This window comes from Labrus mixtus, chromosome 20, assembly GCF_963584025.1.
Source record: "Labrus mixtus chromosome 20, fLabMix1.1, whole genome shotgun sequence".
NCBI lineage: Eukaryota > Metazoa > Chordata > Actinopteri > Labriformes > Labridae > Labrus > Labrus mixtus.
Window position 1 is genome coordinate 20,468,378 of NC_083631.1, and position 70,524 is coordinate 20,538,901.

General features: G+C 41.9%; 6 protein-coding genes across 11 annotated transcripts in view; 5 read left to right on the plus strand and 1 right to left on the minus strand.

Annotated features, from left to right (window-relative positions):
* LOC132954328 (uncharacterized) overlaps positions 1-1,750 on the plus strand; it is a 4,508-nt gene extending 2,758 nt beyond the window's left edge. The window contains exon 2 of the mRNA XM_061026867.1: positions 715-1,750. Coding sequence (XP_060882850.1) covers positions 756-1,670 — 915 coding nt within the window. The 5' untranslated portion in view covers positions 715-755 and the 3' untranslated portion in view covers positions 1,671-1,750. The remainder of the gene's footprint in view (positions 1-714) is intronic.
* A 7,199-nt stretch (positions 1,751-8,949) lies between these two features.
* On the plus strand, positions 8,950-15,276 carry si:dkey-225f5.4 (uncharacterized). The gene is made up of 9 exons (XM_061026868.1): positions 8,950-9,046; positions 9,307-9,403; positions 11,213-11,336; positions 11,862-12,019; positions 12,412-12,554; positions 12,636-12,813; positions 13,326-13,465; positions 14,026-14,188; positions 14,856-15,276. The coding sequence occupies exons 1-9, from the start codon at positions 9,030-9,032 to the stop codon at positions 14,919-14,921; spliced, it is 1,086 nt and encodes a 361-aa protein (XP_060882851.1). The 5' UTR covers positions 8,950-9,029; the 3' UTR covers positions 14,922-15,276.
* Positions 15,277-17,469: 2,193 nt separating this feature from the next.
* On the minus strand, positions 17,470-31,120 carry nr1d1 (nuclear receptor subfamily 1, group d, member 1). Of its 2 annotated transcripts, none has more exons than XM_061065713.1 (8): positions 30,734-31,120; positions 22,116-22,364; positions 21,833-21,921; positions 21,401-21,545; positions 20,497-21,227; positions 20,198-20,383; positions 19,152-19,362; positions 17,470-18,907 (listed from the first exon to the last, which is right to left on the minus strand). In XM_061065713.1, the coding sequence occupies exons 1-8, from the start codon at positions 30,810-30,812 to the stop codon at positions 18,687-18,689; spliced, it is 1,911 nt and encodes a 636-aa protein (XP_060921696.1). In that variant the 5' UTR covers positions 30,813-31,120; the 3' UTR covers positions 17,470-18,686. The 2 variants fall into 2 exon arrangements, with proteins under 2 accessions (XP_060921696.1, XP_060921695.1); XM_061065712.1 differs by having other exon boundaries at positions 22,116-22,367; positions 30,734-31,119.
* Positions 31,121-45,876: 14,756 nt separating this feature from the next.
* On the plus strand, positions 45,877-55,267 carry wipf2b (WAS/WASL interacting protein family, member 2b). Of its 3 annotated transcripts, none has more exons than XM_061026209.1 (8): positions 45,877-46,105; positions 47,991-48,111; positions 48,871-49,153; positions 52,284-52,409; positions 52,513-53,184; positions 53,288-53,368; positions 54,601-54,702; positions 54,902-55,267. In XM_061026209.1, exons 2-8 carry the CDS (start codon positions 48,046-48,048, stop codon positions 54,940-54,942), a joined length of 1,371 nt encoding a protein of 456 aa, XP_060882192.1. In that variant the 5' UTR covers positions 45,877-46,105; positions 47,991-48,045; the 3' UTR covers positions 54,943-55,267. The 3 variants fall into 3 exon arrangements, with proteins under 3 accessions (XP_060882192.1, XP_060882190.1, XP_060882191.1); XM_061026207.1 differs by having other exon boundaries at positions 45,879-46,105; positions 53,288-53,521; XM_061026208.1 differs by having other exon boundaries at positions 45,881-46,105; positions 48,871-49,003; positions 53,288-53,521.
* Positions 55,268-60,156: 4,889 nt separating this feature from the next.
* On the plus strand, positions 60,157-66,148 carry utp18 (UTP18 small subunit processome component). Of its 3 annotated transcripts, none has more exons than XM_061026567.1 (13): positions 60,157-60,553; positions 61,382-61,533; positions 61,705-61,800; positions 62,776-62,846; positions 62,936-63,042; positions 63,279-63,404; positions 63,565-63,739; positions 63,826-63,926; positions 64,489-64,579; positions 64,663-64,786; positions 65,199-65,373; positions 65,461-65,603; positions 65,711-66,148. In XM_061026567.1, the coding sequence occupies exons 1-13, from the start codon at positions 60,323-60,325 to the stop codon at positions 65,733-65,735; spliced, it is 1,617 nt and encodes a 538-aa protein (XP_060882550.1). In that variant the 5' UTR covers positions 60,157-60,322; the 3' UTR covers positions 65,736-66,148. The 3 variants fall into 3 exon arrangements, with proteins under 3 accessions (XP_060882550.1, XP_060882552.1, XP_060882551.1); XM_061026569.1 differs by having other exon boundaries at positions 62,776-62,843; XM_061026568.1 differs by having other exon boundaries at positions 61,385-61,533.
* A 1,804-nt stretch (positions 66,149-67,952) lies between these two features.
* The window catches only part of LOC132954220 (E3 ubiquitin-protein ligase TRIM21-like), an 11,443-nt gene continuing 8,871 nt past the window's right edge, over positions 67,953-70,524 (plus strand). Inside the window, exon 1 of the mRNA XM_061026726.1 lies at positions 67,953-68,051. The gene's annotated coding sequence lies outside the window, so the exon portion shown is untranslated. The remainder of the gene's footprint in view (positions 68,052-70,524) is intronic.

Consider the following 70,524-nt stretch of genomic DNA (forward strand, 5'->3'; position numbering starts at 1 on the left):
CCTTTATCAACTTGTCAGGAATAGAGAATCTTGTGCAATAAAGAAACATTTCTAGTTATAGGCAGAGCAATCTATACACATAATCATCTTCTATTTAGGTTTGTATGTGGGAATTTGTGTCCACTACATTACTCTTTGCAAAAGTTTGCAATAAAATCCAACTCCTTATGATGTAATTGTATTATCTACTCAACAACTGAGCTCCTATCTCCCATGAGAAGACTTTATTTAAATATCATTATTGAGCATATGCATGTATTTTTTAATTTGTGGGGGGAATGATAAAGAAGAGGTTGGTTTTTGAAAGAGTACAATCTGTGGTAACACATGACAGCTTCTTTTTCTTGATTTTGTAAAAATCCTTGTAATTTCAAGCATTCTTTTTTTCCATATGTGCCATAAACTTGCTTACTTTCTATATCTTTGAATTATTTAAAAATAATTTGTTAAAGTATCAAGGGGTTAAGGCTGGACTGAATGATGAGGCTGGTATAACATGAAGATATTCAAGACAGGCTCTGCACTCATGACATTAAACAATAAAAGTCCTAGAATGGAAAATATCTCCGTATTTTTACAAATGTAATTCTATCAGGTGATCTCAATCAGTGTCTTACTCGTCATGTAGGCTACATCAATATGCTAAATGCAGCTACAATGCCCAGGTATATCGGGATGTCAATGTTCACTCTATTTTCTTTTTGTGTGTTGCAGTGATAAACAGACATTTTCAACTTTCATCTGAAAACAAGACGATGGGTCATGTGTTGAGCCGGGAGGAGTGTGAGAAGGCCGACCTGGACCGTTTTGTGAAAAGTCTAAAGGATGGTCCAGATCTAGGAGTTGACAAGCACTTAGTGATGTACACCAGTCAGTCGTCTACAGACAACCTCAGACGACATTACGAAACCAGGAAAATGCAAGCGGCCGACTGCGCTGCAGACTGGATTAAGAACCTGGCAGAGAAGCTGGCCGCATTCGCTCAGTCTGCTGAAATAGCTGGACTTGGAGCACTGGCCATCGCCATCATCATTGACATGGTTTCATTCAGTCCGCCTGAGGAGAGCATTGAAGGGGCTCTGCGATCAGTGTTAGCAGAGGAGAAGACCTCCGAGGTCTGGGATCTGATCGACGAGTGTTTGAAGAGATTCACAATGCACTTTGAGAACAGAAACAAGCTGAGGAGCGACCTTGAGCGGATCGAAAGCCAGCTGAGTGTCGCTCTCACCAAGTTGAAGAACTCCATGGTGAGGGACGGGCACATGTCGAGTCAGTCTTTAAAGGGGTGGGTGAATGGAGCAGCCTTCCACATCCAGATGCTGATTCACCTGGAGAGACTCGGAGAGAATCAAACCTGCAACCCGATACAGAGTCTCATCGCAGTGTACCAAAGAGATCTGGATCCACTTTTTGAAAAACACAAGGAAATGATAAAGGGAAAGTGTAGCAGGAGACCCATTTCCCTTCACCCTTCCTATGATGTGATGATTATGCAGGCTGAAGATTCAGAGTGTTATCGTGTGGATCCTGATGTCAGCTACGATAAATACTTTGAGGCATATTATGATCACAGGTACCACAGACAGAAGCTTAATATTCAGGAGTATTTCAGTGATATAGGACAGAATCTGCCACAGCTGGTTCGTCTTACAGGCTCCTTCAGTGTCTGAGAGCTCAACCAACAGAAAAAAAAAACAGATTGAGTTGAACCAAACTGTGACAGAACACACGCTGTGGTAATGAAGTCTGTGTTTGAAATGTCAGTTTTAAAATGTGACATATTATGTGCGGTAATAAATGAATCTGCCAAATTGTCTGATTCAGACCTGCATCTGTCAGTATAATGTAAATCCTGTCTTCTTTTTTAACCTTTTATTTAAACCCTCACTCTTCCATTTTCCCTTCTTTTCGTCTCTCTCTGCAGATCCATGTGAAGTGGGTTTTTTTGTGATTACTGATATAACACACATATATATATCTGACATTTTTCTAGGATCATTTCATATCCTGTTAGAACAGGAAGCTGTGAAATATCCAATTTAACACAAAGCAGAATGTAACAGTTTCCTTAGAAGAATTTGACCGAGATTTAAGATCTCAAACATTATTTTTGGGTTAGGATATCTTGATGCAGGTGTCAGTGTCTTGTAGTGCAGTTGACCAGCAGGGGGCGGCATCAGACTTTCTGTGTGCTGCAAGAGGCTTCCACATTATATTTGAGAGGTTTATACAACAACTCATGCAGACATTTGAGCACAGTGACACACATGGAGGAGAACTCTGTTGTTTCTAAGACAGAAGAGCAAACACACAGTAAAAGAGGTGCAGACAGGTCCAGAGATTCTAGTTTTTGGTACCCATGAATAGACAGCAGGTGCCTGAGTGTTTTACTGTCCTTTTCATTTGTAACAATCACTGTTACCATAGCAACATATATTTCAAACAGAATTAAATATTGATGTGAAAGAAGCAAACGAGTGTTTTTATGACTTTAATTAAGTTACACAATAGTACACAAATAAATGTTATCAAACCGTCTTCTCGCTTTGCTTAGCTGGTTCATGAAATTCAGCATTTAACTTCAATTATTTTCTTTTACTTACTTATGCTTCTTTTTTTATATATTTTTTGTGCCTTTGATGGAGAGAGAGGACAGTGGATAGAGTTTGAAATCAGAGAGAGAGATTAGGGAATGAAATGTGGGAAAGGAGTAACAGGTTGGATTTCATCTTGGGCCGCCCGCTTGGAGGACCTTAACCTCCATGGGGCGCGCCACTTTTTCTTAAATCAGCTTTGAACGTAGTATTTTGACTTGTATAGCTGGTTAATTTCATTAAGTCGTGTTAGTACTTTCAGCACCAACCCTGACATACATTTGATCCAAAAGGGCTCAGATGTAACTTATTTAGGGGTGTTTAATTAATTCCTTTAAAAGAGAACCCTCAGACAAATGATTTGCTTCAATTATACCCAATATCACTCACTGTGTAACATTAACACTCGTTATCACTTTAGCTCCTCTTTCCATATATTACATTATCAAATAATTAAAGATTTTTGCATTTGAGGTAGACTAATGCTCAGTATTTTTTCTGTGAGTAGGTCTATTACTGCTGTCAGTATTGGGATTTTATGATATTTTGCCATGAACAAAAAAAAGGTCCAAATAAAGAAAATAAATCATCTTGAGTAAATTCAGTTTTTCACAAATATAATTATTTCTGCAGTCTTGTCTTTCTTCTATCCTGAAAAATGTAGCCTCAGTGTGCATCAACAACTCATGCAGACATTTGAGCACAGTGACACACATGGAGGAGAACTCTGTTGTTTCTAAGACAGAAGAGCAAACACACAGTAAAAGAGGTGCAGACAGGTCCAGAGATTGTAGTTTTTGGTACCCATGAATAGACAGCAGGTGCCTGAGTGTTTTACTGTCCTTTTCATTTGTAACAATCACTGTTACCATAGCAACATATATTTCAAACAGAATTAAATATTGATGTGAAAGAAGCAAATGAGTGTTTTTATGACTTTAATTAAGTTACACAATAGTAGACAAATAAATGTTATCAAACCTTCTTCTCGCTTTGCGCGTGCGCAGAGTGCAGCCGGGTTTAAGTTTTGTAGTTTTGGATTGGGTGTGTGCATCTTGACGAATAGACGATCTGGTAACGTTGTATCTCCATTCATACAAAACGGGAGTGTTATCAGGTATGTCATGGGCTTATTGTAGCCTATTTACCATTCAACATAATAGACTTATTTGTTATTTTATTTATAATGATCCTATCTAGCTTAGTAACCATGGATTCAAATACACCAAAATACAGCGGTACGTTCGATCCGCGCTGTTCCTTTAATGACGTCATTGAATACGTCATACAACTCTCAAACCGAGGTTATAAATAGGACCCGTGTGGACAGTCAGAGTACCACTTCCAAAGAGGAGAAGTGGAGCTCAAACACCTGGCTAGATCCAGGTTGAGGCCTCAGTGTCAGGTAGAGTCACCAGCATGGTCTGTATAGACCAAGGCTCGCCAAGAGCCAGGTGCTGGTGGATCTATACTGGCACCGTCCTGCCAGTAAGACGTAGGGGACCCCCAAAGGTCCCCACTGTCAGGACAGGCTCCAATGAGAGTGTTTGAGCTCCCCACTCTCCTCTTTTGGAGCTGGATCTCTATCTTTCTCTCCCTCTTTCTCTCTATTGCTCTTTCTTTTCCTCTCAAATCAATAAGCTCTGACTCATAGTGCAGACCCGTGTGAGCTGTCAGAGTACCACTCCCAAAGAGGAGAAGTGGAGCTCAAACACCTGGTTAGATCCAGGTTCAGGCCTCAGTGTCAGGTAGAGTCACCAGCATGGTTGCTGGTTGATCTATACTGGCACTGTCCTGTCAGTAGAAGGTGTAAGAGGGGACCCAGGTGGTCTCCTCTTTACGAGAAAGGGGGGGACCTCCTGGGTCCCGTCTTATCCCGTAAAGGGGGGCCCAGGAAGGTCCCACACTGGCAGGATAGGTTCTAACAGGAGTGTCTGAGCTCCCCACTCTCCTCTTTTGGAGCTGGATCTCTATCTTTCTCTCCCTCTTTCTCTCTATCGCTCTTTCTTTTCCTCTCAAATCAATAAGCTCTGACTTTTAACTGCTACACAAAAAAAGTTCCATTTAGCTGGTTCATGAAATTCAGCATTTAACTTCAATTATTTTCTTTTACTTACTTATGCTTCTTTATAAATATAAATATATATATATATATATATATATATATTTATTTTGGGGCTTTTTGTGCCTTTGATGGAGAGAGAGGACAGTGGATAGAGTTTGAAATCAGGGAGAGAGAGATTAGGGAATGAAATGTTCCTTTAATGACGTCATTGAATACGTCATACAACTCTCAAACCGAGGTTTTAAAGAGTAACTAAACCCTAAAACCACTTTTTTCAACTATGAACCTCTGTTTTTGAGTATTAAGTAGTGTTATGGATCAATTCAAGTCCAAATCTCGACATTTGAGTACAAAGTATTGAAATTCTAAATATTGTGTTATAAATGTTCATAGTGACTGCCCTTCCGTTTGAAAAACTCTACCGGCTGTGTGGAGTGAATGCCTACGTCACCAAAACTATAAAATCCTCGTCACTTGACAAACAAACAACATAAACACCTTTAAGTTACTGAATGGTACAAAGAGATACAAAATCAGCTTGAGGAATCATTTTTAGACCTGTTAGGATGATACAAATGAAAGGTCATGGTGTTGTGATTACAGACGTAGACTAAAACTAAAGGTGTTCAGTAACCTACATATTATCATGGTAACCACGACACGGTAAAACTTGAGCTTTGAGGTCCCGGGGGGTTATCATGCAAACAGATGAGGCTGGTATAACATGAAGATATTCAAGACAGGCTCTGGCTCTATCATGATCCTATCACACTGATGCACAGAGGACCGTAGACGCGTTGTCATGCCAACAGAGGCTAAAACTACAAGGTCCAAGAACAGTAGGCTAAATCAAGCTAACATTCAGAGGCTAAACATAAAGGCTTAAAGCCAAGGTCATGTTCATGGTACCAAGATAATAAACCAAAACTTAAAACTCACAGGTTCATATTTTATATTATTTTAGTTAAGTTAACAAACTAAGGCTATAGTTTGAAGGTGTCAGGACATGTTATCATGCTAACAGGTTCAATACAACAGTATTATACTTAGGCCAAAGCTAAAGGGGGGAAGGGCGGGTTAAATCATTTATTACACTCATGACATTAAACAATAAAAGTCCTAGAATGGAAAATATCTCTGTATTTTTACAAATGTAATTCTATCAGGTGATCTCAATCAGTGTCTTACTCGTCATGTAGGCTACATCAATATGCTAAATGCAGCTACAATGCCCAGGTATATCGGGATGTCAATGTTCACTCTATTTTCTTTTTGTGTGTTGCAGTGATAAACAGACATTTTCAACTTTCATCTGAAAACAAGACGATGGGTGATGTGTTGAGCGTGGAGGAGCAGGAGAAGGTCGACCTGGACCGTTTTGTGAAACGTCTAAAGGATGGTCCAGATCTAGGAGTTGACAAGCACTTAGTGATGTACACCAGTCAGTCGTCTACAGACAACCTCAGACGACATTACGAAACCAGGAAAATGCAAGCGGCCGACTGCGCTGCAGACTGGATTAAGAACCTGGCAGAGAAGCTGGCCGCATTCGCTCAGTCTGCTGAAATAGCTGGACTTGGAGCACTGGCCATCGCCATCATCATTGACATGGTTTCATTCAGTCCGCCTGAGGAGAGCATTGAAGGGGCTCTGCGATCAGTGTTAGCAGAGGAGAAGACCTCCGAGGTCTGGGATCTGATCGACGAGTGTTTGAAGAGATTCACAATGCACTTTGAGAACAGAAACAAGCTGAGGAGCGACCTTGAGCGGATCGAAAGCCAGCTGAGTGTCGCTCTCACCAAGTTGAAGAACTCCATGGTGAGGGACGGGCACATGTCGAGTCAGTCTTTAAAGGGGTGGGTGAATGGAGCAGCCTTCCACATCCAGATGCTGATTCACCTGGAGAGACTCGGAGAGAATCAAACCTGCAACCCGATACAGAGTCTCATCGCAGTGTACCAAAGAGATCTGGATCCACTTTTTGAAAAACACAAGGAAATGATAAAGGGAAAGTGTAGCAGGAGACCCATTTCCCTTCACCCTTCCTATGATGTGATGATTATGCAGGCTGAAGATTCAGAGTGTTATCGTGTGGATCCTGATGTCAGCTACGATAAATACTTTGAGGCATATTATGATCACAGGTACCACAGACAGAAGCTTAATATTCAGGAGTATTTCAGTGATTTAGGACAGAATCTGCCACAGCTGGTTTGTCTTACAGGCTCCTTCAGTGTCAACTGAGAGCTCAACCAACAGAAGAAAAAAACCCAGATTGAGTTGAACCAAACTGTGACAGAACACACGCTGTGGTAATGAAGTCTGTGTTTGAAATGTCAGTTTTAAAATGTGACATATTATGTGCGATAATAAATGAATCTGCCAAATTCTCTGATTCAGACCTGCATCTGTCAGTATAATGTAAATCCTGTCTTCTTTTTTAACCTTTTATTTAAACCCTCACTCTTCCATTTTCCCTTCTTTTCGTCTCTCTCTGCAGATCCATGTGAAGTGGGTTTTTTTGTGATTACTGATATAACACACATATATATATCTGACATTTTTCTAGGATCATTTCATATCCTGTTAGAACAGGAAGCTGTGAAATATCCAATTTAACACAAAGCAGAATGTAACAGTTTCCTTAGAAGAATTTGACCGGGATTTAAGATCTCAAACATTATTTTTGGGTTAGGATATCTTGATGCAGGTGTCAGTGTCTTGTAGTGCAGTTGACCAGCAGGGGGCGGCATCAGACTTTCCGTGTGCTTCAAGAGGCTTCCACATTATATTTGAGAGGTTTATACAACAACTCATGCAGACATTTGAGCACAGTGACACACATGGAGGAGAACTCTGTTGTTTCTAAGACAGAAGAGCAAACACACAGTAAAAGAGGTGCAGACAGGTCCAGAGATTCTAGTTTTTGGTACCCATGAATAGACAGCAGGTGCCTGAGTGTTTTACTGTCCTTTTCATTTGTAACAATCACTGTTACCATAGCAACATATATTTCAAACAGAATTAAATATTGATGTGAAAGAAGCAAATGAGTGTTTTTATGACTTTAATTAAGTTACACAATAGTACACAAATAAATGTTATCAAACCGTCTTCTCGCTTTGCGCGTGCGCAGAACGCAGCCGGGTTTAAGTTTTGTAGTTTTGGATTGGGTGTGTGCATCTTGACGAATAGACGATCTGGTAACGTTGTATCTCCATTCATACAAAACGGGAGTGTTATCAGGTATGTCATGGGCTTATTGTAGCCTATTTACAATTCAACATAATAGACCTATTTGTTATTTTATTTATAATGATCCTATCTAGCTTAGTAACCATGGATTCAAATACACCAAAATACAGCGGTACGTTCGATCCGCGCTGTTCCTTTAATGACGTCATTGAATACGTCATACAACTCTCAAACCGAGGTTATAAATAGGACCCGTGTGGACAGTCAGAGTACCACTTCCAAAGAGGAGAAGTGGAGCTCAAACACCTGGCTAGATCCAGGTTGAGGCCTCAGTGTCAGGTAGTCACCAGCATGGTCTGTATAGACCAAGGCTCGCCAAGAGCCAGGTGCTGGTGGATCTATACTGGCACCGTCCTGCCAGTAAGACGTAGGGGACCCCCAAAGGTCCCCACTGTCAGGACAGGCTCCAATGAGAGTGTTTGAGCTCCCCACTCTCCTCTTTTGGAGCTGGATCTCTATCTTTCTCTCCCTCTTTCTCTCTATCGCTCTTTCTTTTCCTCTCAAATCAATAAGCTCTGACTCATAGTGCAGACCGGTGTGAGCTGTCAGAGTACCACTCCCAAAGAGGAGAAGTGGAGCTCAAACACCTGGTTAGATCCAGGTTCAGGCCCCAGTGTCAGGTAGAGTCACCAGCATGGTTGCTGGTTGATCTATACTGGCACTGTCCTGTCAGTAGAAGGTGTAAGAGGGGACCCAGGTGGTCTCCTCTTTACGAGAAAGGGGGGGACCTCCTGGGTCCCGTCTTATCCCGTAAAGGGGGGCCCAGGAAGGTCCCACACTGGCAGGATAGGTTCTAACAGGAGTGTCTGAGCTCCCCACTCTCCTCTTTTGCAGCTGGATCTCTATCTTTCTCTCCCTCTTTCTCTCTATCGCTCTTTCTTTTCCTCTCAAATCAATAAGCTCTGACTCATAGTGCAGTTTATTAACTGCTACACAAAAAAAGTTCCATTTAGCTGCCCCCCCCCCCCCCCCCCCCCCCCACTGCTAATCTAACACTTCGCCCTCCAGCCCGTTAGGTGGTGCTACTGTGCCTTTAAGAAAGCTGAGCTCGACGTCATCGCAGAGTGGCCAATCAGATGACTCGTTGAACCGCGGATATTTGAAAAATAAAAGAAATGGCTGAAGTTCGAGCGTAAGTCTCTATCATTTAACATATTTTTAACATTAAATGTCTACCTCTATCCACTCGGATACGTTTTATAAATGCTGTTTTTAAGTTTCCACCAGTGCCTTTAATCCATAACAGTTAAGAATTCGTATTAAACGGCTGAATAAAGACTGTTTGTGTTAAACTCTTCAGACTTGGCTGGCCTTTGTTTTTATTCACGTCTGCTCTTGTATTTCACTCTGAGTGTGTTTCAAACCGTCTATACTTACCTGTGTGTGTTTCAGTGTCCTGCAGCACTGTGACCCTGCTCTTCTGGATGACTGTGGAGACCCGGAGCAGCCGGTCTGGGCCGAAGCAGCCAGGATGGATCTCTACCTGACGGTCTGTCTCATTATAAAGGGCCAAATCTGTATTTATTTATTTATTTATTTATTTATTTATTTAATTCACCAGGGAAACCTTATTGAGATTAAAAATCTCATCTACAAAAGTGGCCTGGCCAGGACAAGCAACAGTACATTTAACCAGTTGGAGACATAAGATAGATAGATAGATAGATAGATAGATAGATAGATAGATAGAGACTTTATTGATCCTGAGGGAAATTCAAAGCATCCAATAGCAGGTTACAAAGACGTACATGACATGAAACATTTGTTACAAATTAAACCACAACCTCCCATACATATATAATAACCCCAAAAAAGATTTAAAGAATACCTCTAGATGAATCAAACTTAAATCTGTGCAATTAAAAAATAGACTTATACAAGAAATGTACATAACCCGTGCAGGGATAAAAAATATATGTGTGATTTAAACAAGAACCTTTAAACAGTTGAGGAAAAAAAATCTGTAATTAGACCTGAATATAAAAAAATAAGAATAAAAAAGTGTTGACCTTCTGAAGTTGTGCACAAGAGCAATTACAGATCAACACATCCTGAGTCACAAAGCAAGAAAATTCATCAGTCAAAGCATCTAAGACCTGACCCTTCATCCTCCAATACCTTTAATCTACCTTTAAAACAATTAAAAGAGACCAGCTCTCCAAAACCCAAATCCTCCAGAATATTCTAGACAGCAAGAGCAGCAAACCTGGGCTGCACCCGAATTGCCAAGTACCTACTAAATCTGTCAGTAGGCAGTACCTACTATCCGTGCTGTATACTGTTAGTACCTACTATTCAGTATGCACACACAGTAGGCAGATATTTGTTCCTACTTCTTTTGATTCATTCAGTATGGAAGTGACGTCATTTACGTTACCCGAACCGTTTTTTGTTTTTTTGTTTAGCTTTATTCAAGAAGAGTAATGCTCATATACAGGCAGGTAAACAAAAAACAATATCACAATGCAAATCAAGTAAAAGATTAAATAACTAAATAACATACAGTACATAATGAAATGTACAAATGAAAGACAGTAAGATACAGAATATAAAGTAAACCAATAAAGACTCATTTAAATAGTGAAATCATTATTTAAATAGAGGGGGAAAGGTTTTATAATAATGCAGACATTTGTTTTATTTTCTGTTGTTAATTTAAAGTAGTGATTTCAGTCGGGACTTTAACTCTAGATTAAAAATTGATTCAATTAATCCACGCTCGTTTGTTTTGATTTGGAGAAGTGACGCGACGTGCGGATTTACGTTTAACTTCGCACAGCATTGTGGGTAAAATACAATTCATTTCCTGAAAGCACGCATCCGATCCATACTGCATGAAACCAGGAAGTTGGTATCCATACTGAAATGTTCAGTATACTGAGGTGGACCCAAAAAATGCACACTGAATGACCACGAGAGTTCAGTATACTGAAACTCCTACTGAAAAGTACTGACTGCTGAACTGTGACTATTCAGAAAGGGCCCTGAAACACTTTTCCCGATTTCAAGACGCACTTTGAGGAGAGATAGCATGAAGACATTTTGTGACCAGGTCACAGAGCGAAGACTGTGGCTTCCAGCACTTTTCACATGAATAAAATGACACATGTAGTCTGAGGGAAGCAGCCTTTGTAAATGAGGACATGCCAATGATTTTGACTATTTGATGTTTTTACATGAAACTCTATAATCAAAGTAGTTGGATTCCTTTTTTCTTAACCCACTAATGATTGTAGCCGTTCTCTTAAAAACTGTTCAGTTAGTTTAACTCATCATGAAAACGTGTTTGTGTTTGTAGGACAGCCGACGTGTCCAGAAGGTTCTGTGGCGTCAGCTGTTTGTCCTGGACTCCATGGTGTCTCTGTTGGAGGGGTTTGAGTCCGCCCAGCAACTGATGACGACGCCGTGTCCCCCACAACCAGGTACACACAGTTCACACACACAACAGAGCACATATTGTATACACATGGAGTGGAATCCTGCGGTCATTATCCATCTGAGATAGTGACCCAAATGTTTCAGACTTGTTCAGGCTGTTTTAATATTAAATTACATTTTTATTGTTGATTTGATTAAAGTGTAGACATACATTGAATACAGGCTGTAGTTACTTAAATTTTTTACTGCAGAATGGCTTTGATTGTTTCAAATTATTTAAGGTTCCACTTTCTCCCTTTAGCACCCATAACAGAGGTTGTATGTTTGACCTATTAGCTTAAGAATGGTAAATAACTGATTAACTAAAGCTTTATACACAAGTTATGATAAGGTGTGATACTGTATGATATTATTCTACAGCGTGTGTTTGATATGTGTCTGTGAACGGCCAAATATCACACATTAATAGTGTGTGTGTGTGTGTGTGTGTGTGTGTGTGTGTGTGTGTGTGTGTGTGTGTGTGTGTGTGTGTGTGTGTGTGTGTGTGTGTGTGTGTGTGTGTCTCTCAGGTGGCGGGGCTCGGGGCAGGTGGAAGGCTCTAAAGGCAGAGACCAGGTCGGGGGTGGACGAGACGGAGGCTCTGCTCCGAACTCTGCAGGAGAGAACCCAACAGATCCTCGAGAGACGACACACGCTCACACAGCTGGTCCAACATCTGCACGACAAGGTAAAGCAGCGTTTTTGCAAAAAAATTAATAGTCTGACATTCTTCCATCTGACCATTTTCACACACGTATGCACTCCTGAGAACGTCTAGTAGAAAACTCAAAGCAGTCGGCTCCTGAAATCTTCCTCAGTTGCTTCTTTGGATGAAAGCGTTCGGCTAAGTGAATTGTAGAGTTGTACACAAAACAGACTATGATCACGCGCCGTTCCCAGGATATAAACGTCACCACCCCCTCCCACTCGTGGGTAATTTTCCTGCTGTGTTCTCACATCAGGTCAACCACCCAAAATTCAGGAAGTTATCAGGACTTTTGTGAAAGCATCAATTATGTATATGAACTGATTCTGAAACACATCTTTGACTCACTAAGTGTCTTACATCCTCTCCTTCAGAAGAAACAGACTGAACAGCTGACGGAGTCCCTGCAGAAGGCCCAGAATGCATTGCAGTCTTGCGATCATCAGCTGGTCCGGCTGAAGGCGCAGGCAGAGTCGGTGCTCGGCCGGCTGACCAACTGGCAGCAACTCCGAGACGAGTGAGTGTCAACCCGGTCCGATAACATCCTGTTCCCTTGTTGTGATCGGTCACTGACTTCTGGCTTCTGTTCACCTGTCAGGCTGCAGGTTTACATCTCTGACGTACAGGGCGTCATGCAGATCAGCCTGCTGTCCTTCAACCAATCAGAGCTGTGTGTGGAGCTCAGGCCACGCCTATCCTGCGACATGTCATCCAATGAGCCGGAGCCACTGAGGCTCTTGGTCACCTGGAGCCACGATGACCGCTTCAAACTCCAGGTAACAACCAGGGTAACAAGCCCAGGTCATTTTCACCCCTCTGCACGCTAAGCTAGCATGTTGGCTCATCATTCTATTATTTGCATAGCTAAGGCTTTTGGTAATGTCCATTTTCTGACGTTTTTTGGTCATCAGCCAACAATTGGACACATCAAATTTCGACCTGATTGTGGCGCTAGATTTATATTCAGGGTGAGGTTGTTGAAAAGGTTTTATTCTTTTTAAAATGATCCAGATTTGATAATCCATATCCCCTCACTTTTATCCCCTCTGTTTAAAGATAAACTGGTTAGGGTCACCCTGATCCAGGTACGGACATTTAGGGATGGCCAAATCCAGATCACCTGAGCTCTAAATGGGACTACATGCGACGTTATGACTGTAGAGCGATTTACGTTTGATCATTTTAAGCATGTGGTATGAAAAGTGTTGAACATTGTGACAACCTTAAGCCGCTCAGGTGTTTGCTTCTTGGCTAATTCCTCTTAAAGTGACAGCTTCTCCTCGTGCAGGTGAACGAGGGCACGGCCGGTCTGGTGGACGACCGTATGTCGGGCAGACGCTCTGAGCTGAAAGCCGCCCTGCTCGATGTGATGCGGTGTTACGAGGGTCAGTTCGAGCTGCTGTCGGAGATCCAGGGACTGAGAGCCAGGTGAACCGCCTCTTCCTGTTGGTTTTAAGAGAAAACGGAGATGCTCTTTATTTCAGTCTATGAGGAGCGAGACCTCTGATCGGTCTGTCAGATCAAAAATCTGTGATGAGGTGACTATACCTCTGAGACTGACATAAAAATCACCTGATGGGCCTGTAAGTCCTACCACCAGAGTAGATATCATTTCTATTTTAAAAGCTCCTTTACAGAAACAGATGTTTAAAGGAATGACTGGCACCCCTCAAAAATGTTTTAACGGGGAGACTCTTCATGAATATTCTGCACAGTTGAAGAGGTTTTGAAGTGTCGTTATTGCCGCACATCGTCCCCCACTCTCTCTCTCCTCCCTTAGCTTAACATGTGATGTCATTCTTCTGCTTGTATAGAAACATTTTGATGATCAAATCCAAAGCTGCTCTCATAGTAACGAGCTCATCAGCTGGTCGTATCTGCATTTAGTTGTCTTAATTCTAAAGCCAGGCTTACCATACCTTGTGTCTGTCCCTCTCTATTCCGGAAGCTAACACCTCCGTCTTTTCTGTGTGTGTTTCAAAAAAAAGTTTCGCTATCGACTGGCGCCATGCGCAGCGCGTGCTGGTCTACCTGAAGTCGGCGTTGTTGGTTTGCTACCTGGAGGTGGAGGAGGGATACCCGAGCAGCGGACGGGCCCGACTGCTGTCCGTAAGAAGAGACGGGCAACCAGTGGACACATCTGGACTGGAGGTAACAAACACACCGTCCTGCTGCGTGAGAAAGCGAAGCACCAGCAGGTCCACACGTTATTAAAGCTCACGGATAAAACATGAATATTTGATAGACGGAGCTGGATACCAGGACAGAACGTTTAATCTGGATCAGGAGTAGCCTGATTTGGAAATCACACTTTTTAAAAAAAAAATCCAGGATCAGGTAATCACATTTACTTTTGTTCTGGTTTTTAAAGTAAAACTGGGTTGGATCAACCTGATCTAGATGACAGAATCCTGATGACCTCTGGTCTAAACAGGATTACAAACTGCAAACTGTACATGGGGCAAAAAAAAAAAGAAGATAATTGAACATCATTTTCAATCAAAAATCAGAATCAATGAAATCATCTTATCCGTTATACTTTAAGCCTACAGTATGTGTGTGCAGCATGTCTCAATAACAGAAGGTAAAAGTCTTTACTCCTGTGGGATTAATAAAGGATATTCTTCTTCTCCATGTTATCAATTTAATTAGATGTGTTTAAAAAAAAAGTACAAAATAAATAATGTGTTTTCTGTGCGTTCCCTCTTAGTGTTCTTTAAGCCACGTGATACAGATGTTACACAAATACAAAATTAAACTAATTTATTATTTCTGTTTTCTCTCTCTCTCTCTCTCTCTCTGTCTGTTTGTTTCTCAGCCTCATAAAACTCATCTCAGTCTGACTGAGTGGTTGGTCTTTCTCTGCAGCAGTCCTCTCATCTGACCGACTCCCCCTTTGTTCTTTACTTTTCTCCCCTTCCTCCCGTTTGACTCTTTGTCCGTCTTTCTCCTCCTTCTTATTCTGCCTCTGTTTCCAACGATAAAGTACAGACTTGGACAGAGACGAACGTATGTAAAGTTTCACTTTGCTATCTGTGTACTGTAAATGTCTGTTTCTGTAAAGTCAGTGCACAAAACATCGAAATGTAAATAAACCTTTATACCAAAGAAAACTTTTTTTATTCATTTGTCACAGAAACAATAAATAAAAACTAATGGAAGAGAATTAACTGCAAAATATCTTTTACAAGTTATGAAACATTTGTGGATTTTTCAATTTAAATAAAAGTCTAACACTCGCTGGTTCAACTTCTTTTATGTGATAATTTGCTGTTTTTTAATTTTTGGAAAAGAAAAGTATTTTCATTTCCGGTTGGTTTGAAAACTGAAGCACTTTAAAGACGTCTGAGATATTGTTAGAGACCATCATAAAAAAAGACTTGGCCTATTAAATATAACATTAATGAACAGATAAATTAAGAATAGCTCATAAAAGTAAACAAAAGCCTCTTTGACTCCACCAGGAGTCGCTGTTTCCTGCTTTTCCATTCTCTGTCTGCTGCCTTCCTGCGTGGGCCTCCCAGCATGCACTGGCGCGCTTCCTTCTGTACACTGTGGCATAACAGCACACACACACACACACACACACACACACACACACACACACACACACACCCTCACGTGATCAGATGGCATGTTCAGGATTCAGACGGTGTGTCTACCTCAGTCAGGGGGGTTCAAGGTACAATTCCAGGATGTGTATTTATTCAGACTGGACAGTGACATTCTGTGTGACTGCAGACTGTGTGTGGTGTTTATGTGTTAATATTTTCATCAGTAATCTGTCAACATGATTTGACAGATTATCAGACCCAATATGAAAAAGTATTGAACATTTTGACAACCTTATTTCTGAGTCCACAGTGACGTCTTATATTACTTAAATTGTTTAGAAAACAGCGAGTTTAGAGAAACAGTCAAAAACACTAAAACATGTTAAAGATTTAATAATAATAAAAACACAGTGTGCTGTAAGTTATTTTATTTGACACTAGTATAAACAGGAAAGGTCTTTTCAGTCAATGTGCTCTTCAAAACTGGAACATGAGCTCATGGTCCCGCCCACTTGCTCCTCATTGGTTGGCGACGATGCTGTGGGCGAAGACAAGGTTGGCCAATCAGAGAACAGATGAAAAAGTTGGCCGTGAGGCTGCAGTTTGACCCACTTTTCATCAGTTTGACCCGCTCCTTCAGTGTGAAGGAAAATCAACCATGATGAGAATGATTCTCCTCATTATTTTGTATTCTTTTAGAAAAGACACGATCAGTTTTCAGCTCCTGAGTTTCATCTCATTACGAACCAAACCTCCTGAAGTGTAACAATTAAAGAAAGAGAGACGTTTGAGTATTAATAAACTCTACTTCAGGGATGGGCAACTTTGGTGACAGCAAGGGCCACATTCATTTAATTCTCACTGCCAGAGGGCCAAATTAAACGATTACAGTCAATTATGTCTCAAATTAACGTATACCAGTGATCAAATATTATTATGGACATATTTCTGTTTTTCATGATTTCATGGCAGATTTCATCATGTTTTCTTCATGTTTCCAATTAATTGATATGTAAAAAATTAACCTGAGGGCCACGTTGAGGGTTGATGGGGGCCGCATGTTGCCCACCCCTGATCTACTTAATGCATCGCAAGTAAGATAAAACTACTGACTGATATTTATTTTCTCTCTTAATAATTAATCCTTTAAATGAACACAGTAGTTTTGAATGTTATTGCCCAATACTGCCCCTCCTTTTTTTTCAGCCTCTTATTCTTTCTTTCTGGATTCAGTTTCGTTATTTGTTGAAAATGTCCCTACCTGTTTTTTTTTCTTAAATCTGGTTGGTCGTTCTTGTTAGGTACGGAAGCCCCAAGAGGACATGAGCATATACGTTTTTGCTTTACTCTGTTTTCATGTGATTATAACTCAATTTTTTTTGTTTTCTGGAGACCTTGACTCATTAAACATTTTCTTCTCAGGATAACATCCCTGAATTAGACTCATTATCACAAGAAAACCACTTTCTCAAGACCTTAGAAAAAAATAACTATTTTTTTATGGGTAAACCAGCTTTGTCACCCAGAGATAACGAGATAAATAAGTGGCGATCTTGAGGGAAAAAAAACCCAAATTGTACTCGTAATCACTGGTCAATTATTGCCATTTTCTACGCCATAAGATGACAAGTAAAGTCTTAACTAAAGTCAGTAGCAGCAGTAGTATTTTCAAAGTAGTTTAGAGTTTTATTTCCTGTGCTCCTTTGCGATATGAAGTTACTCATCCGTCAATTTGAATGAATATGACGCCTGATCATAACAAAAGCCTCAGGACACTTTAACGCCGAGGTCCAGACTAGTCTCAAAAATTCAAATAATATTAAAAACTATCAAATATGAAAAGAACTTGAGAACAAAAAACAACAAGATGCTGAGGCCTCAGATTTGTACACATTTATATATACATTATATAATGTCTATACAACAGGAAACAAAGATTAAAATACAAACCTCAGAATATCTCGTCTTCATTTAATGCATTTCAAACATTGTAGGTACAGTCACGCTTTCTTACAGTCATAATATTTGCACAGGCGTGTACTCTTATTAACAAAAAATATAGATGTATAATATATCTTTGTGTGTTGAACACAGCTTCAAGCATTATTGGATATTTACAGTTTTTATACAAGAATCTGCAGCATAGTGTCCGTTAAGAGACGCTCACAGCAGCACGCTGTATTGTCTGACTTTTGTCTCATCGGTCAGTGGAGCTGTTCGTCACTGCCGGTCCTTTGCTGAAGCACCAGCGTCAGTCTGTGATACCTGGAAGTTGTGGATGTTGTTGTTGGCTGCTCCCGATGAGTCCGACTTTTGAATAATCCCGTTGTCCGTCTTCTCCAGGTCGTTTCAAATCGACACCACTTTTATCTCTTCATCTGGCACAGAGACTAGTCCAGGATGTTTTAGACTCTCTTAGTACAAAGACTGAAAGCTAGGGGGAAACTGCTGGCCGGACTCGAGATGTAAAAATCCACAAGTCTGTTGGATCGAAGTGCGGTCAGAGTACAGACAAAGCTCAAGCCTGTCCGAGATGAACTTCATTACACTTCAAGTTCCTTTAGAGATGGTTGACTGGGTTACAACTTTTACCCAAAATAATTACATTCATCCATAATTCTTTGGGCTATAATTCAAAACACAAAGTACCACCATTACTCTTCAGGGTTGAATTCGACTAAACCAAAGCACGAGCATGGCTAGCAGTTTCCCTTTGTTTCTGGTATTTGCGCTAAGCTTTAAAACAAAGCATTAAAAACTGATCATTGTCTCTGGGCAAGATGGCAAACCAGCATTCCTAAAAATGTAGAACTGGTCCTTCTACTCGGTCGGTCTGCGTGGCCAAGTCGTTGCTCCATAAGCTACAGCCTTTTTCTTTTCTTTTTTAGCGGTGAGTCATTTGCTGAAAAGTTTTGTTGATGACATCATCACTTTGAAGTCTTTACAATTTGTCGGGGATGGCATCTTCAGCACATTGGGGTAGTAACGTCATGACTTGGCGTCAATGGCGGTAGAGAGCACCATATGATATTGTGTGTCTTACTATCACCGGCCGGTCCGAAGAAGCGCCCGGGACGTCGTCACCGCGAGGTCATTCAGGCGTCGATGCGGAAAGACAGCAGCTTCTCAGAGTGCATGTTGTTGAGCGTCCGCAGGTCGGGAAGCTTCAGAAGTAGTTTGGTGAAGCGCGGCGAGTCCACGTTGTGATGGTTCTGGCCGTTGGGTTCCGTGGACTTGCAGATCAGCGAACGCAGCGCCCTGATCAGGTTCTCCTGCAGCTGCTCCACTGACGCCACATTCTCGATACCAGACCGATCTGAGGAGGAGAAGCAAAACATCAGGAACGCTTTTCAGAGCTCTGCAAAGTGAAAATAACGCAAAGAATGTAAGAGACTGGAGCTACTGATCCATGCGTCGTTTTAAGAAGATTTGAGGACACTCATTTTTGTTGTTTTGCCTAATGCGTGTTGCCAGTTACAGAAAGGTCACCGGGCTAGCAACAGTGACGAGGTGAGGCAGAGCGTAGCAACTGTAGACGATAAGGAAGCATGACTCCTCACCTGCAGACACCAGCACCACGGCGGTGAACAGTCCCAGTTCCTGGGCGCTCAGCTCCAGCACAGCCAGTTTGTGGCTGAAGTCGAACATGGCACTCAGCAGCTCGTTCATCCCCATTGCCTGCAGCTCCACCAGGCTGTAGGTGGCGCCAGAGATGAAAGTCACAGTCTGCTCCTTCACATTGAAAAGGGAAGCGAAGCGCACCATCAGCACCTGGGAGAAGAAGAAGAGGAAGGAAAGAATAAGCTGCAAGGGAATACACCAAACTTAATCCTAGAAATACAAATTTGACATATTTACAGTGTCTAAATAAGTTCCTAAATTAAGCTTAGAGCTTAGAAAAATGACACTAGGTAACTAGGTCCTCTCATTTCTCTCATTTGCATAGAGCCATGATAATGGCTTTCCTCATTCACGCTAAGCTAGTCTACATGGCTGCAGGTTGTAGCTTCATGTAAGGAAACAATTTGAGCATCTGTTACTTTATATTAAAGGTCCCATATTATGTTTTTTCTGGTTTTATATGCCCTTTAGTGTGTTTTCCAAGTGTCCTGTGCATGTTTAGGCACATCTACGCGGAAACGCGGCTTCTCCTACGTCCTCCTGTTAGCTGTAGCATTAGCCGCATGTAATGCTCGGTTCTAGCCCCCCTCGATAAAAATGTGTCAGTGCGGCGTCATTGTCAGTGTGAGATCACTGATCTAAGCCCATTGGCTCGTTGCGGCCCAGCTGCTCATGTTGAAATGTCCGAGACGCGTGCTGAGCAACTGACCAATAACGACAGAGCGGATCGGCAGACCAATCAGAGCAGACTTGGCCCACGTGGGGTCTAACAGTGTGGGCTCAACAGAGTGTAGCTGACGGACTCAGAGCGGAGAGGGAGCAACGAGGAGCAGTACATGAAAACAGACACTTTTTTCAGACTTTAACTATTGTGAACGTACAAAAGTAGGTACATAGATTAAATATAGGAACCCCAAAAAGGGCGTAATATGAACTCTTTAAATCCTTTTCTGACACCAAATAAGTAAAACTGCATTTGTAGTACCTCAAAGGTGCCCGCCTTGAGCAAGGTGACCTGGTCGTTCTGAGTCAGAGAACTGAATCCGGGGATGTGTTTGGCAAACTCCACCACCTCCTTGACAGCAGGGGTGAAGGACACGGAGAAGTCCTCCCAGATTTCCTGAGGGTTCTTCGCGGGGTCGGCTTGAGGCTGCATGTTCATTGGGCAGGCCTGGAGAGAGAGGAGAGGTCAGTTCACCTGAACGTCAACATCACAGGTAACAGAGACTGCTGAGAGACGGTGTGTTAGAGGTGAGTTAAAGACATTTCTCGATCAGTTCTTACCAACACTATCCCGGTGCGGTTCTTCATTGGACAGTTCTGCCCCTGGGTCCCAGGGTCATTGAACCCTTCTCCTCCAATCATATTGCTGTTGTGCAGGGTCCGCTTCCTGTTGCCTTGGTGATGATGCGTAATGTTCCTGCTGTTGTCCTGTTGCAGGTAGTGCCCTGTCCCGTGGTTGTTGTTATGATGGTAGATAGTATTTAGGCCGTTGGCATGGTAACCGTTTTGGCACCTGTTGGGCCCCCAGTGCTCCGCCTCATTGTTGCCGTAGTGGGCGTGGTTATTCTGCTGTTGCTGAGGTGGCGTGTGGGGATTGGCTAGTTTGTCGTGCGCATACAGGAAGGTCTCGCGGTGAGCTAGGGCGATGGCGCTGATGGTGGTGTCCAACCCAGGGCTGGAGGGGGGTGAGGACGGGGGGGAGGGGCTCTGGCAGAGAAGGGCAGGAAAAGGGGGAGGAGGAAGAGGAGGGGGTGAGGAGGAAGTGGCCGGAGCGGGAGGGGAGGGCGAGGCGGGAGCCAAAGGCAGAGCTTGGGGCGGAGGCTGGGGGGCGATGGTCACCCCCGGCAACGGAGAGGATGAAGAGGCGGGGGAGGGGGAGGAGGAGGAGGAGGAGGAGGTGAGGCTGGCTAGCTGGAAATCGTTCTGCATGTTCGCCATGTTGTTCATGGCGCTCTGCATCTCAGCCAGCATCCTTTGCTTCTCGCGCTTCGGGATCCGACCGAAACGAACGGCTGTGGACAGAAGAGGAAGAAGGTGTCAGTTAAATGAGACGTAAGTGGTGTACACACAGGTAGAGGTGACGTGTAATCAGGAAATACTGTCAAAAAGGTCTACACATAGACAGGTTTGCTGACAAACTCATTGACAGACAGACAGACAGACAGACAGACAGGTGAGTGCTCACCGTCGCGGCTCATGCCCACAGACAGGCACTTCTTAAAGCGACACTGCTGGCAGCGATTCCTGTTTATCCTCATGATGGTGCAGCTCTCGTTCTTCAGACACTTCTTATACTGAATGTTCTGCTGGATGCTGCGGCGGAAAAATCCCTTCAGGAGGAAACGCAATCGGAGAAGCAGAGAGTCAGACGCTGTGTTTTTACTCGATGTGAATGAATGTTGAAAGTCGATGCAAAGGGATGACGAGAGAACTGCAGCAGCAGTTCAGGATTCTCAAACAAGTTCAAAGTGTCAGTCGTGGGTTTCTTTTTACATCTACTGTTGAAATCAATACCAGTACAAGGATATTTGGTACAACAGGACGTCAGAAAGTTAAAATGTGTGTGAATCACAGGGTGTGTGTGTGTGTGTGTGTGTGTGAGCGATGAATATCTCACCTTGCATCCTTCGCACGCATGAACTCCATAATGGAAACCTGAGGCCACGTCTCCACAGACCTTACACAGCAACACCATGCCATTGAGTTCTGAAACACACACAGGCAAACAGAAAAATGTGTTAATTCTGAGATCGCAGCTAATTAAGATCCTGTTTCTTTGATCTGATCATCATTTAAGTTTGCAATGTGAATTTTAAAATTAATCACATGGACGTCCCTCTTTCCCAGAGAAAAGTAAAAGAGTGTGTGAGGATGAGTATCTGGTGTATTTAACTACTCACTGGTCAGGCTGGCCACAGACTTGCTGGGCGATGCCCTCACAGGGCCTCCGTCGTCTCGGCCTCTCGGCGAGCCTCCTGCTGAAGAGGAGGCGGACGAGGAGCCGCCGTCGTCGCCTGCGGAGCCCGAGCTTGAGCCGCCGCTGCTGAGGAAGGAGGGAGTCAAAGACGAGGAGGAGTTCTCGCTGTACATGGAGACTGGACTGGTCCTGGGCGGAGAGCCTCCAGACGAACCGATGTAAGAGATGACGCCTCCTGCAGAGAGGAGCACAGAAAGGTGAGTGCTGATGACCCACACCTTACATCCGCACTAAAATCAGTTAACACAAAGTCCACTCGAGGCTGAAGGGGAACTTGGAACTTATGACCGTAATTGGTCATAAACTAAAGCAACAACAAATCAGATGATCAGAAGAGTTAGTAAAACACCATTTCATCAAAAGTCATCCAATGCTATCATAATTGGAAGCAGCCATATCAGAAAAGTCTTATCATCGGCTTGTGACCTGTAACTGGAAGTTACCACAAAACTCATACTGCAAGTATCCACATTACACACATTCACACACAACACCCATCAGGCCAGTAGTAGTAGTACTTCCCTTGTTGAGTCTGGTTGCTTTAAACATTTCCATTCAATTCCAAATGTCGAGTTACACAAAAGAGCACAAATAAAACAACAGAGACAGGAAGATTCTCTGTTAAACAACAACAATCGCTCACTTTGGTTTCAAGTGGTTTCATTGTCTTAATTTGTGCAAGAGAAAAAAAAACAGTGTCCGTCTTCGAGAGTGTGTTGGAAATTGTTCCTAATTTTAGAGCGAAGAAGCTTAATTCAAGTTTCCAAGTTCAGAAAAAACCATGGAAAAAGCAATGGACAGTCATGTTAAATAAGGTAGGATAAAAGAGACACATGTGATTATCACGACACCTCTCACCCAGTGCAGACTCTCAGCTGTGAACTTTGCTGTTTTTTTTTTTTTTACTTCCTTCTATTTGCCATGCACCTTAACTGCCTCTGCTTTATCTGGTCTCATGCACTACATCACTTTATTCTATCCTTTTTATATCAGTACTCATACAGTTCTGGTTACTTTATTCTTGTTGTTTCTTATCCATCATTGCACTACGGTCACTTTATTTATCTCATTTTTACCTTTACAGTTATATTGTTTATATTAGTTCTGTTGTTCCATTATTCACCTTATTAACTTACTATTTAGTATTTAGCCTACTTGCACATAGCTCTGTATATATATATTTATTTCTTGTTTACTGCACATAGTTCTGTTTACATCTGTTAGTCCGATCACTGTCCACTCATATCTACTCTTTTATATTTTGTATTTTAAGTTAAGTCTAAGCTTTAAGTTGTATTTAAATAGACACTTTATATTTAGGTTAAAATGTTTCGTCTACCTGCACTGTTGTTAATTTACTGCTCTGTGTGCCTTTGAATTGCTCCCCGGGGACAAATAAAGTTTTTTGAATTGAACTGAATTGAACATTGTCATAGAGAATAAAGTGATGAGTGTTAGCGGTTCCCGGTTCTGAATCTGAGAGCATCTGAGAGTGATAAACAAAGTTTGCAGTCTGAACCTTTTAGTGACAAAAACAAGAACTTTAAGTGGATGAGCTTTCATTGTTTTTGCAGTGATTACAGACTGTTTCACTGCAGCAGGCTGAAGAAATCTACTGGAGCAATTCTGAAACTCTTTGTACCTCTTAGTGGTCCGTGTAGGTTCTCAATCACCCAGGTCATGGTAAAATCCAAAGCTCGATCCAAAGGCAACTGGACTTGGTTGAAGATCTTGAAGAAGTTTCACCTCCTCTTCTTCAGCTCTGAACCAACTGACTAAAAGCTGAAGGATCGGATCTGTTGGGACAGTTCAGAGCTTGTCCCCTTTTCTATCCATAGGTTGGAGGGGGGGGGGGGGGGTGTCAGTGGTGGCAGCTAAATTGTTGGGCGGTGCCTCTGTGGATCTTTAGCATGCTAATCATGAGAGTAGTTAGCTGAGTCGCTGAACTAGTTTCGCCAAGTGTCGCTAACACCCCGAGTCGTTGGTGGGTCGTTGAGGTCACACGTACCGAGGTGGGAATGGGGCTTCGGTTGTTTTGAAGACAATTAAAAAAAAAAACATTGTAGGTTGGTGAAAGACAGTGTCGTGATGGTTTTTCCACCTTAACGTCGATGGCTTCTTTAACATCCCGTTCAAGCCAACGGATTCTGTCCTGAAGAGCTGTCTCTCCGATGCATAAATCCCTGCATTCATCGTTGCACTGGACAGCAACGATGGGGAGTCTTGCCCTTGGGCTGGGACCAACTGCTGCCTCAAGGTGTTGGATGGTTAGTAGTGAACCAGGATGTTGTGTCTGTGATAAATCCTCTTAAGTATGGAGTTACAATGCTGTGACGTTTGTTTTTTTCTCCTCTTCCTTGTTGGCGACTGCGCTTTTTTTTTTGGAAGTCTTGACGAAGGCCCGGGTCGAGTGACATCAAGTCTTGCGCGCTTCCCTCAGATGTTTCTGTTCCCTCTGCTGCCCCTGCAGGTACACTCACAGCCCTGTGGTGCAGGGTTCTGGTGACACCTAACTTCTGTTGCAGTGGGATTTAAAAAGTGAAAACGTGGTCTCTGTGTGGGTAGGTTTTGTTGTAGACTCAAATGTTGAGGCTTCTGTCTTCTTCAATGCACACCTCACCGTCCAAGAAAGCAAAGACGTCCTCTCTGGTAAACATGATGTTGCTGTCTACTCTGTTGAAGTGTACTGTGTCCAGCTGCCTTTGGATTAAGCTTCCAATTGACCTTTCTGTTAATATCAACGTCGAAATAAATACTTATGGAGGTTTGAAAACAGTGGAATAACCTTTTAACAGTTGCAGAGGTTTCATAAAATATAGAGACTAATTCTACAGATGTGCTCGTCTTCATTTCATTGTAATGTTAAGAGAGGGAGATAACAAGTTTTGCAGCAGCTGCACTGAGATCAGTTAAATGACCTCACACTGCCGGGCATGAGGAGCTGTGGGTGTGCGTGTGTGGGAGGAGCGACGGGAAAGAAAAAGGGTGGGTGGGTGGGGGGTGGGGGGGAGGATATTTACGCAATAGCCTCGTGGCTGTTTTTCATGTAACCACGGTAACAGGCGGGCGAGGAGAAGGGGAGGAGGGAGTTGTTCGGTAGTGAAAGCTCAAAAAACAAAACAACTTTCTAGGAATTCTTAGAACAAAGGGGGAGGGGAGGAGTGGACAACAGCTGAGGGGGAGGAGATTCCTCCTCGCTCCCTCCCCTCTCGGAAACAACACGAGATGACAATGTGTTCTTTAAACTCACCTATTGCTCAGTAGATGTACATAAGTAGTTGCTAGCATGAGCTGACTATCAGTATACATACAGAACGCCTAAGGTGGTTCTTAAGTGGTAGACAACTATGCTTTAACTACATTTCCCATAAAACTTTGGTGCATGTTGCCATTGATTCAGAGAGTTGTTCCTTAGAGTTGTTAGCATCCAGTCAACAAGTTAACCGTTTGCAGTTTCAGATGATTTTTGGGTGTTTTTTTTTTTTGGTCATTTGGCAGCCTTTGAAAGTGTACATCCCACTGCATGCTAATCCCTGTGTCGTGTGTTTGCAGTGTGAACGTACAGGCTGAGAACAGAGGAGCGGCAGCAGGTGACACCACACCTGCAGCATGAGTCTAAACTGTAGTCTGTTCTCTCATTCTACAGCAGCAGTCACTCTGTGTTTCCCACGTGTTGGAGCTGCACGTGACGCCTCATTTCTGTCTGAGCGCCTGTCTGAGAGGTGATAACACACACGCACACACACACACACACACACACACACACACACTCAGACAAACCCTGCTGCTTCAGTGAGAGCACACTCAAAAACATAAAAACATGTTGATGAGTCAGGCTGTGTGATCGACACGTGCACCTCGAGATGATTCTGTTTTTGTCATGTTGATGGTTTTAATAATTATTCTTGTTGTCACATGTCCTGTTGTGAAACCTCAAAAAGGTTTCACTATGAATCGCATATTAACCCTCCAAACTGAGTTAGGGTCATGAAACCAGATGGTTAGAGAAATACTGATACAGTTGAGTGTCCTGATCTTATATTCTGGGATACCGTATCGGCTTTTAATTGATAGTTTCCATGCAAATGAAACTGGGTTAACGTTGTCTATCTTCAGCAGTTTGACCCTTCTACCCAAACATTTTACAACAGTGTAACTAAGAGGAAAAGAAAACATGCATACCTTATTAAAACAAACGAGTCATTGTGATAAAGAAGATCTGACTCTGTGGCTGTGTTCATACTCGACGCAGTGTCCATTACAAAATCATAGAATGCAATTTTGTGTTTGTGAAAAATACCCAGATGTATACTAGATCGGCAAGAACTTTTACATATGAAATGGGAGCACACTGTTTGTACTAAACCGCCCCACAATGCACCGCGGCTCTACGCTATCAGACTGTCCAATTGCGGAGCTCGCCAGCCAGTCGACTAGCGGCTTAAAACAAAAACAAAAAAATGTACTGAAATACATATTACATGTTGCCAAATAATATTAAAATGACTACATAGCTGTATTATTATTTTATTATTGTATTTTTTCTCCCTTTATTTAACTGATGTACATGTTTGATTTTTAACTTCTTGTTATTTTTGATAATTATATTCCTTTTTCTTGAGCTGTTGTGACAAAAAAAATGTCCCCCATGGGGGATCAATAAAGTTTATCTTTATCTTTATTTTACCCATAGCTTTTCTTTTTATATCTATTTAAATCTCTGCACCTTATTTTTCTATGTAAATACTTGCTGCTGTTTTTTATCCTGCACTAACGAGTCAAACGCAACGAAATGTCGTTCTTATCTGCACTGTAAAGTACAAGTTTGAATGACAATAAAGAAAGTCTAAGTCTAAGTTATGAACGTTTGCATATTGTTGTTGAATTATATTTAGGTTTGGGTTAGTGTGTAAGTTTGTTTTGAGCATTTAGTAGTAGCAGTTTGTGGTTTTGGAAACGGCCATTGTGGCTTAAACTCCAGGTGTGTGCTCGCAACTTGCTATATGCTAATTTTAAAAAAATAAAACCAATGCACGGCTTCAAGTCCTGTTAAATCAGAGTGTCACTGCAAGGGAATATTTTCAGTGTTGAGCGTGATTACAGAGAGGACAAAATGAAGTTTATACAACACGTGTGAATGTTACAGAGGTACTGTGAAGCGATGACGGATTATTCAACCATAATATCATCATGGAGAGGTATCATGCAGGACTACAGGAATACAATAATGGGTTTAATGCTGTACTATACAGCTTGTATGTGTGTGTGTGTGTGATCACTTTTGTGGTAACTGATGTTTGCTTTGTCGTGTGTATGAATTATTAATGACTGTGGAAAGACTTTCTTTCTTTTGTATGCTGTGTTTTGATTTTGTTTTTAACCTCAATGTAAAGCACATTGAGCTCATCTGTAATGAAATGTGCTATAGAAATAAAATTGCTATTGCTAGAGAAATGCCATAAATACACCACGCAGTGTTATAGGACTAAAATAAGAGTATGAGGCAGTCTGAGACGTGCAATGAAACTGTAGATTTGTGTTAGAAATATGTTTCTCTCTGCCTCCTGCAGACTTGGATGAGGGGGAGGAGGGGGGTGTATTCATGTGTGTGTGTGTGTGTGTGTGTGTGTGTGTGTGTGTGTGTGTATATATGTGTCTACGTTTGTGTGTGTGTGTCACGCCCCTAAAACACGTGAGTCCTCCACACAGCAGACTCTGCAACGGGACTGGCTCGAGTGCGGCCCGCCCACACACACACACACACACACACACACACACACACACACACCTCCCCCCCTCCTTCTGCTTCACTCTCACGTTTCCTCCATTCATCACAACACACACACACACACACACATGCACTCTGACACACAGGCTGGGATAATATACTTGTGATGACTGACGCTGGTACCTGTCTGTCTATGATTAACCCTCAAACAGCGAGTGAGGAGTGGACCTACTGTACTTCCTCTGAAAGTGTAGCGCATACTGCAGCACACATGCTCTGATAAACAGTGTGTGTGTGTGTGTGTGTGTGTGTGTGTGTGTGTGTGTGGGGTTGCACGATGCTAAAGGAGGGGGAGTACATGTGACCGAATCAATGAAGGAGTTTTACTGCCTCACTCAAAGACATTGTTCCCCGAAAATACTAAAAAGAAATCACTTGCTCTATAATAAGCAACGTTTGCTGTGAAACTACCTTTGTTTTGACGTTGGAACATTTTGAGTTAATTTTGTGTGTTCATGTAAACAGCTGTTTCTTTCAAGGCAAGAGTGAAGAAGTTAAATGAGCCGTTTTATAATTCAGGACAGCGTTTCCCAAAATGTGGCGCGAGTACCGGAAAAGGTCTGTGCACAAGAGCCCTACCTTTAAAACGAAGACATGTCATTTCATTTTGTTTCATTACAGGCGACAATCATTAAGAATAAGAATAAGAAGTGATTCATATCTTTCAACATTTAAGAAATATAATCTGATGATGATGATGTTATAGTTATCTTAATATTGTTGGATTTAGACCCTTCAGTCTTTTATTGAAGTTGAATGAAATGACTTCTAAAAGGCAACAAAAAAAAAAAAAGAAGAGGTTTGTGAACTCTGCATTCATGTTTGCGTTGTGTTCCTTTAACATCCACACCTTCATCCTCACACTCCCCAGCTGCTTCACTCAGCCTGCCTGTCTGCCATGTGACTGGTATCACCCAATCAGGTTCTTGCAGGCTTACAAACAACATGACGCTAAATGGCTAGATCTGAAGACACCGGATGAACATGTTTCAGATCAAACACGACATCTTTCTCTTTTTTTTCTCGCTCCCACCAGTCGAGGCGGATGTCTGGTTCTGCTCGAGGTTTCTGCCTGTTAAAGAGGGTTTTTCTTGCTCGTGGAGGTTAAATGTGGGGGTTTCAGTGATTATTATGACAAGGAGTATGTGTGTTGTTTTGTTTGGATCTTTCAATTCCTTCTGAGTAGATTAGCGTTTAGCTCAGAGGAAGAAGAGACGAACCAGAGAGGGTGATGATGGGATTCTGCTGCTCCACTTTTCCCACACAGGAGGGAGGGAGGATGGGGGGGGGGGGGGGGGGTTCAGTCATAGCTGCGCATGTTAAATAGGCATGAAGAAAGAGGAGGTAGCCTAATAGAATTCTCTGCCTGTCTCAAATATGAATAAATGTATACACCACATTACACCCAATTATCACAGATTTCCCAAAAAATAACTCAACCAAATCAACACCGACATTAAAACTGATAAATGACTATAGAAGCTGGAAACATGTTAATATGCTTTTACTAAACTTCAGGCATTACATTCAATATTCTAAAAACATTTTAATAACTTTCATTTTATTTTTTGCAATATACTTAGAATTAAATTATATTCATGTTTATGCGACAAAAGTATAGGATTGAGAAGTTCTTTCGAAAAATTATGGGAAAAAGTCAGTTAAAAAACGGTTGATTAATTATACTTTTCTTCAATTAATATGTGAGTTATGTAGCCTATCATGTGCTATACAGGTGAACATGTTGGTGGACTTCAGGATTTCAGATGAGCACAGGCAGAAACACTCAACAGACTGAGAGAAGGAGGTGATGGGGAGGAGAATTATGCAATGAGCTGAGGCTGAGCAGCAGCCAATCACAGCGCTGAGATCAGTGAAAACAAAGCGCACATGGCCCGCTTTGCCGGTCCATGTGAACCGGCAACGGCCTCTGTAGTGGAGGGAGGGAGCACACACATTGGCTTCACACACACACACACACACACACACACACACACACACACACACACACACACACACACACACACACACACAACCGGGTCCACCTGACACAGAGCGACCCTGCGACCTCTCATGGTGACCCAGTTCCTCGAAACACAAAAGAACTCACTCCTCTGATCAGAAATATTTGTTCAATAAAAACTGTATTCTGAGTTTGTTTTGCTTCATGTCTAAGTCTTCCCCACATTCAGCAGTTACAGATGACACAGTTGGAAGGCGGGGAGCTTCATTTACACTTTGCTTCTTATTTTAGACACTACCTTCCTTTTTACGCACAGTCTGGAGCTGTGCTGCTCAGCTCTGCAGCTCTGCAGCTCTGCAGCTCTGCGCGTCATTCACAATGTGCCTATATGTCATCAGCTACCCTGTTAACATTAAACAAGCCCTGAACAGCCACTAAGTTAAATCTTGACACCTAAGACAGGCACCACAAAGATCAAACACAGGTGCATTTTGACTTGAGGTGTTCTGCTCTAAGTCAACTCCTGCAGCCTGAAGCTCCTGATGCACATTCCCGCATTAGTCTAAATATGAAAATTTGAATAAAGAAGAGGTAAGAAATGTAAAAAAAAAAATTGAAGTGGACAGTTGTGCATTCATCCCCACAACAACTTTCGCACCTGGACTGACACTTGTCCGCACTCGTTGAACCTGCAGGAACACACCTACTCGCATTGCATTGTTTTTTGGGGGGGTTTTTTGGAGAGTAAGGGGGTGAGGAGAATGGATGGGGATGGTAGGGTGTTGTTTACCTGTGTTGTTGTTGTTGTTGTTGTTGTTGTTGTTGTTGTTGTTTGTGTCCATGGCAGTCGTCGTCATCCTCAGCTCCATCGCAGGATAGCGTTTTTTAAACAAGTTTTTAGTTTCAGCTCCGAAGTCCGCATCACAAGCTTCAACACTCAGCAGGTAGAATGAAAAGAGTCTCCACTGTTCTATTCCATTGAACTCTATTTTTTTACTTCTTTACTTCTCTCCAACTCTGGTGATGTCTTTCTGTCGCACGAGGAGCCTGTCATTTGCTGCACGAGCTTCCACCTCTCCTTTCTGTATATTTTTTTTTTCAAACGGGACGCGCGCGCAACAAGCAGGCTGCTGGATGATGACGACGTGCCCGCACGCGGCAGAAAAACGGGACCATGTGACCGCGGGGAGAGCCTCGTGCCCCAGTGACACACTTTTCGCCCCTCCTCTCCAAAAACCTCCGCGTGGAGTAGATGCTTGTTTAAAATCCACGAGCACGTGGAGCGGCCCCAGAGAGGCCCGCAGCTTTGGATTGTGGGAAATGTAGACGAGAAGATTAGACTGAAGGCGTGTTAAACGAGATTCAGTTACTGTTCTACCCTAACCCTAAAGTAGCCTTGTAAAAGAAGGTAAAATAAATTACCTATAAAAGAATTAAAAAAGGTAAAAAAATTTAAATTAAAAAGTAAAATAAAAAAATAAAAAATTAGTCAAATTAAAAAACAAAAATTAATAATAATAATTAATTCGTGAAATTAAAAAAAAAAATTAAAAACGTAAAATAATTACCTATAAAGTGCTCTTGCAATTGATGAAAAAGAAGGTGAATAGACTAAATAGTAGGCTAATATGTATTTGATTTGTATTATTCTTTTTGTATTTTTATCTTTTTTAAATATTTTGTTTATGTTTTAAGATGAGGTTTTGAGATAAGCCCACATTGGTTTCTTCTTCACCTTGACATGTGACTTTTTTGTTGGTCTGACATTTCTTTCAGCAATGTGCAAATGAACTAATAATTCTGGAAGCCCAAACCGGACCTCCATACATCTCATTTAACTCTTTAATATCATGATAACAAGTAAATTGTGGTTGTTTTCTCGAGATCGCAACGTATATGCTGCTATAGACTGCTGGAGGACCTGGGACATTCTCTCTGGGTTCTAGTCTGACCTGGTCTCCTTTACACACTTTTCCCCACTCTCTCGCTCACCCCTAGGTCCTACTCTACCCACTGTCCTATCACATAAAGTCATAAAATCCCCCCAAGATATAGAATATATAAAAATTGAATTATTAAAGATTAAAAAAAAAAAAGTTTTAAAATGCAAGTAAATTGGAGGAAATAGGTTTAGCCTTTATGAATAGAGTTTGTAACAGTAGTGCATGTAACCTCTTTTTTCTAAAATAAAGCCAGTGCAGAAGGGCCTTCTTGGAGGGGGTAAGAACAGAATAACTTATGGTGCCACCATCTGCCCTAATGGTACTAAATTTAAAACTACACTTCCTGAGGTCCACAGCAAAAGGCTTGCTAAGGATGCAGTGGATCGAGTCAAATGTTATTGAGTTATATATGACAGACAGGAAGACAGATAGACAGATCCCCCCCTTTACAGTTAGCTGTTAGCTCAGCGTAGTGGATGAATGGACTGCAGAAGATTTCAGACTTAAGGCATCCATTGTAACTTAAAACCACATAACACTACAGATATGAAGATATTATGCCATAATATAACAACACATAAATGCTATAAAGCAATATACATTTTACAACACGCTACAAATAAGTATCTGATCTGATCAGTGGCTAAACATTTCTTAAAAAAAGATTCACCTCAGCTCAGAAAGATTTGTCCCGATGTGACCCCAGGTCCAGTTAAACTCTGGGGAAGCTTTCCTATCAGCTTAAAACTGATCCAAGAAAATGAAAGTAAAAAACAGATCAACACAAAGATCAAGTGGGAGAAGTCAACCTTCAGGACTTCCTGCCAAAAAAAACCAAAAACAGTTCCTCTTTCACCCACAAGACTGCTGAGCAGGTGGTGATGAACTTGAACCCAAACTATGATCTTATTTATGATACCTTTAAGTATAAACCTCTCAAATATAATGTGGAAGCCTCTTGCAGCACACAGAAAGTCTGATGCCGCCCCCTGCTGGTCAACTGCACTACAAGACACTGACACCTGCATCAAGATATCCTAACCCAAAAATAATGTTTGAGATCTTAAATCTCGGTCAAATTCTTCTAAGGAAACTGTTACATTCTGCTTTGTGTTAAATTGGATATTTCACAGCTTCCTGTTCTAACAGGATATGAAATGATCCTAGAAAAATGTCAGATATATATATATGTGTTATATCAGTAATCACAAAAAAACCCACTTCACATGGATCTGCAGAGAGAGACGAAAAGAAGGGAAAATGGAAGAGTGAGGGTTTAAATAAAAGGTTAAAAAAGAAGACAGGATTTACATTATACTGACAGATGCAGGTCTGAATCAGACAATTTGGCAGATTCATTTATTATCGCACATAATATGTCACATTTTAAAACTGACATTTCAAACACAGATATAACAAGAGAGTCTTAATAACCCATTACATTTTAAGATTTAAGATTAAGATTTTACTTTTATTGATTATTGACAGAAAGTTCTGTTTTTACACTCTGTAAGTCATTCAACACACACACAGGCTGAAATATACACACACATGCACAAACAGGATCTTATGGACATGCACTAATGGAGAGATGTCAGAGTGACGGAGCGGCCCACAGCGGGCGCTCCTGAGCTGGTGGTGTGGAGGGGGTTTGGTGCCTTGCTCAGGGGCACCTCGGCAGTGCTCAGGAAGCGATCTGGCACCTCTCCGGCTACCAGGCCAACTTCCATATTTGGTCCGCACCGGGACTTGAGCCGGCGACCCTCTGGTTCCCAACACGAGTCCCTACAGACTGAGCTACTGCCGCCCCAATTTTAAGGACATCCTTGAGATTGAGGTCAAAGAACTGAGTCGTCCAAATGATTAGCTTACTTTAAACATGATCAAAGAACTGGCATGTCCGATTAGAAAACAAATCAGTCAAAAACAACACATCAGATCCAAAGAAGTCCAAATCGAAAGAGCTATGGAACAGAGAAAAAATCCTCAAGACGGTGGAAGATTTAAGCGAGTCAAATCATACAAAAGATCACGAGAGCTTGATTTAAAAGATCATCAGGGGCACGACGAGTCACAATAGAAATGATCAGGAATCAAATTGAAATGCAATTTGATAAATCAAAGTCCAAATACTGATACAGAGTCAAGTCCAGTGAAGGTAGAGACATCGACAAGAAGATCGAGTAAAATGTCTTGGGACCATGACCAGACTTCATTACTACAGCGTGTGTTCTGTCACAGTTTGGTTCAACTCAATCTGTTTTTTTTTTCTGTTGGTTGAGCTCTCAGTTGACACTGAAGGAGCCTGTAAGACGAACCAGCTGTGGCAGATTCTGTCCTAAATCACTGAAATACTCCTGAATATTAAGCTTCTGTCTGTGGTACCTGTGATCATAATATGCCTCAAAGTATTTATCGTAGCTGACATCAGGATCCACACGATAACACTCTGAATCTTCAGCCTGCATAATCATCACATCATAGGAAGGGTGAAGGGAAATGGGTCTCCTGCTACACTTTCCCTTTATCATTTCCTTGTGTTTTTCAAAAAGTGGATCCAGATCTCTTTGGTACACTGCGATGAGACTCTGTATCGGGTTGCAGGTTTGATTCTCTCCGAGTCTCTCCAGGTGAATCAGCATCTGGATGTGGAAGGCTGCTCCATTCACCCACCCCTTTAAAGACTGACTCGACATGTGCCCGTCCCTCACCATGGAGTTCTTCAACTTGGTGAGAGCGACACTCAGCTGGCTTTCGATCCGCTCAAGGTCGCTCCTCAGCTTGTTTCTGTTCTCAAAGTGCATTGTGAATCTCTTCAAACACTCGTCGATCAGATCCCAGACCTCGGAGGTCTTCTCCTCTGCTAACACTGATCGCAGAGCCCCTTCAATGCTCTCCTCAGGCGGACTGAATGAAACCATGTCAATGATGATGGCGATGGCCAGTGCTCCAAGTCCAGCTATTTCAGCAGACTGAGCGAATGCGGCCAGCTTCTCTGCCAGGTTCTTAATCCAGTCTGCAGCGCAGTCGGCCGCTTGCATTTTCCTGGTTTCGTAATGTCGTCTGAGGTTGTCTGTAGACGACTGACTGGTGTACATCACTAAGTGCTTGTCAACTCCTAGATCTGGACCATCCTTTAGACTTTTCACAAAACGGCCCAGGTCGGCCTTCTCACACTCCTCCTGGCTCAACACATGACCCATCGTCTTGTTTTCAGATGAAAGTTGAAAATGTCTGTTTATCACTGCAACACACAAAAAGAAAATAGAGTGAACATTGACATCCCGATATACCTGGGCATTGTAGCTGCATTTAGCATATTGATGTAGCCTACATGACGAGTAAGACACTGATTGAGATCACCTGATAGAATTACATTTGTAAAAATACAGAGATATTTTCCATTCTAGGACTTTTATTGTTTAATGTCATGAGTGTAATAAATGATTTACTTTTTTTGTGTAGCAGTTAATAAACTGCACTATGAGTCAGAGCTTATTGATTTGAGAGGAAAAGAAAGAGCGATAGAGAGAAAGAGGGAGAGAAAGATAGAGATCCAGCTCCAAAAGAGGAGAGTGGGGAGCTCAGACACTCCTGTTAGAACCTATCCTGCCAGTGTGGGACCTTCCTGGGCCCCCCTTTACGGGATAAGACGGGACCCAGGAGGTCCCCCCCTTTCTCGTAAAGAGGAGACCACCTGGGTCCCCTCTTACACCTTCTACTGACAGGACAGTGCCAGTATAGATCAACCAGCAACCATGCTGGTGACTCTACCTGACACTGAGGCCTGAACCTGGATCTAACCAGGTGTTTGAGCTCCACTTCTCCTCTTTGGGAGTGGTACTCTGACAGCTCACACGGGTCTGCACTATGAGTCAGAGCTTATTGATTTGAGAGGAAAAGAAAGAGCGATAGAGAGAAAGAGGGAGAGAAAGATAGAGATCCAGCTCCAAAAGAGGAGAGTGGGGAGCTCAAACACTCTCATTGGAGCCTGTCCTGACAGTGGGGACCTTTGGGGGTCCCCTACGTCTTACTGGCAGGACGGTGCCAGTATAGATCCACCAGCACCTGGCTCTTGGCGAGCCTTGGTCTATACAGACCATGCTGGTGACTCTACCTGACACTGAGGCCTCAACCTGGATCTAGCCAGGTGTTTGAGCTCCACTTCTCCTCTTTGGAAGTGGTACTCTGACTGTCCACACGGGTCCTATTTATAACCTCGGTTTGAGAGTTGTATGACGTATTCAATGACGTCATTAAAGGAACAGCGCGGATCGAACGTACCGCTGTATTTTGGTGTATTTGAATCCATGGTTACTAAGCTAGATAGGATCATTATAAATAAAATAACAAATAGGTCTATTATGTTGAATTGTAAATAGGCTACAATAAGCCCATGACATACCTGATAACACTCCCGTTTTGTATGAATGGAGATACAACGTTACCAGATCGTCTATTCGTCAAGATGCACACACCCAATCCAAAACTACAAAACTTAAACCCGGCTGCACTCTGCGCACGCGCAAAGGGAGAAGACGGTTTGATAACATTTATTTGTGTACTATTGTGTAACTTAATTAAAGTTATAAAAACACTCGTTTGCTTCTTTCACATCAATATTTAATTCTGTTTTAAATATATGTTGCTATGGTAACTGATTGTTACAAATGAAAAGGACAGTAAAACACTCAGGCACCTGCTGTCTATTCATGGGTACCAAAAACTAGAATCTCTGGACCTGTCTGCACCTCTTTTACTGTGTGTTTGCTCTTCTGTCTTAGAAACAACAGAGTTCTCCTCCATGTGTGTCACTGTGCTCAAATGTCTGCATGAGTTGTTGATGCACACTGAGGCTACATTTTTCAGGATAGAAGAAAGACAAGACTGCAGAAATAATTATATTTGTGAAAAACTGAATTTACTCAAGATGATTTATTTTCTTTATTTGGACCTTTTTTTTGTTCATGGCAAAATATCATAAAATCCCAATACTGACAGCAGTAATAGACCTACTCACAGAAAAAATACTGAGCATTAGTCTACCTCAAATGCAAAAATCTTTAATTATTTGATAATGTAATATATGGAAAGAGGAGCTAAAGTGATAACGAGTGTTAATGTTACACAGTGAGTGATCTTGGGTATAATTGAAGCAAATCATTTGTCTGAGGGTTCTCTTTTAAAGGAATTAATTAAACACCCCTAAATAAGTTACATCTGAGCCCTTTTGGATCAAATGTATGTCAGGGTTGGTGCTGAAAGTACTAACACGACTTAATGAAATTAACCAGCTATACAAGTCAAAATACTACGTTCAAAGCTGATTTAAGAAAAAGTGGCGCGCCCCATGGAGGTTAAGGTCCTCCAAGCGGGCGGCCCAAGATGAAATCCAACCTGTTACTCCTTTCCCACATTTCATTCCCTAATCTCTCTCTCTGATTTCAAACTCTATCCACTGTCCTCTCTCTCCATCAAAGGCACAAAAAAATATATAAAAAAAGAAGCATAAGTAAGTAAAAGAAAATAATTGAAGTTAAATGCTGAATTTCATGAACCAGCTAAATGGAACTTTTTTTGTGTAGCAGTTAATAAACTGCACTATGAGTCAGAGCTTATTGATTTGAGAGGAAAAGAAAGAGCGATAGAGAGAAAGAGGGAGAGAAAGATAGAGATCCAGCTCCAAAAGAGGAGAGTGGGGAGCTCAAACACTCCTGTTAGAACCTATCCTGCCAGTGTGGGACCTTCCTGGGCCCCCCTTTACGGGATAAGACGGGACCCAGGAGGTCCCCCCCTTTCTCGTAAAGAGGAGACCACCTGGGTCCCCTCTTACACCTTCTACTGACAGGACAGTGCCAGTATAGATCAACCAGCAACCATGCTGGTGACTCTACCTGACACTGAGGCCTGAACCTGGATCTAACCAGGTGTTTGAGCTCCACTTCTCCTCTTTGGGAGTGGTACTCTGACAGCTCACACGGGTCTGCACTATGAGTCAGAGCTTATTGATTTGAGAGGAAAAGAAAGAGCGATAGAGAGAAAGAGGGAGAGAAAGATAGAGATCCAGCTCCAAAAGAGGAGAGTGGGGAGCTCAAACACTCTCATTGGAGCCTGTCCTGACAGTGGGGACTTTTGGGGGTCCCCTACATCTTACTGGCAGGACGGTGCCAGTATAGATCCACCAGCACCTGGCTCTTGGCGAGCCTTGGTCTATACAGACCATGCTGGTGACTCTACCTGACACTGAGGCCTCAACCTGGATCTAGCCAGGTGTTTGAGCTCCACTTCTCCTCTTTGGAAGTGGTACTCTGACTGTCCACACGGGTCCTATTTATAACCTCGGTTTGAGAGTTGTATGACGTATTCAATGACGTCATTAAAGGAACAGCGCGGATCGAACGTACCGCTGTATTTTGGTGTATTTGAATCCATGGTTACTAAGCTAGATAGGATCATTATAAATAAAATAACAAATAAGTCTATTATGTTGAATTGTAAATAGGCTACAATAAGCCCATGACATACCTGATAACACTCCCGTTTTGTATGAATGGAGATACAACGTTACCAGATCGTCTATTCGTCAAGATGCACACACCCAATCCAAAACTACAAAACTTAAACCCGGCTGCACTCTGCGCACGCGCAAAGGGAGAAGACGGTTTGATAACATTTATTTGTGTACTATTGTGTAACTTAATTAAAGTCATTAAAACACTCATTTGCTTCTTTCACATCAATATTTAATTCTGTTTGAAATATATGTTGCTATGGTAACAGTGATTGTTACAAATGAAAAGGACAGTAAAACACTCAGGCACCTGCTGTCTATTCATGGGTACCAAAAACTACAATCTCTGGACCTGTCTGCACCTCTTTTACTGTGTGTTTGCTCTTCTGTCTTAGAAACAACAGAGTTCTCCTCCATGTGTGTCACTGTGCTCAAATGTCTGCATGAGTTGTTGATGCACACTGAGGCTACATTTTTCAGGATAGAAGAAAGACAAGACTGCAGAAATAATTATATTTGTGAAAAACTGAATTTACTCAAGATGATTTATTTTCTTTATTTGGACCTTTTTTTTGTTCATGGCAAAATATCATAAAATCCCAATACTGACAGCAGTAATAGACCTACTCACAGAAAAAATACTGAGCATTAGTCTACCTCAAATGCAAAAATCTTTAATTATTTGATAATGTAATATATGGAAAGAGGAGCTAAAGTGATAACGAGTGTTAATGTTACACAGTGAGTGATATTGGGTATAATTGAAGCAAATCATTTGTCTGAGGGTTCTCTTTTAAAGGAATTAATTAAACACCCCTAAATAAGTTACATCTGAGCCCTTTTGGATCAAATGTATGTCAGGGTTGGTGCTGAAAGTACTAACACGACTTAATGAAATTAACCAGCTATACAAGTCAAAATACTACGTTCAAAGCTGATTTAAGAAAAAGTGACGCGCCCCATGGAGGTTAAGGTCCTCCAAGCGGGCGGCCCAAGATGAAATCCAACCTGTTACTCCTTTCCCACATTTCATTCCCTAATCTCTCTCTCTGATTTCAAACTCTATCCACTGTCCTCTCTCTCCATCAAAGGCACAAAAAAATATATAAAAAAAGAAGCATAAGTAAGTAAAAGAAAATAATTGAAGTTAAATGCTGAATTTCATGAACCAGCTAAATGGAACTTTTTTGTGTAGCAGTTAATAAACTGCACTATGAGTCAGAGCTTATTGATTTGAGAGGAAAAGAAAGAGCGATAGAGAGAAAGAGGGAGAGAAAGATAGAGATCCAGCTCCAAAAGAGGAGAGTGGGGAGCTCAAACACTCCTGTTAGAATCTATCCTGCCAGTGTGGGACCTTCCTGGGCCCCCCTTTACGGGATAAGACGGGACCCAGGAGGTCCCCCCCTTTCTCGTAAAGAGGAGACCACCTGGGTCCCCTCTTACACCTTCTACTGACAGGACAGTGCCAGTATAGATCAACCAGCAACCATGCTGGTGACTCTACCTGACACTGAGGCCTGAACCTGGATCTAACCAGGTGTTTGAGCTCCACTTCTCCTCTTTGGGAGTGGTACTCTGACAGCTCACACGGGTCTGCACTATGAGTCAGAGCTTATTGATTTGAGAGGAAAAGAAAGAGCGATAGAGAGAAAGAGGGAGAGAAAGATAGAGATCCAGCTCCAAAAGAGGAGAGTGGGGAGCTCAAACACTCTCATTGGAGCCTGTCCTGACAGTGGGGACCTTTGGGGGTCCCCTACATCTTACTGGCAGGACGGTGCCAGTATAGATCCACCAGCACCTGGCTCTTGGCGAGCCTTGGTCTATACAGACCATGCTGGTGACTCTACCTGACACTGAGGCCTCAACCTGGATCTAGCCAGGTGTTTGAGCTCCACTTCTCCTCTTTGGAAGTGGTACTCTGACTGTCCACACGGGTCCTATTTATAACCTCGGTTTGAGAGTTGTATGACGTATTCAATGACGTCATTAAAGGAACAGCGCGGATCGAACGTACCGCTGTATTTTGGTGTATTTGAATCCATGGTTACTAAGCTAGATAGGATCATTATAAATAAAATAACAAATAGGTCTATTATGTTGAATTGTAAATAGGCTACAATAAGCCCATGACATACCTGATAACACTCCCGTTTTGTATGAATGGAGATACAACGTTACCAGATCGTCTATTCGTCAAGATGCACACACCCAATCCAAAACTACAAAACTTAAACCCGGCTGCACTCTGCGCACGCGCAAAGGGAGAAGACGGTTTGATAACATTTATTTGTGTACTATTGTGTAACTTAATTAAAGTCATAAAAACACTCATTTGCTTCTTTCACATCAATATTTAATTCTGTTTTAAATATATGTTGCTATGGTAACAGTGATTGTTACAAATGAAAAGGACAGTAAAACACTCAGGCACCTGCTGTCTATTCATGGGTACCAAAAACTAGAATCTCTGGACCTGTCTGCACCTCTTTTACTGTGTGTTTGCTCTTCTGTCTTAGAAACAACAGAGTTCTCCTCCATGTGTGTCACTGTGCTCAAATGTCTGCATGAGTTGTTGATGCACACTGAGGCTACATTTTTCAGGATAGAAGAAAGACAAGACTGCAGAAATAATTATATTTGTGAAAAACTGAATTTACTCAAGATGATTTATTTTCTTTATTTGGACCTTTTCTTTTGTTCAATGCAAAATATCATAAAATCCCAATACTGACAGCAGTAATAGACCTACTCACAGAAAAAATACTGAGCATTAGTCTACCTCAAATGCAAAAATCTTTAATTATTTGATAATGTAATATATGGAAAGAGGAGCTAAAGTGATAACGAGTGTTAATGTTACACAGTGAGTGATATTGGGTATAATTGAAGCAAATCATTTGTCTGAGGGTTCTCTTTTAAAGGAATTAATTAAACACCCCTAAATAAGTTACATCTGAGCCCTTTTGGATCAAATGTATGTCAGGGTTGGTGCTGAAAGTACTAACACGACTTAATGAAATTAACCAGCTATACAAGTCAAAATACTACGTTCAAAGCTGATTTAAGAAAAAGTGGCGCGCCCCATGGAGGTTAAGGTCCTCCAAGCGGGCGGCCCAAGATGAAATCCAACCTGTTACTCCTTTCCCACATTTCATTCCCTAATCTCTCTCTCTGATTTCAAACTCTATCCACTGTCCTCTCTCTCCATCAAAGGCACAAAAAAATATATAAAAAAAGAAGCATAAGTAAGTAAAAGAAAATAATTGAAGTTAAATGCTGAATTTCATGAACCAGCTAAATGGAACTTTTTTGTGTAGCAGTTAATAAACTGCACTATGAGTCAGAGCTTATTGATTTGAGAGGAAAAGAAAGAGCGATAGAGAGAAAGAGGGAGAGAAAGATAGAGATCCAGCTCCAAAAGAGGAGAGTGGGGAGCTCAAACACTCCTGTTAGAACCTATCCTGCCAGTGTGGGACCTTCCTGGGCCCCCCTTTACGGGATAAGACGGGACCCAGGAGGTCCCCCCCTTTCTCGTAAAGAGGAGACCACCTGGGTCCCCTCTTACACCTTCTACTGACAGGACAGTGCCAGTATAGATCAACCAGCAACCATGCTGGTGACTCTACCTGACACTGAGGCCTGAACCTGGATCTAACCAGGTGTTTGAGCTCCACTTCTCCTCTTTGGGAGTGGTACTCTGACAGCTCACACGGGTCTGCACTATGAGTCAGAGCTTATTGATTTGAGAGGAAAAGAAAGAGCGATAGAGAGAAAGAGGGAGAGAAAGATAGAGATCCAGCTCCAAAAGAGGAGAGTGGGGAGCTCAAACACTCTCATTGGAGCCTGTCCTGACAGTGGGGACCTTTGGGGGTCCCCTACGTCTTACTGGCAGGACGGTGCCAGTATAGATCCACCAGCACCTGGCTCTTGGCGAGCCTTGGTCTATACAGACCATGCTGGTGACTCTACCTGACACTGAGGCCTCAACCTGGATCTAGCCAGGTGTTTGAGCTCCACTTCTCCTCTTTGGAAGTGGTACTCTGACTGTCCACACGGGTCCTATTTATAACCTCGGTTTGAGAGTTGTATGACGTATTCAATGACGTCATTAAAGGAACAGCGCGGATCGAACGTACCGCTGTATTTTGGTGTATTTGAATCCATGGTTACTAAGCTAGATAGGATCATTATAAATAAAATAACAAATAGGTCTATTATGTTGAATTGTAAATAGGCTACAATAAGCCCATGACATACCTGATAACACTCCCGTTTTGTATGAATGGAGATACAACGTTACCAGATCGTCTATTCGTCAAGATGCACACACCCAATCCAAAACTACAAAACTTAAACCTGACTGCGTTCTGCGCACGCGCAAAGCGAGAAGACGGTTTGATAACATTTATTTGTGTACTATTGTGTAACTTAATTAAAGTCATAAAAACACTCATTTGCTTCTTTCACATCAATATTTAATTCTGTTTTAAATATATGTTGCTATGGTAACAGTGATTGTTACAAATGAAAAGGACAGTAAAACACTCAGGCACCTGCTGTCTATTCATGGGTACCAAAAACTAGAATCTCTGGACCTGTCTGCACCTCTTTTACTGTGTGTTTGCTCTTCTGTCTTAGAAACAACAGAGTTCTCCTCCATGTGTGTCACTGTGCTCAAATGTCTGCATGAGTTGTTGATGCACACTGAGGCTACATTTTTCAGGATAGAAGAAAGACAAGACTGCAGAAATAATTATATTTGTGAAAAACTGAATTTACTCAAGATGATTTATTTTCTTTATTTGGACCTTGTTTTTGTTCATGGCAAAATATCATAAAATCCCAATACTGACAGCAGTAATAGACCTACTCACAGAAAAAATACTGAGCATTAGTCTACCTCAAATGCAAAAATCTTTAATTATTTGATAATGTAATATATGGAAAGAGGAGCTAAAGTGATAACGAGTGTTAATGTTACACAGTGAGTGATCTTGGGTATAATTGAAGCAAATCATTTGTCTGAGGGTTCTCTTTTAAAGGAATTAATTAAACACCCCTAAATAAGTTACATCTGAGCCCTTTTGGATCAAATGTATGTCAGGGTTGGTGCTGAAAGTACTAACACGACTTAATGAAATTAACCAGCTATACAAGTCAAAATACTACGTTCAAAGCTGATTTAAGAAAAAGTGACGCGCCCCATGGAGGTTAAGGTCCTCCAAGCGGGCGGCCCAAGATGAAATCCAACCTGTTACTCCTTTCCCACATTTCATTCCCTAATCTCTCTCTCTGATTTCCAACTCTATCCACTGTCCTCTCTCTCCATCAAAGGCACAAAAAAATATATAAAAAAAGAAGCATAAGTAAGTAAAAGAAAATAATTGAAGTTAAATGCTGAATTTCATGAACCAGCTAAATGGAACTTTTTTTGTGTAGCAGTTAATAAACTGCACTATGAGTCAGAGCTTATTGATTTGAGAGGAAAAGAAAGAGCGATAGAGAGAAAGAGGGAGAGAAAGATAGAGATCCAGCTCCAAAAGAGGAGAGTGGGGAGCTCAAACACTCCTGTTAGAACCTATCCTGCCAGTGTGGGACCTTCCTGGGCCCCCTTTTACGGGATAAGACGGGACCCAGGAGGTCCCCCCCTTTCTCGTAAAGAGGAGACCACCTGGGTCCCCTCTTACACCTTCTACTGACAGGACAGTGCCAGTATAGATCAACCAGCAACCATGCTGGTGACTCTACCTGACACTGAGGCCTGAACCTGGATCTAACCAGGTGTTTGAGCTCCACTTCTCCTCTTTGGGAGTGGTACTCTGACAGCTCACACGGGTCTGCACTATGAGTCAGAGCTTATTGATTTGAGAGGAAAAGAAAGAGCGATAGAGAGAAAGAGGGAGAGAAAGATAGAGATCCAGCTCCAAAAGAGGAGAGTGGGGAGCTCAAACACTCTCATTGGAGCCTGTCCTGACAGTGGGGACCTTTGGGGGTCCCCTACATCTTACTGGCAGGACGGTGCCAGTATAGATCCACCAGCACCTGGCTCTTGGCGAGCCTTGGTCTATACAGACCATGCTGGTGACTCTACCTGACACTGAGGCCTCAACCTGGATCTAGCCAGGTGTTTGAGCTCCACTTCTCCTCTTTGGAAGTGGTACTCTGACTGTTCACACGGGTCCTATTCATAACCTCGGTTTGAGAGTTGTATGACGTATTCAATGACGTCATTAAAGGAACAGCGCGGATCGAACGTGCTGTTGTCTTCATGTGTGTCCATGGTTACTAAGCTTGAAGATTCTAAATAAACAAAAACAATTCAAATGTAAACTCTTCTGTGCCCGCGACCGAGGGCTGAGCATGACTGCACCCTGCGCAGGCGCAAAGGCGAGAAGAGTAGACAGCTGGATGAATAATTTATTAGTAGCCAATGTAAGCCTATATTGATTTGTGGTAGTGTATATCGTATTTTAAGTAATTAAAAACATGAGTTTTCTCAAAGTCAACTTCTCTTACAAATGTCACTTCAATCTATCATTCAGAACCTTTATGTTTCCTACATGTTGCTATGGTAACAGTAGGCCTAATTGTTGCTAATGCAAAGGATCCATTACAATTTCACTAAACACAGCGTGATAAATTGCGATGTTATTTGTATATAAAATATATTTTTTAAATTAAGTATAAAGTGTGTTTTTATTGACTTAGGTCTACTTGATTCACACAACCCTATAGATAGATAGATAGATAGATAGATAGATAGATAGATACTTTATTTATCCCGAGGGAAATTCAAAGCATCCAGTAGCAGGTTACAAGACGTAGGCCTACATGATATTAAACATTTGTTATAAATTAAACCGCAAAACCGATCCCACCCCCCTCCCATACATATATATTAACCCGAAAATAAATAAAAAATAAAAAATAAATAAAATATTTAAAGAATACCCCTAGATGAATCAAACTTAAATCTGTGCAATTAAAAATAGACTTCTACAAGAAATGTACATAACCCGTGCAGTGATAAAAAAAAAATTAATTGTAAAATGTAATTTAAAGCAAGAACCTATAAACAGTTTAGGAAAAAATCTATATAATAATTTATCTATTAATCTATTAATAATTTAACAAATATATTATAATAATAATAAAAATAATAATAATAATAATTAAAAAAATAATAATAATAATAAAAAAATAATAATAATACAAATAAAAAGGTGTTGACCTTCTGAAGGTGTGTTGTTTATGTATGTACAGCAAAGTTTAAAAAGCAGATAGTGCAAAATTATCAAAAACAGACATTAAATAACAGGCAGTGCAAACATTAAATTAAAGGTGGTATTTAAATAAATGAGGTGATCATTAAAGTGATGCCATGTTCTTACAGGTAATGTTGCAGTGTAGATATCAGTCCATAGTATTAGTAGGACACTTTGAACAGAGGCTGTGTTGCATGAGAAGCAGCTCTGTGTGTTGCAGCTGCAGCACTGCTCTTCCTCGCGGGCTGGTCACGTGCTCCTGTGTGTTGACTGTGGGGGCAAAATAAAAAAAATAAAAAAAAATCTCTGCAGATCTGCAGCAGAGAGGCTAAAACAGAGCTAACTGTCTTCTGGAATACGAAACATCATCAGACCGAGGCGCGATAACAACAAACAGACAGACTGCAGTATGAGTTAACGTGCAGGGAGCCGCGTGCGTTCAGGTAGGATTTACTTCACCTGCATGTGTCGGTGATGCTGCACAGAGCTGCTGCTAATGCTAACACACACACACACACACACACACACACAGAGCTAACAGACAGGGCTACGCATTTAAATAACCAATAGTTTACATTATCACGTGAAGCTAAATCGATGTTTTTGTCGTGCGTGTTCAGGGGAAATGTTGTTTATTTAGCAAATAATCTCGCAAATAGTTCAGTTGAGATGCTAAAGTGTTAGCTTAGCAGGCTGCAGAGATTCAGAGTCAGGCCGGTGCTGATGCTGAGCTCAATGCTAGCCAGGAGCTAACTCAGCTAACGGAGCAATAGATATGAGGTCGTTTATTTTCTGATTCAACAAACAGAATAATGTTTTAGAGATCATAGTTGGGGGGGCTAAACAGTCTGTTTAATAAATCACACATGGTTTGATACCCCTGGATGTTTTAACCTGGTCTGATGTGGCCTGCAGAGAAATCATGATGATGCTGCTCTGCTGTCTGAATTGCAATTAAATACCCATTTTAAACACATGAAACCTGGTGTTAAGAAGCCTTTAGGGATTGAGATTTAAGATTAGCTTCACACTACATGTGGCCTGATGTGATCCGGTCAAGATTAACCCTCCTCCTCCTCCTCCTCCTCCTCAGCTCTGAGAAAAACAATCAAGGTTTTACACATTTTAAATCTGTTGTTTGTGAGTGCCTTCCTGTTTGATGACACTGCAGTAAGTCTGGTCTGGAGGGATAAAAATGAGTACAGTTTATATTTTTTTAGTCCTGAAAAATTAAACCATGGGTCCAGAATCTAAAGAAAAAAAAAACAGGTTTTAAATTTTTTTTGGAAGTGTATTTATTCTATAGAGCAGGGGTGTCCAAAGTGCGGCCCGAGGGCCATTTGTCGTCCCCTTGAGGGGATTTTTTGCGGCCCGTGACTTCAAATGAATAATCAGAAGATTTTGGCCCGAGGCCTCGATTAAGATTGGCACATTATCTTATTTTTCAATTATTGTTAACAAAGGCTGAACAATATTCCTAAAATAGAAAATGTTCAGTAACATGTTCGTTGTTGTTTTTTTTAAATCTACAGCTTTTACTATTTTCCACATTTTTTTGTAAACTATGAAAAAAAAACGTACGCAAAGTTTTTGCAAACAAGCAGACTGTTGTTTAACCATTTAATGACCTGAGCTGAATGCAGAAAGCTTGAACCATGTTACAGGTTTGATTCTGAGAAAAAACAACAAATAAAGTAGAACAAAGAAATCAAAATATTTGATTTCCTTTTATTAAAGCGTTTCTTTAGCGAGCCGTTTGATTCTGATCTACAAAGCTTTACTATTTTTTCAACTATATTCTAAAAAACAAAACCTGTGGCCCGCGAGCGATTCTAACACGACAATTTTGGCCCGCAAGAAAAAAAGTTTGGACACCACTGCTGTAGATCATTGGTTCCAAACCTGAGGTCTGGGGCCAAAAATGTCAGGGAGGGGGGCAAGGCTTTATCGGCTCTGAGGTCGTCAAAGTTAGATTTTCATGATGAAACACTTACTGGATAGTTTATTCAAAGGTCTTCTGGTAAGAATGATTGTGTTCTGTGGGTTCTGTTGTTGTTACCTCTGCTTTGTTAACTAGAGCCTGACTGGCACACACCGCCGCTGCTCAAAGGAGACCAGTGTTACACAACATTGTGTCTCCCTTCTGAAAGTGACACATCCTGCACTCAGGGTCATAAACTTATTCTCTCATTTCCCCCCACTATGTGGAGTCATTTGAAGTTTTTCCAGCTTGAGGTTGAAATTTCACTGAGTGGTTTCTGTACAACAGCAGCCGATCTAAACTCATCTCGCGGTGAAGTTTGACGTGTGTGTTTGTGTACGTTTCAGGAGGATCAGGTGTGTGTGTGTGTGTGTGTGACACAGCAGCAGCAGCAGCAGCAGGATGCCCATCCCTCCCCCTCCTCCCCCACCTCCAGGAGGACCCCCACCTCCCCCCACCTTCAGCCAGGTAACACTGCACACACAGTCCTCGTCGTTATTATCTTCCCTCATCGTCCCCGTGTCCTCTTGGGTCGGGTCACATGACGATGAAGAGCTGCAGGGTAAACGGTGTCACTTTGAGTTTGGTGATCCTCGGACTCTTCTGCACATACATTCTTACTGTTTCCTCCGCAGGAAAATGTCGTCATGGGTACGAGCTGAAACACGTAATTACTGTCCAACCATGCAGATTCTGATTGAAATTAAATTCTGGTACTTAATAGAAGCTTGAGCCAAAGTCAACTGGACTATATTTGATGTTTGATTATGTATGCAGAATACATGTAATCGTTTGTTATTCTACATGTTTACACTCGGCTGAGTTGGATAATGTAGACCTGAAATATAAATTCAGTTTGTTTAAATCACCACCTCCACACGCACAGCCTCGTGGACTTTGAGGCACGTTCCCGGTAAGTGTGTGAGTGCTTTGTGCTGTCCTGCTGTCAAATCGTCAAGTGTGCGACGGAGAGTCCAGACTTTCTCGTGAGACGTACTTTACAAATGATAGACGTAATGAATAAAAAAAAAAAAAAACTCGAGATGAGAATTATTTCCTTTTTGTGGATCAAGTTGTATTTGTAGATTTTGACATTTTGCCGTTTGTTATCCTGGAACATTTTGTGACTTTACTCATTATTTGAATGCCTTTTCTTCCCTGTTGAAACATGTAAGTTTGGAATTTCTGTCACATTATCTGATGGTGTAACTACCCCTCTCACCCCAGGCCAACACCAGCCCCCCCAAACTGAGCAAAGAGGAGACTAAAGGCCGCGGCGCTCTGCTGTCTGACATCTGTAACGGCACCCGGCTAAAGAAGGTGGCGGTGGTGAACGACCGCAGCGCTCCCATGCTCGACAGTAAGAGCCAAACACCAAAGAGCCAAACACCCCCCACAGACCACCCATACATTCGTTTATACCAATACCTACACCAGCAGCAGAGCCAGCCCAGACAACAGGGGGCGCCGTCCGAGGAGCAGCAGAGGACCTCTGCTTTTTCGCTAGAGAGTAAGACCAAAAAGCTACTGTCACGTCAGAGGAAGCCTGCAGGGGGCAGCAGGGTCACAGCCAGCCGCCATCTTTCTGACCACAAACCTCACATATAGAGACCGAACAAACAAAGAACTATTTTAAAAGGAACAGGTCCAAGATTGAATTTCTGAAGTTTAAATAATTCACAGACTTGTTGTGATTACAGCTGAGTCGTTTCACAGGCGTTTGCTGATGCGAGCATCTTTAAGATGAGGACTCTCATCAACTCTCCAAATCGCTGGCTTAAGGGGAAAAAATCCACTTTAAAATGAGGGAAATAATTGAGTTTTTCTGCAGACACATCACACAAACACACTCACTGTTTGTTCATGTTTTTCTGTTTTTTGTCCCACTTTTTTCCGTTCCACTCTTATCAGTACGGTTTCTGTCACAACTTCCACTTAAAAAAAAAATTATAATAATGATTTCACTCTGCTTTAACTTCTTCTCTCCTTCTCCGCTGAGCCTGTTTGAAGTGGAGCTGATACTGGTTTGCATACTTACACGTCTGGGATGAAGTATTTTTTTTTTTTTTTTGTTTAGGCAGTGACCTCGCTCACACAGCGACACAAGAATCCTGTCAATAGACGGGTTAAAAGTCTCAACTCGTTTATTGACGGGTAGTGACAGAGCGGCTGGTTCGATCCTGCAGCGTCCTGCAGAGCACCTGCTGGACTCATTACGTTGCAGCTGCATCACTTGTGTGGTTTGAAGCGTCTGCTGGCCAGTTGAATGTTACACATTCTTACATGTCAGAGCTGTTTCTGCTTTAACATGTTTCATAAACACTGAGGCAGAATATTTATTCCGTCAACTGATTTGATAGATTGTTTTTTTTCTGCCCATTCAGAGATGATTTATAGATTAGCTGTTCAAAAAAATTTAGAAAATTCATTCATTTTTTAAAAGCAGAATAAGGAAACTGATCATGGCTACAGCTTTAGTTTTGGTACCAAATGTGAACTACGTTTGGTTTTGGCTTCATAGACCTTTATAAGAAGTGGGCGTAGCCATCATGACATCACTCATTGGTTTGTTGACCACAGCCTGGAGTTCAACATTTTGGCCATCACCATGTACTGTTTGTTCTGTGGAGTCGGCCTTATTTGAATGAGACGGTTTCTAAACGTTGCCATACCATTATCCTGGTAGCCAAGTCGCTTATCTCCACAAGTTGCCCTGCCTGAAATCCTCCCCTTCATTATGGTCTGTCATGATGTCTGGAAGAAAACTAGAGATCAGTGCAGTGTACTCACGAGGAGAAAAGTTTACTTTGGTATTGAACCGGCTGAGAAGTGGGAGCATCTTCTCAGACTTCTACACAATCAGGTTTCCTTTTGAAAACCAGTGGAGTCGCCCCCCTGCTGGACATTACAAAGAATGCAGGTTCAAAGAGCTTCACAGTCATTTTAATAACCAGTGGCTACGTCCACTTCTTATAAACAGTCTTTCCTCTAAGATGATCAGCTGAATCTGGTTCAGTTTAAAGTCGCACAAAATAAGAAAGAACATTATTTGGAGTTATGATTTTTTTATTTTCAGTATAGTCCTTGTTATAAATCAAATGACCCACAATTGTAATTTGTATCCTGATGTAACATCTCTAAAATTTGCTAATTTATTTTTAATTATGAGTCTAAAAAACAAAAAAAATTATCATTTAAAATATTATAAAAAAAAAAAAAAATCCCAACACTCGTCCTTTGTGAACAAAACCAGATTGCTGACATCAACTGTACAAACCTGTGTTGAGGTAGTTGGTGGAAGGATACTCTGGTGTTGAACAAGAAATAGTTCCTCCTACAGCTGAGGCCTGTGTCACAGCTCAGCCTTCGGCAAGGTGTGCAAGCATGCTAGCTTGTTAGCTGTTAACTAGCATTGAGTTGCTATGCCTGGCTGTAACGTGACTGCGCTGAGCGAGCTACCGAGCAGATTTTATGGTTTCTCTGCTTCTTCTTCTTTTTTTAAGCTAACCTGCTTCCTTAATACTATTTTTACAAACTGTGTATCACCTGAGCTGCAGTAGAACCACGCCTGTATGTGGAGCAGGCTTGTGTTAGTGACAGTCCGCCCAGCTCACCTGCTTCCTGTTTACCTTCAGTGGAGGAGTGTAACACCTGACTGGGTAGCAGACGTCTTTGATGTTACAATAACAGCATGTGGCTACGTAGAGCTGCACGAAATATCCCGACAAACTTTGGTTTATTTCAACTCTGACCTCGGCCTTTTCCGTCCCCACCTGTTGTGATTTCGCACCCTGAATTAAAACGGGCTGGCTGATTGGAAGAAAACTTTTCTCCACCTGAGATCTGTGAGGCTCAGCGATGTCACAGAGCAGTGAACTCTCTGTTCATGTTGGAATAAACCACTTTTGTCCGTTTGAACGCTCACACACAGGTGTTTTCAATCACTCTGATTGATTAGACCTCGCTCCGGGGGAGAAAAAAAAAAAGGTCTAATCAGGGATAACAAGTGAACTCACCTGTGAAGGTGAACTGCAGGGGCTTGATTTCATTCCCCTTTATGCACTGAATAATGTTCAGACACAGCGTTGAGTGGATTGAGAGTACTTTACCGGATGATTGAACATTAATTCAACTATTTTTCAAAGTTTAAATTCTCTTAAGAGAACAGCTTTTATTAGATTTGTGCTGACGATGCAACTTTTAAAATTCCGCTCACAGTTTGTCTGAACATGTTGAATCTATTTAAAACAAGCAAAGTGTTGTTAGGTGGAGTCATGATGTTGCCTCATAGTTTTTTTTTTTTGTGATGTCATAGATTATAATTTGATGTTTTTTTGTTTTTTTTTCGACTGTTTGTTTGTCACTCATGTTGTGCCGTCGGTGATGTCATCGGAGCGTCGGGGGGAGCGTAAACACGTCATTTAATTTTACCTCTCACCTCATCTTAACCTCATCTCACTTCAGTGTTTTGACTTACCTGACCTAACCTGCAACCCCACCTCACCTCCACACACACCTCCACTCATTCATACAGTCTGTGATGTCATCGTAGTGTCATCGTAGAGTCGATGTAGTGTAGTGACCTCGTGCACTCGGGAGGCAGAGCGCTCATATACCTGTCCAATGGTTGTGGTTCTCAGAGCCCAAAGGAGGCGGAGCAGCGACAGGGGGAGCCAATGGCAGTGCAGCTGGAAGTCCTTCAGGTTCTGTTCCACCGATAGGAGGACTGTTCACAGGTGGCGTCCCCAAACTGAGACCGGTTGGCGGTAAGGAGTTACACTGATTGATCATATTGTTGTTATTATTTGGTGTATTTTTATGAATGAGGAGTTCCTTTGGATGTTCGATGTCCTCCATGTTTTTTCGCAGACGGTTCCTCGGGACGTTCTCCCTCCACTCGTGCCGCAGCACCCCGCCCACCCAGCCATCGCCACGATGACGCAGACAGTCCTTCCCCTCAGGCGTTGTCACCCATGGAGACGAGTCGTACCCAGCGGCCCTCTCTGCCCAACCTGACCTCCTCTCCCTCACCCTCCACCCCCTCCTCTGCAGCTTCCTCCCCCTCCACCAGCATGAAGCACTCCTCCTCCGCACCGCCTCCCCCTCCTCCTGTCTGTCGCCGTGGAAACGCCCCCTCTCCTCCCTCCTCTTCCTCTGCTTACAACAGAGAGAAGCCCCTCCCCCCAACCCCGAACAACACTCCTCCCCTCCCGTCAAAACCTCCCCCATCTCCAGGCAACAGCAGACGTCCGCCCACCTCGGGTGGAAACCCCGGCGCCTCCTCCACTTCCTCAACTCTGGCTCCACCCCCTCCACCTTACCGCATCAGTAATGGTCCCACATGTGGAAGTGGCGAGGCGGCGCCCGAGCTGCCACAGCGTCACAACTCGCTCGGCAACAAGAGGACTGCCCCCTCACCTGGAGGCCACACCCCCACCAGAGGCCCCGCCCCTCCACCTCCTCCTGCTTCCCCCACCCCTTCTCAACAGGGCGCCAACAGGCCACCACCCCCCATCCGAGATGTTCCAGGTAGAGGGGCAGGTGAGGCCTCAGCGTGTTTTCTGAACAGATTAATGAAATGGTTTCTGGTGTTGATAACTTTATTGATCCTCTCATTGATCACTTCATTCATCTCTGTCCTCAGCCCCTCCTGTTCCCGCTCAGCCTTCTGCGTCGAGGGCGGGAGGCAGAGAAGCCCCGCTCCCCCCTCCTTACAGGACACACGGTAGCCCCTCCCTCTCCTCTGACCCCCCTGTCAGAGGGAAACCTCCTCCCCCGCCAACCCGCACCCCGGCCGCTCCTCCCCCGCCTCCCCCTCCCATCCGCAACGGACACTCCTCCTCTACCACCTCCTCTTCCATCCCTCGTTCGTTTGTCGGTGAGTCACGTCTCTGATCCAGATGGAAACAGCTCAGTGTCGGTGAAACCCCGGAGTTTTACTTTCAATCTAAACACTCACTTTGCAACATTTTATGAAACACTAGCAGTATTCACACGATATCTCCACCAGGCTTTGAATTGAAAAGATGAAACTACAAATGCAACAAGTATCGATCTTTCTGATTCTGATGCGTCAATTTGATAGTAGATAAATTAAGAAAACGTGCATGAACATGGCCTCCAGAATATCAAAATGTATTGTCTTGATATTGAGATGATATCAGAAAGTATAGAAATATAGATATATATATTTTTGTAGTAGATAGGGGTGTAAAGTTTATTGTTTATTATGTGCTCAAAGGGCATTCAAAAAACTGTTGCCTTCATAAACTAAAAGGTGGAAGTGTAATTAAAAAGAAATATTTTTTACATATAGACTATATTACTTCATTTCATTCTAAAATATTTTATTTCATTCATATGTTTTATTTATTGGAGACTCTTTTGGTTGAAGGTTTATTTTAGTTTATTTAGTTTTTTTTTTTTTTTTTTACAATGTTTAATTTAAAATGTTACTAAAAAGTAACCTGAGCAGGTGTACAAGTCTGAACTTAGCCCAATTTGTAAAAGGGAAATTCTAAGTGATAATAAAGGAAAAAGTGTCCCTTTACTGTACCGAACCGAAGCTTCAGAACTTGGAACCATACCGAACCGAACTTTTTGTGCACCGTTACGCCCCTACTAGTAGATGAGTATGTGATCATAAAGCGCTGACTACTAATTCTGTCTAAAGCAAATTCTTTCAAATACTCTAATCATTACACTTTGTGGACCAGATGAGTTGGCAGGTAATAGTTCGGCTCTTCCTCAAAGTTTTTTTTAATGATTCTTGATGTTTCTGCTGTTTTGATTTAAGCTGTTATTTAAATTCTCTCATTGGTTCCCAAAGTTTCACTCTCGTCCTCCATCAGTCTCTCCTCTTCTCGCCCTCTCACTTCTCCTTCACCAGTCAGTTTATCAACAGCAGAAAAAAGGAATAAATAAAGAACTGATGAGTCATGTCTCCTTCTTCCGCAGATGATTTCGAGTCCAAGTATTCATTTCATTCTCTGGACGACTTCCCTCCTCCCGACGAGTACCGACACTTCGCCAAGATCTACCCAAGCAAGGCCAACAGAGGTACGCGCAGAGAACAGTGCTTTATATACAGTTTAATGAGTCAAAACAAGTTTCCCTCTGGATTTGGACGATCGAAGCTGTAAATGATAACACTTTGATTTAGCTTCTCTCACACTGAAATGTCTGAAACATTGTAATAGTGAGTTAGTGCTTTAGTTAGAAGGGGGAGGAGCTTAAAATCAATCTTTGTTTGTTGCAGTGATGAGAGGAGCTCCACCACTGCCACCTGTCGGCAGGTGAACCATGACAAGGACTACACGGCTGGACCCCCCCCCACACACACACACACACACACACGCTCTACCCCGCTTCCTGTTTGATGACATGACGTCCAGCTTTATCATCACCGTCGCCTTCATCACCACCTCATCTTGAGATCATGGCTTATTGCCCCCAGGGAAAGCGCCGATCTGACTGGCTGAGGAGAGCTCTCACCTGATTGGCCGATGAGACCTCTGATCTGATTGGCCGACGCAGCAGAACCGCGTTAAACTGCTCAGGAAGTGATGCAGAGTGTTCAGAGTGATGATGACGAGGTTGTTTCCTGCTCTACAAACTTGTTTCAGCATCTTGTTCTCTTAACAAACCCCCCCTTCCCCCCCTGCAGTTTTTATTTTTATTTTTATTTTGCACTTGCACTTTTTGTTGAAAAAAAACCAGCTGCTCCACCTGTCTACCACTGTCTGACACATGAAGGAGAACAGTTTGTGGAGCCAAAAGCTGCTTCAGGGACACCTCAGACTGAATGGATATGAACTAAAAATGATAAAGACGGAGTGTGTCGTGGAGCTGCGTTTCCATTATGAACAACTGCAGGTCAATATTTTTGGGGAGAAAGACTTTTCTGAGAGCTTGACTGGTGTGTAAGCGCTCGTGACAGCTCCTCTGCGGCTCTGCACATTTACCTACAGTGCTGTCAATCATGGCGTCGTACTCCTTTTATAGTATCACATAACTATTAAAAATGAACATAAATCAGCATGATAAGAACTAACTATAATGACAGTCTGTCTACAAACCCACAAATTATGAGAAAAGTCCATCCTCTCTTGTCTTTTGCCTTCCCTAGTTTTAAGAAAATGTGTGCTTAAACAGGCAGTTTGGAGGTTTTCCCTTCGTGACATCACAAAGGGCAGTAACCCCTCCCCCATGGTGGGTGACACTCCCACAGCTAGGTGTTTGTTCTGCCCTCTGAGTCTGCCATCTCACCGTAAACAATAGGACATGGAGCGAGAAAGCCCAAACTACATCCCCTTCCAGAGAGGGGGCGTGGTCAGACACCGCGCATTTACATATTTAAAGGTACAGACACAGAAACAGCCTGTTCTGAGCAAGGCTGAAACAGAGGGGTTTATAGGCATGATCAAATACAAGATCAGAGTGGATTAAGAACAAGAAACTTCACAGACATGTTTTGAGGAGCTCTGAGACTTTTTTTTAAAACTTCTTGAAAAGGAGGATAATACGTGACCTTTAACTAATGTCCCATCTGTTAACATGGAGAAGGCGAGCGTTATTACCTTTTACGGGTCAGTAGGGGGAGCCCCAAATGTTTTGGCTTCACTTTCAGGGTATGCTGATGATGATGTCCATCTTTTTACACGGTCTCTGGGAGAAAGAAACTTAACGACAAAAAAAAAAAGTTTTAGACTGAATATGTTCAAGCAGCAAAGTGACCAAGTGTTCCCTTTTTAATGTTTTTAATTCAGACGTCCTCATAAACCACAAAAACAAACTCACACCGCTCCTCGAGAGAGAGCTGGATCTGGATTTGAACTTCTACCAAGAGGGTTCTGAAGAAAGTAGTCTGGGATCATATCCTGCTTCACTCTGACACTCTGAACCAACGTGGAGGATGAACCGTTTACAGACTGTCATGACGACACGTGTAACACCTGTAAATACTTCGGCTCACCTGCATCATGTAAGCCCTGCGACGCGCTTCATTTTCATGGTTACGTGACCCGATGTGACCTCGGACAGAGACACGGATCAGTTTCTGAGGAGGTTGAATCTTTAAGTGCCAATGTGGACAGAAAATGACCTGTCCCCCCCCCCCCCCTCCTTGACTCCTCCCCCTGCTGCAGGTAGCTTGGCGGGTCATACCATGTTGCTCTGATGTAAGGGGGGTGAAGGGACAGACAATCACGGCCACACAGGAAGTCTTCCACCTGCAGCAGGGACTCTTATTCCCCTTTCTCTTACTTCCTCTCTCCTTTGTGCCCATTTCATTTTGCTCATTACTATCCATCCTTTTGCTCCTCTTTTTGAGCTCCTCCCATTCTTCCTTCTCATCCCTCCTTGCTTCCTCGTCCCTCGCTCTTTTTCTAATTTCTTCTGTTATATCTTCCCTCCCCCTGCGCCTTTTTTACCATCTCCCTCCTTCCCGTCCTCTCCATCCAGCCTCCATTCCCCTTTGATCCTCCTCTTCGTTCCTTGTTTTTTTTTTTTGTTTCTCTTCATCCTTGAGCGTTTTATAATTGTCGTCATGACGCCGACGTCTCCATTTTCTACATGCAGTGTTAAAAAAAAAAAAAAATTCACCCATAGTTCAAAGTGTTTCATGTGATGAGATAATAACCGTGGCTGTCAGGACGAGACAACAGAAAATGTATTATGTATGAAAATTGTCAATATTCTACATGTATAGTGATTTATTTTTATGAGGAGAAGTGGCAGGAATTGAGAATGAAATCAAAATATTATGAGTTAAAAAGTCAGAATCGTAAAAAAAATGTATGTTGATGTAAAAAAATGAAAACATGACGGTAAATCTGTGAAGGTTTGATAAGAAATAAGACGTGAGGAAGTTTGTACAAAAGTCATAGCAGGTCAACATAATGAGATAAAGCCACTTGTCCACCGAGCGTTTTTTTTTTTTTTACGTCTCTTTTCAGTGAGTAGAGAGCCGAGTAGAGGGATGGTGTGAAATAATGACTTTATCTCATAATATTAGGATTTTAACGATGAAGATTTGCTTTCCGTTTTATTAAATTGATCATAAGATAAGAACTTTTTCTTTAGCGTCACAACTGTTTCTCGTAACATCATTTTTTTTTTTTTAAATCTGCAAATGAAGACTCTTAAAGTGGACTTTAAGACGTCCTATCTCATCGTCCGTCCTGAAGCTGGGTCACTTGGTCATCACTACCTCCACATGTCTTAATGAACCTGAATGGATTGAGTTCATTAATTGATTTCCTCTGTCAGTGCCGCAGGAGAACATCAGTTCCTGTTGTACTCTTCTTCTGTGGTTTAAATTCAGTTTGTTTTTTTTTCATTTTGGTTTGTTGGTCCGTGTGGGGGAGCATGTTTCCGTTTTTTTATGTTTTAATGATTGAAAAAAAAAAAAAAGAAATCGCAGGTCATACTGATGAGTTTTGTTTGAAAGTTTAAGTGAGCACCCTCATCAATGTGATTATTTAACATTGTGATGACGAGCTTCAGTCGCAGTTGAACACGATTCATCTCAACCTTTTAACGACAAACCTCCGTTTACCTCCGGCCTTCTTAAAGTCAGCCATGTTTACTGCTAACAGCGACCCCGAAGGCCCGTTCCTCTTCATCGTAATAAGTCACCACGTTGTTCTCCCAATCTACATCGGCCTATTCTCAACAGAACGTTAAAATGGCAAAAATTTGAATGGGGTTTGGTGAGAGATTTTGGTAATCTGGTGTCATGCAGAAATGTGGCTAATCAGTCGCTCCCTGCTAAGTGCTAATGCTAGCTCTTTAACTCAGTATAACGCTAAATGGAGCAGTAAGAAATTCAGCCAGTCTCACAGATGACTGAAGAAGATCCTGAAGTTTGTACTAATTCAGAAGTAGACCAGATTAGATTCTGAATCGAATCGCGACCCCAATAATCGAAATCGTGAGACACCCAAAGATTCCCAGTCCTACCCAACACCGATCATTTACTTCTCATGGCAACACCTGATTTCAGTGAGATGTCAACCGAATGCAAATATCAAAACCAGCTGTTTGCATGAAGCTGTTTGGTACCAGACTGAAATCAAATATCCGCTGATTTCATCTTTTTTTTTTTCTGGGTCTGTGCAAAACATATTTGTCATCTGTCATTCAGGTCTGTGATTAAAGCCCATTAAAGAGTTGCACATGTGCAGTAGAGGCGTTGGTAGAGATGTTGGTGCATCGTTAACTGCGACAGGAAGTTGTAAGCCCCTCCCCCTCCCCTCCCCTCCCCCCATCTGCCTTACAAACTGTTTGCTGTAAAACTTCAGTCATAAATTGTAAAACTAATCATGTTAATAATGTTTAAAGTGACTTATTAGGAGGACAGACAGTCGTTCTAACCGTAGTGATTAAAGTAGCTTTAGACTCAAACTGGGACTGATGGTTCGTTAGATTCCCAGTTTAACAGCATGCTCTCTCTAACTGGTCTCTGTACTTTAACTGCAGCTGTCTGAAATAAACTCTCAAACTGTTCTGAATCGTCTCGTCTGTTTCTTTCAGACTGAGGTCAAACGGTGGACAAACACCAAAGTAGAGTCACATTTGTCTTCATTGTTGTTCATGCACCTGCTTGTGTTTGATTCACTCAGAAAAGGTAGATGATGTCCAGAGTGGGGGAATTTTGTTGACAGCTTTTGAGCTTCATATTCCCGAGCCTGAATGGAAACGATCAGACGAATAAAAATCTCATGTTAAAATAATTCTTACTTCCATAAACTCTCTTTAAATTATACTATTTCCTGTCTGTTATTTAAAGTATTTTGCATTTGTTTTATGACGAGTTTATATTTAGCTTCTTTATATAATCTTTACAGCTTGTAGAAAATCAGCAAAAAGTTGTGAGTTTGAAGGAGAAAAAGAAACGAGAGTGTATAGCCATTTTTTATTGGACAAGACAAAAACAGTAAATATTCTACTCATTAATTAAGATAATCCTTTATTTATCCCACAATGGGGACATTTACATTGTTACAGCAGCAAAGAGCAAAGAATGCAAACAAAAAGTGAACACACTACAATTTAAATAAAAAAAGAAAAATTAAGAACATACAAAAAATAGATAGATACTAAAAAAATAAAAAAAATAAAAAAATAAAAAATAGATTAAAAAAAATAAAAAATAGATTAAAAAAATAAAAAATAGATCAGCTATTTGACAAAAGTGCAGTCTGTAATATTCCATGTAACACAGACATGCACACAGGTCACATAAAGTGTAACATGTTATTGCACAAAGTGGATGGTTAAACATAATATAACATTATTATTGCACATAAAAACAAAGACATCGTAAATTAATTCAGTTGCTGGACACTTAATTGATCGTAAAGACAATGATTGTTTTAATAACTTGCAAATGAATAAATAAATCCATCAAGGATTGGGTTAATTTAAATGTTTTATTAAAAACAAAATGCATGTTGGTCTACCAATGAACACTAGGGGGCAGGCTTTTTTATTTTCCTAGGTTCAGAGTTCATTCTCCCGGAAGCACATGAGGAAAACAGAGGAGTCCACATGGGGAAGATTTGTTGCTGAATGTGGATGAAAAACACAAGACCTGAGTATTTCACTTATATGCACACTGAGAGTTTAAATCTGCAGTTTTTGTCTTAAGAGTTTGGTTTGGATGACGTTTTGAAACATGGCGGATCTCAACGTTATCAAGCTGCCGGCGGAGGAGGTCACAGAGCCGGCCGAGAAGAAGGCGAAGAAGAGGGCTCGACCACCGAAGTTGGACCCGGTGGAAGAGGCGCAAAAACGGCAGAAAAACGTGGAGAGTCTGAGGGTGCTGGGAGAGGGAGACAGCTCGGTGAAGCTGCTGGAGGAGCTCGTGTTCGGGGCGGAGGATGAGCTGCTGGAGAGACTCGTGGAGGTATTCTCTCACCAACCAGACCCCGTTTAGAAATATACTAAGTTTGTGTTTCTCCTGGGAAAAAGTCGCTTTTATGTACAACTTGGAGCAAGATTTAATTCTTCTATTACTTTTAGTTATTTCTGGTAAATTCGGCGTGCATAATATAACGTCAGCTGTATAAATGTATTCTTACTGTTCCTATCAACACATTCAAAAACTCAATATGTGAGTAACAGCAAACCCTCCTTTGACTGGTTTATAAATTATTTCTAATATTTTTTCTTATCTCTGAAAAAAAATGAAATCTAGCAGGACTGCTAGAAAGATTGAGTGCTGACTTATGGAAATTCTTGTTGAATGTTTTTGGTCCTTTCTCCAGATTGTTGTCTGCTTGTTTACTTTTGGAAAAGTTAGATATTTATTTTTTTATATATAATCCCCCCCTAGTCTTGATTTATGTTTGAAATAACTTGTTCCTGTGTCTTTTTGCTGTTGTATGTTCATCCTCTTTAAGAGTTTATATAAAGATTTTTTGCATATTTTAATTTTGTCAATAAAGACGGTTAAAAAAAAAAGTATACTGTGAGAATACCTAATGAATTAACAGTACGTTTTGCTAATGCTTTGGCTTTCTATGCATGAAAATTGATGTAACATTCACTCAACTCACGATCCCTAATGCACGCTGAGTGGAGTCTGTAGCCTGACCTGTTTACCTCGTAAAGAATTCTCCTTTTAAAACTCATAACAAGTCCTCCAGATATCGCCTCCCTCTCGGCTCACGTTGGGACAGACCTCATGAGTGTCTCCCTGTCGCTTCCTCTGACATCACTTTCTGTGTTTGAGCAGGAGGATGGGGTGCGGACGGGCACGGGGACTCTGTTGGAGGAGGACGGAGACGAGGAGTCAGCCGACTCTGAGGCTGAGGACGGAGCTCGCCTGCTGCCGGGCAGGAAAGCTGCGGCCTGGGTGGACGAGGACGACGAGCGAGAGGAACAGTGAGTTCTTCTTCTTGGGCTCGGCTCAGTTTCAGAGAAATTCAGAGTTTGGATGGAACATTTAAATTAATTACAATAAATAAGAAGAAATAAAATGCAATAAAGGGAAATGAGTTAGAAATGAGCAGCCGTCATTCTGTGTCAGATCTCAGGTGTGTGTTTGTGTTTCAGGGTGGACATGAAGCATCGTTTCCGTAGAGACCTGATCAGAGGAGAGGCGGAGTCAACCATGACCAAACAGAAACTGCAGCAGAGAATGAGAGACCAGTGAGTACACACACACACACACACACACACACACACACACACACACACACACACACACACACACACACACACACACACACACACACACACACACACACACACACACACACAGACACACAGACAGACAGACAGACACACACACACACACTCCTACTTACACACACACACACACACACACACACACTCCTACTTACACACACACACACACACTCCTACTTAGACGAGCACACACACACACACACACACACACGCACTCCTACTTACACACACACACACTCCTACTTACACGAGCACACACACACTCCTACTTAGACGAGCACACACACACACACACACTCCTACTTACACGAGCACACACACACACACACACACACACACACACACACACACTCCTACTTACATGAGCACACACACACACACACACACACACACACACACACACACACACACACACACACACACACACTCCTACTTACACGAGCACACACACACACACACACACTCCTACTTACACGAGCACACACACACACACACACTCCTACTTACACGAGCACACACACACACACACACACACACACTCCTACTTACATGAGCACACACACACACACACTCCTACTTACACGAGCACACACACACACACACACTCCTACTTACACACACACACACTCCTACTTACACACACACACCACACACACTCCTACTTACACAAGCACACACACACACACACACTCCTACTTACACACACACACACACACACACACACACACACACTCCTACTTACACACACACACACTCCTACTTACACACACACACCACACACACTCCTACTTACACAAGCACACACACACACACACACACACACACACACATACACACACACACACACATACACACACACACACACACACACACACACACACACACACACACACACACACACACACACACACTGTTTGTTGACCGGGTGTGTTTCAGGTTTCAGAAGTCGATGGGAGGAACCCCGTCGTGGGCAGACGTCAGCGACAGGAAGAAGAAGAAGAAGAAGAAGACAGGTAGGACGACGCTGTGATTTTCTTTTTAAATCTTCAGATGATAAAACACGTGGAAAATCACAGCGTGTGTTTCCGTGTTTATGAAGCCGCTGAAGATGAAGAAGACGAGGACGAAGAGGACGATGAGCTGCTGAGGAGGACGGGGAACTTTGTGGCGTCTTCGGACAGTCTGCCGAGTGGCATCCTCAGGGTACGTTACCTCGCTGACTACAAAAAAAGGTCTTCAGCAGAGACCTCAGTCCAGACCTGACGCCTGTACAGGTTTGATTCCATGTTTTTCTTTAAGTTCGCGTCAGCAGCCAGGGACGACATGCAGCAAAAGACCGAGGTCGGCTTGAACCTAAGGCCGCCGCCTCTGTACAGGAGGCGCCCGCTTTGAATGCTTGTACATGGAGATTCATAGTCTCTGTTTTCACTCGTTCTCAGATGAAGAAACGTCTTGACGCCAACAGCGCCCGTCCATCAGAGGACAAACTGACCACCGTCCAGTTCCATCCCTCCGCTCAGGTTGTCATGACAGCTGGCCTGGACCAATCACTGTCCCTCTTCCAGGTACACTCAGCACACCAGCGTATCAGATCTCTCTTCATATCAGAGGATGTAAAATCAGGTGGAAATGTTAATGTGTGTGTGTGTGTGTATGTATGTATGTGTTCGTGTGTGTGTGTGTGTGTGTGTGTGTGTGTTCGTGTGTGTGTGTGTCTACCTGCAGGTGGACGGGAAGTCGAACCCGAAGATCCAGAGCATCCACCTGGAGCGTTTCCCCGTACACCGCGCCGCGTTCAGCCCGGACGGCGAGACGGTGATCGCCACCAGCCTGAAGAACAAGATGTTCTACCTGTACGACATGATGGAGGGCCGGGTCACACCTGTGCACACGGTCAGAGGTGAGCAGGGGTCACGCGGAGGTCACATAGAGGTCACATCGAGGTCACATCCTGCAGGTGGTTAAATGTTTGCGTTTGTGTTTCAGGTCTGAATGAAGCCAGAGTGAAGGAGTTCTCTGTTTGTCCTGAAGGAGGCGCTCTGCTGCTCACCGGGACCAACGGATACCTGCACCTGCTCACGCTCAAGGTTACTATTCTTCTTCTTCTGCTTTTCAACTTCTTCCTCTCCACCTTCTACTTTTCTTTCTTCGTCTTCTTCTGTTTCTCAACTTGTTTTTATTCTAATTCTTTGCTTTTTCATGTTTTCTTTTTATATTTCTTCTGTTTCTCCTCCTTCTTCTTCTTCTTTAGTTTTTCTTCTTCTGATCCCTCTTCACCTGTTTCTGCTTCTTTTCTTCTTCTGCTGCTGGCTGGTCTTCAATTTGATGTGAATCACTTTGTATTCATCAGACAAACTTTCTTATAACAGTCTTAGAACTGTCTTCATGAGAGTCTTAAAAAAGGGTTTGAAGTTTACACAAATCCTTCAGGAAATCTGGTTTTACATCATTTTTACTATTTTACAAAAAACACAAAAATTAAACATGCTTTATTAAAACTGTGTGTGTGTGTGTGTGTGTGTGTGTGTGTGTGTGTGTGTGTGTGTGTGTGTGTGTGTGTGTGTGTGTGTGTGTGTGTGTGTGTGTGTGTGTGTGTGTGTGTGTGTGTGTGTGTGTGTGTGTGTGTGTGTGTGTGTGTGTGTGTGTCAGACTAAGGAGGTGGTGCGCAGCATGAAGATAAACGGTAACATCTGCGGCGTCGACTTCTCTCACGACGGCAGCAAAGTGTTCGCCAACTCGGGTGAGTCGCAGCGTTCAGAGCGTGCATTGTGACATCACAGATCCACTTCCTGTCATGTGGTTAACGTGTGTGTGTGTGTACAGAGGAGGGGGAGGTGTATGTGTGGGACATGCGGAGCAGTCGCTGCGTGAACAGGTTTACGGATGACGGCTGCGTGAAGGGAACGTCCATCGCCGCATCACGGAACGGACGCTACCTCGCCTGCGGGTAAGACACGTCCACACGCACTGTCCTGCTCTGTGATTGGCTCACAGTCATGTATGGTATACTGCGGTCAGTGATGGATCGGATCAAGACGACAGTGTTTTTAAAAAAAATCTGTCCATATAAATGTTCATATCCTTGACATTCTGATACGCATGCTTTTATTTTGAAATACAAGAAGACTGGGATAATGACGCTTAGTTACCGAACTTTTGTGGATTCACAGAGCTTTTGTTTCTTTGTCAAGGTGACATCATTGGTTTTCTTGTTTAGTTTATTCTTTTAAAAAGTCGTTCATAAGGTTTTAAAAACTCACACAATAAAAAAACGTTTTTAGGAATATTAGTTCAAACTCAAATAGAGATCATTTAAGTCTCCAGGTGTGTCAGTGTTTTTGGTTTTCTCTGTGTTGCAGCTCTCAGTCGGGCGTGGTCAACATTTACTCCCAGGAGGCGTGTCTCAATTCGACCAATCCCAAGCCTCTGAAGGCGGTGATGAACCTGCTGACCTCTGCGACCTCTCTGAGGTTTAACCCCGCCTCTGAGATCCTCGCGATCGCCTCCCGTGCCGAGGACGAGGCCGTGAAACTGGTGAGCTGATGATGATGAAGATGAAGAGGATGTTTTAGACAGCTGATGGCCGTCTGTGATCTCTCTGACCTGGTTTTGTCTCCTCAGGTCCACATGCCAAGCCTCTCCGTCTTCTCCAACTTCCCCGTATCCAAGAGGAAGGTTGTTTATCGAGCCAGCTGCCTCGACTTCTCCCCACACAGCGGCTTCTTCTCATTGGCCAACAACAAAGGACGCGCCCCTCTCTTCAGGTGAGACGACTTATCCGCTCTTCAAAAGCCTCCTCCGGGTGTTTCACCTCCAGGTTCATGAACCAAAATCACCTGCGAACATCTCAAATCTGTTTTTGTGTGTTCAGGTTGCTGCATTACAAAGACTTCTGAGGAGGAACACAAAACCCGACTGAGCGATTTAAAGGACCTGTCCGCTGTTTTTAACCACCTGCCGTCTATAAATCCTTTGAACTTTTATTGCATCATATCATTTTTAATTCATAATATATCTACAACATAAAGCTTCTGGTCTCAGAAAGTTTATTTTTATGATTAAAATCAGCAGATGTTGCAAATGATAATCAGGAAGCTTGGAGTTTACAGGATTTGTAGTTCTCGCGTTAAAATGCTAAAAATCCCAGAGGGGTTTGGTGTGGACTCCGATCAAAAGCAGCCTGAACGCGGACGTGAGAGGTGGTTTGAAGATAAATGGAAGCCAGAAAAAAACATGAACTACAGTTTCAGTGAGCTATATTTGTTTTTTATTATCTGTACGATGTGATTGTATAAAAAACTTAAACCACTTCATGTGTTCGTCTTATTTTTGACCCAGAAAAACGCACAGATTAAAACACCAACTCAGATTTAGTCCAGTTAGCATTTCAAATATTTCAGCTAATGAACGCAGTTTGGTTGAGGCCTCGGTTTAAGGAACGGAAGCTAACTGATTTATAGAGCTCAGATTTGTCACTTCTATATGTCAGCACTGTGATTGACAGGCGACCAGTCCAAGGTGTGCCCTCCCTATCGCCCAGTGACGGCCGGGATTTGCTCCACCCCCTAAAGTACCTGAATGCGACGAGCAGCAGACGGATGAAAACCTGTAAAATTAATAGAAAAGCTTGAATGCTAACTGCTAAAAACAGATTATCTGTTCATACCTGTTCAATAAACGAGTTGAGTGACAATTGTTGTGCTTTAAACTCTCGACTGATACTGGCTGGTTTACTGTTGACCACCGTCCAGCTCCATCGCTCTCCGCTCAGGTTGTCATGACTGCTGGCCTGGACCAATCACCGTCCCTCTTCCAGGTACAATCAGCCAATCAGATCTCTCTAAATTTCTACATTCCAGGTCAAAAATTAAAAGGATAGACATCAAAGATCATATTCTTAAACAATAATTAAAATCAAAAAAAACTCACCATGTCTGCTCCACATATCAACATAATAATTTGTGACTTTTTGATCTTGAAAGTTGTTACTGTGCATGTTTTGTTTTCGTATCATGAATCTGATATGTTAAACCTCTTCTCCAATAGTTCTGAATTCAATATTTGTCTCTCTTTTGGCCGTCATGGGCTTCCGTACAGTGAAGGAGGAGTATGTTTTATTTGCATAACCAAAAAACTGAGCAGACAAATGAGCAAATCAAAAGCCAGGAGCCAAACAGGAATCACCACCTCACACCTCCACCCTCTCACACACACTCACACCTTTACATGCAGATAAAAACAAACATCTTTACCTTTTACACACACACACACACACACACACACACGCCCGTACTGCAGGAATGTCCTCTGTCCTGTCTGTCCTCAGGTTTGTATTCAGGTGTCAAAAGCAAACTGGAGGGGGTTAAACAGTAACAGACCATGACCAAAACCTTTGTGCATTTTATATTTATTTCTTAAATATATGTACCACTCGTCTATTCAGTAAAATAACTAGTTTACCTGTCTGAAAAGTCATGGTTTCTTATATTTATGTTTTATTTATTTATCTTATTTTCACATTAGTTTCTACTTGAATATATTTTGTATTATTTTGTAAAATTAAATGTAACATGTCTCTGTATTTCTTTATGCTATTAAATAATTTAATTTAGACAGTTCTCATTTGGTAATTACTTTACTTAATTTTCTATATTTGTATGTCTCTGTCTCTTTGAGGTACTTTCATCAAAATCCACTTTTCATTGTACACAGTATATTTTTTTAAAGTTGTTTTTAAGATTGTGTACACGTTTATTTTGTCATGTCAATGTTTATTTAGTCATCCAAATGCATCTTTATTAGTATCTTCATTTTTTTTTTTACATTGATATTTTTTAAAGGACATTCTGTAAAGAAAAACAATCTTGAAAATTAGGATTTACCCTTGAAAAGCATTTGGTATTTTAGTTTTATGACAGCGTTTTATTTTTTATTCGTCGTGTCTTTTTCTCACTTTTTAACTACTTATAAACTGCAATGGATGAAAACTAAAATACAAAAAATATAATAGATGTATTAAAGTTGCATTTACGTAAAACGTAACCAAGTTCGAGCATTTTAAAGCGAGATTAAACATCAACCGTCCAAACTCACCTGACAACTTTCTGCACCTGCTGTCAATCACGGCGAAAGTCTCCGCCCACTGATGACATCACAGGCTAACCAGAGTTTCTGCATTGCAGAAAAAGAAACATCGACTGTCAGAGTGAAAGGTAAGAAACTGCTGCTGCTCTCTGAAAGTTTCCATCTCTTTATCTAAAATACGGAACAAATAATATCTAAAAATCACAAACAGTAGAACAGATATTTTAAGTTTAAAGATTTTACCGGAAACTTAAAATGTTTGTTTAGAGGACTTCTTCTTCTTCTTCTTCTTCTTCTTCGTTCTTTAACTAAATCTGTTTGTACAACTGTGATCAGATCATTTTTTTCTACAGATCAGGATTTGTTAAAAATAGGTATCAAATGAATTTCACTGAACAGACTGAACAGAAACTCACCTGGGATTAACTGTGGTGTGAAATCCTGTTTGTCTGTGTTTCCTCTCAGAGCTGTTAGAATATGCACACCTGTCCCAGCAGGTTCATCGTGATGGCGTTTGTTGTTTCATGTGGTTTTTCTTTCATCATGTGCTCAGACATGAGGACTTTCACCTCCTGTCAAATGATGCCAGCAATGTTTAAAGAAATATTTATTTTTCCCTTCAGTTCTGACACTTCAGGGTTGTGTGTGTTCACGTAAAAAAAAAAAACAACACCTTTTTACCTGTGTGTGTGTGTGTGTGTGTGTGTGTGTGTGTGTGTGTGACTGTAAAGCAGCTGCAGACAAACACACTTCTTTACTTTAATCAAAAATGTTTAGCCAGTTAAGATAAGATAACATGTCCTGAATACAACTTTAAACTTACTTTTGAATTTAACAAAAACACTTTTTTTCAACATTCAAATTGATTATATGTATCTGACTTCTTTTGCTAAAAATGTTTGAAGGTTTAGAAAAACTAATTTGTACGGAGCCCCTGAAGTCCCAAAAAGTAAAAAAAACTTTTTTGTATTTTTTTTACTTTTTGGGACTTCAGGGGCTCCATACATTTAAAGTTAAGACCTTCTTTGATTTTATTAAGATGTCCACTTAAGCCAAAATGTCCTCCTGATTTCCACATCGTCCTAAAATGTTTCAAATCAACTTTACAACCAAATCAAAATCCTACAATAACAATGTAAGTTCTCCTATATAGGCTAGCACTAAAACATAACCTCAAACTGAAACTATTCTCCTTTGTTTAAACTCTTAAACACATCCTAACCGGGTGATAAAACACAAAGTTGGTTTTCTGGTTTTCACATGTAAAAGTGGGAGTGTATTCCAACAAGGTGAGCAGGTTGTCAGGACCCCATCCTCACAATGCTCTCAATCTGAAGTTCTCTATGATCTTATTTTTGTCTTGTGTGAATTTAAAAACAAACAAACAATTTTTTATTCTGTTGTGAATTAATTTGTAGACTAAAAGTTGGTTTTCAGGTCACAGCTTCCCCTCAAATATCCCCTTCCCGTCAATATCACAACTGGAAGTGAACCACTGCTAACTGCTAACAAACTACTCTGCAGAGATTTCCTCTGAGGACGGTTTTTCAAGTTCAGTCGTTATGTTTTGTAGCTCTTTGTCAGGGATGCTCAACTTTTCCACTTTCTTCATCTTATTTTTCTTCTTGAGCAAGTGGCCTTCATAAAGGGATGAAGCCCCTTTAAGGGGTCTTTTATCAAGGTGAAGCAACCGTCCTCCACTTTTACTAGAACAGCTCTGAGGTCTCATTTCTAAAACAGTTTGCAGAATCATACTAAAAGTGTTCGTAAGCAAAAAAATAACGTGCATGCAAATGTCTTTATCTTTTCATGTAGTAATAATGGACAACTGTGCACTACTGAAACAGGGCCAAACTGCTGGTTTCAATGATCATGGATTGTGGATCAGTCGATAGTTTGATATTTTATTAAATTAAATGTGAGGGAGGCGTCAATGAAAGGCTGCACTGTCACTTCAAATCACCAATTTACCACATCACCTATTTCCCCTCAGGATTTGCTTAGCCGTCTGGTTCTCACATTTTACTGACAGGTTTGTTTGGCTAGATTACAAACTGTGCGTGGAAAGTGGCATGTACGCCAGTTTATGTGCCCTGCAAACACAAGTTTATTAATTAAAACCGAAGCCTCTTCATGATGCACACTTTGATAGATATATTTTAAGAGGATTGTCACTCTTTGGTTGCTGTGAATGTGCAGAATTTGTAGAAATGCGAGTTTAAAGCAGCGTGTGTTTGTGTGTGTGTGAGAGACATATCTTATTATCACCATCACCAACACGTCTCTCTGTGTTTATTGTTCCTGTTCCCACACATATTTAAAATATTTCCTCCTGCGATAAAGCTTTTTTCTTTTATGTAAACTGAACTTTCACTCATCAGAGGAGAACTGGGGCAAAGTGTTTCTGCATGTGAATGCTGATAAGGAGTTACGTTTCCTGGTTTCAGAATGTGTTTGGTATTAAAGTCACTATGCGATAATAATGGGATGATATGAGCGGTTAAAACGTGCAGAACAGACGTGTCGATCCACATCAAAACACACAGGTGACAGACAGGTGTAGGTCATATGAAACGGATTATAATCTTCCTCCTGAAACCG

Bases quoted from the DNA above. Each gene is read 5' to 3' on its own strand.
- wipf2b (XM_061026207.1), top strand. From the start codon at position 48,046: ATGCCCATCCCTCCCCCTCCTCCCCCACCTCCAGGAGGACCCCCACCT. The intron at 49,154-52,283 runs GTAAGACCAAAA...TGTGGTTCTCAG, and splicing joins CTCTGCTTTTTCGCTAGAGA to AGCCCAAAGGAGGCGGAGCA. The intron at 53,522-54,600 runs GTGAGTCACGTC...CTTCTTCCGCAG, and splicing joins CATCCCTCGTTCGTTTGTCG to ATGATTTCGAGTCCAAGTAT.
- utp18 (XM_061026567.1), top strand. From the start codon at position 60,323: ATGGCGGATCTCAACGTTATCAAGCTGCCGGCGGAGGAGGTCACAGAG. The intron at 61,534-61,704 runs GTGAGTTCTTCT...TTTGTGTTTCAG, and splicing joins GACGACGAGCGAGAGGAACA to GGTGGACATGAAGCATCGTT. The intron at 64,787-65,198 runs GTAAGACACGTC...TCTGTGTTGCAG, and splicing joins GGACGCTACCTCGCCTGCGG to CTCTCAGTCGGGCGTGGTCA.
- nr1d1 (XM_061065712.1), bottom strand. From the start codon at position 30,812: ATGGAGCTGAGGATGACGACGACTGCCATGGACACAAACAACAACAAC. The intron at 21,922-22,115 runs GTGAGTAGTTAA...TGTGTGTTTCAG, and splicing joins GTCTGTGGCCAGCCTGACCA to AACTCAATGGCATGGTGTTG. The intron at 21,228-21,400 runs GTGAGCACTCAC...TTCTGTCCACAG, and splicing joins TGTGGGCATGAGCCGCGACG to CCGTTCGTTTCGGTCGGATC.
- si:dkey-225f5.4 (XM_061026868.1), top strand. The intron at 12,020-12,411 runs GTAAAGCAGCGT...CCTCTCCTTCAG, and splicing joins TCCAACATCTGCACGACAAG to AAGAAACAGACTGAACAGCT. The intron at 12,814-13,325 runs GTAACAACCAGG...CTCCTCGTGCAG, and splicing joins ATGACCGCTTCAAACTCCAG to GTGAACGAGGGCACGGCCGG.